Source organism: Eublepharis macularius, chromosome 8 (assembly GCF_028583425.1).
Source record: "Eublepharis macularius isolate TG4126 chromosome 8, MPM_Emac_v1.0, whole genome shotgun sequence".
NCBI classification, from domain to species: domain Eukaryota; kingdom Metazoa; phylum Chordata; class Lepidosauria; order Squamata; family Eublepharidae; genus Eublepharis; species Eublepharis macularius.
The window spans coordinates 24,752,535-24,824,213 of record NC_072797.1 but is presented as its reverse complement, the minus strand read 5'-3'; the positions used below and the strand labels follow the sequence as shown (position 1 = coordinate 24,824,213).

General features: G+C 45.6%; 1 protein-coding gene across 5 annotated transcripts; it reads left to right on the top strand.

Annotated features, from left to right (window-relative positions):
- The first annotated feature begins 28,642 nt into the window (after positions 1–28,642).
- On the top strand, positions 28,643–68,874 carry DAB2 (DAB adaptor protein 2). Of its 5 annotated transcripts, none has more exons than XM_054987207.1 (14): positions 28,643–28,797; positions 50,318–50,525; positions 51,103–51,242; positions 52,872–52,970; positions 53,766–53,897; positions 55,313–55,396; positions 56,977–57,003; positions 57,395–57,439; positions 57,674–57,736; positions 59,511–59,855; positions 60,789–60,945; positions 62,332–62,985; positions 66,865–66,977; positions 68,813–68,874. In XM_054987207.1, exons 2-14 carry the CDS (start codon positions 50,429–50,431, stop codon positions 68,867–68,869), a joined length of 2,013 nt encoding a protein of 670 aa, XP_054843182.1. In that variant the 5' UTR covers positions 28,643–28,797; positions 50,318–50,428; the 3' UTR covers positions 68,870–68,874. The 5 variants fall into 5 exon arrangements, with proteins under 5 accessions (XP_054843182.1, XP_054843181.1, XP_054843179.1 ...); XM_054987206.1 differs by having other exon boundaries at positions 59,241–59,855; positions 62,332–62,868; XM_054987204.1 differs by having other exon boundaries at positions 59,241–59,855.
- Positions 68,875–71,679: the final 2,805 nt, after the last annotated feature.

Sequence of the window (71,679 nt, the reverse complement as noted above, 5' to 3'; positions counted from 1 at the left end):
ACAGCTGAACATGTGCAGCAAGCCCTATACAGTTTTTTGTTCATGGTGATAGTTCTCATAATTCATGCAAAGCCCAAACTCATTAATATTAATACACACACACACACACACACACACATAAGACTCACTGCAGATGTTCAGCTGTACTCATAGAGGTCTAGGTTTGGGGTCAATGGACATGAGCCCACACTCCTTGTGTATAGTGTTTACATTTGAATGCTTAAAAAATGCTGTATATACTTTGATGTACTCTATGTGGGGCTACCCTTGAAGACTACAGTTGTTAAATGTGGCAGCAAGAACATTGGCCAACCTTAGTGAGACCATATAAAATTGGTCCTGTACCAGCTGCAGTGATTGCAAATTTGGTTCCAGGCTCTATACAAGGTGCAGGTATTGCTCTCAAGAATCCTAGCAGTGCAATCCTAAGCAGACTTACACCCTTCTTAGCACAGTGAAGTCAACACTGTTTATGATTGCTGAAGAACCACCTCCATCCTCACCACCTTACACAAGCTCTGAGATCTAAGGATACTGCCTTCCTACCGGAAGTGGATTGAGACCTACAAGAGGGTTTTTTCTGCGGTTGCCCCCACACTGTGGAATTCCATCCTTCAGAAAATGTAAACAGCAGGTCAAAGGGCCATGACATACAGGAAGAACAGGTCACAATTAGGTTCCCCCCCCTTCTGTGTGTGTTATGAAATATATAACACACGCACATGTATGGTATGTCTATGTGGACCAGCTACATGCATCTGACAACGTGGGTTCTAGTCCTCAAAAGCTTGAGTGCTGTCAATTCAGAGCTAACTTATGGTGACTCCTCCTGAGTCCTGATCAGTTTTCATGGCAAGAGACTAACAGAGGTGGTTTGCCATTGCCTGCCTCTGTAATCCTGGTCTTTACTGGAGGTTATCCAGTAACTAACCAAGTTGTAAAATATGTTTTGTTGAAAAAGACAACAGTCTCCCTGATGCACAAAGGTGAGCAAGATTGTAGTAATACTGTTCCTTAGTGTGCAAAGCAACGCACCAACCCAACATTTCATTCGTTGACCTGCATACATGCAATTCACACTACAGAACAAAATTTTGCAACCTCTCTTGCAGTGTAATCCTAAGTAGAGTTACACTTTCCTAAGTCCATTGAAGTTAAAGCTGCCAGGTCCCCTTCTTGGAGGAAGGCAGTGGACCCTGCACTCACCTCTTCTGCTTTTTTTGTGCTCGCATTTTGCATGCACGCACTCCAGGTTCTGTGTGGTGATGTCACTTCAGGAAGTGACACCATCACACAGGCCCGGGAGTGCACGTGTGCTTTGCTCTGGGCTAATTTGGGCCCCAAATGGGCCCAATTCAGCCTATTTGGGGCCTAAATTGGCCCCATGCAAAGGATTGGAGCACTCCTGAGGCAGTGCGATAACATCACTCCCAGGAGTGACATCATCACGCCACCCTGGGAGCGCACCCAGGAGGTTTGTTCCCCTATCTCCCCCCCCCTGCTGGCCAGGTTAGTGGTATACAAAAATAGAGGCTCCTCTAGAAAACATCAAAGAACAAAAAGCTGGTCCCCGCCCCCCCTGCACCAGAGGAGGATACAATCAATCACGAAGTTACAAAGCTATTCACAATCTATTAAAGTGCCCAGTGTTTGCACATGATTGATTGCATCCTCCTCTGGTGCAGGGAGGACTTGCTTTTTGTTCTTGGCCAGGTGAGTGGTGGCGGGGGGGGGAGCAGGGAATCCCCTGCCCCCACTGGGGGAACGGCAACCCTAATTGAAGTCGATGGGTATAGAAGGGTGTGACTGCTTAGGAAAACATTGGTACAATATGTCTTCCCCAGTTTCACTTGCTAGGGACCTTAGAATCATTTTCAGTTGTCTGAAGTAGCCTTCCTTTTATTCATTATACAATATGGGTGGCATAAGCATTAGCCCTAATAGGTGCCATCTCTTTCTCTCTCTTAATTGCAATCCCATTAATATATAATTAGCCCATCTTTTGTGTTCTGTTAAGGCAGAATTTCATATTGTCAGTTTCAAAATCCCCTTAGAGAATGTCAATTATCACTTCTTTTGTGCAGTTAAGTGAGTTCTGATTAAACATTCATTACCATACAGATGAAAAGTTCATGCCAGGAAAATGTGCTAGCCTAGACCACGGTTTGTAACAAACAGCTTAATCTCAAAAGCCAAATTAAAAACTATAAATACAGCGACTAAGACGATTTCAAGGAAAACATGGTCCTGACTTGTTTCAGTCTCTAACGTGGGTGATTCATCCACTTCACCTCCCTAGATGTTCCTTTTCAATAGCTGGCTCCAATTCCAAACCAAGATTTTGCCAATATGTAAATGGAATGTCTCTATTTTTAGTTCCTCAGTCCTCACTTGACTCTCTCGGCTCCTGAAAGAAATCTTCCCATTTTTCCACTCCCTCCATTTTTCCCTCTCTCTCAATTAACTCATCCCAGGCTATTGTGAAATCTCTTGCATCATGCTATGTAAACCTCTCTCTCTCTTTATTTCTTGATTAAGACATATACTCATCTGGGCCTTCTCCAAAACTAATGATTCAGCAATGCTGATGGAAATTGTGTTATGATGAAGAAGCCCCTCCCTTCCTCCCCGCCGCATCCAATCAATTTTATCTATGCCTACCCTTCTGGAAGTAATTCAAAGGCTCATTCATTCAAGAAAGCCACTTGGCATCCATCCCAGGATTATTAAGATGGCAAATCATTAACACATTGTATACTGTTTGGTATTTCTCTAAGGTCTATCAGGAATGTGTTCCCAGATGGACACTGTGCCAGCACTGTGTGGAGTGAGTGGAAAGGAGCCACTAGACTTATATATATATACGATATTAGAATATTAATATTTATGTACCTTTCAATATTTTAATTTTTTTATTTGAAAAGCAAAAAAAGAATAAAAGAATAGCAACTGAACTTGGAGTACGCCATAAGTAACAAACTAAGTCTTGATCCTCATGTTCATTTTTCCACTGTGGTCCATGGTTTTCAGATCTGAACACATCTTTTGAATACACCGCAACATAGTCAAATGTGAGCAGGGCTGATTCCAAGTTTGGGGGGGGGGACTGAGCAGCGAGGACTCAGGGGCCCCCTTTTTTCCTGTTCACCTGCATGCTCCCACCTGCCTGTGTGTCCTTACTCTGCACATTCGCCAGTTCATCTTCCTCCTGGAGTCACAGCTGCCCACTCAGCCAGCACGCCCTTTCCACAGCTGCAGCTCCAGCTAGGAGTGCCACTGCCATGGTCACCAGGAATGCTGATGCTTTGTCCACCACTCGCATATTCTTCTCCAGCAGTGCTAGGCAGCATATGCAGCTGGAAGCAGAGATGACAAAGCACACACAAGCAGACAATGGAAGGGTGTGAGTGTAGGTATCAAGGGAGATGCATGGGTAGGGAATCAGTAGCAGTGGGCCCCACCAGAAGCCATGGGCCCTGGCAGGTACCCCATCTCAAAGTATGCTGATGCCAGTCCTGAATCCGAACATTTCCTGCATCATACAAAACATCTTCACTGAATGGACTTCAAGGGTGCATTAAACAATATGCATTTCCAGCACAATCGGCATCACAACTAGGGATGTGAGAACACTTGCCTGTTTGGCTCACATCCTGTTTGCCAGTCAAACACAGGGAGCTCATTTTAGGATGGACAGTTTGCCAGTTCCATCAACCTGCCCGTTGCCATTTGACAGGTTGCTTCACCATATTTCTTTCTTCCTAACAGTACAGTGCAATTGACCTTTCACACTTGCGCATTCTCACCCAGCCTGAATTCTATTCCCCCCTCCTCTTGCTGCACAGCTGCTCCAGTGAGGAGAAAATTGTTAAACAGACATTTCAATCAGTCATATAAATCAGTCTTAAGTAAATGTTCTGTTTACATACAGACACAACTATTCAGTGTTCATTCAAGATGTCCTTGGTGACATTAACGGCTGCCGATGTGTTTGGAATCAACATCTCACAATCAGCATTTTTATGCATGCACATTTATGAAAAAATCCATTGCAAACCTGTTGGGCAGCCATTGGAGTCATTCAGTGCCAAACCAATCAGACCAGGCCATGGGTTTATGCAGGGCTTTTTTTCTGGGAAAAGAGGTGGTGGAACTCAGTGGGTTGCCCGTGGAGAAAATGGTCACATGGCTGGTGGCCCCGCCCCCTGATCTCCAGACAAAGGGGAGTTTAGATCACTGTCAGCACCGCTTGGTGGTATGGAGGGCAATCTCAACTCCCCTCTGTCTGGATATCAGGGAGCGGGGCCACCAGCCATGTGACCATTTTCAAGAGGTTTCGGAACTCCGTTCCCCCGCGTTCCACCTGAAAAAAAGCCCTGGGTTTATGTCTGATCACCATAGTATAACATGGTAACTTCAAGTGTCAACGGAAAAGGCAACCAGTGTACATATGGAATAGACCTCTAAAAGAATTATGAAGATCCCCCTGACGAAACTGAGGTGAAATGCATAGAGGTTACTCAACATTAAAGAATTCTTTCCTTGCACCATTTGCTGTTCCTTCTAAGTTCGAGTGTCAAACAAATTTGTGGAGAAATTCTCAGAATCCTTCATTGAAACACCATATATTTTCACTACCCCCAACAGAAATCTGATGGAGAAAACAAAAGTTCATGAAAACTCACCCTCACAATGAGTTTGCTAGATTTAAGGTGTCATGGGGACTCATGGCTTTAACAATTACAGATTGTGGTAGGTGTGTCACAAGGTCATTCCAAAATATGAGCTAGTACTACCCTGCATACTTTGTGCTTTAAGGCAGTTTTGCCTCCAATCCACTGTACTGTGAAGTAAGATGACACACAGTGCTGGAAGAGTGCAGGTCAGACTTTTTACAATAGCCATGTCTGTGGGTCCTTTCTGCTGAATGTCTAAACATGCAGTAAAAATCCCACTGGCTGTGCTCCTTGTGGTACAGGTTGACAACTCACAGACTGTCCACCCTGAGGTCCACTGAGTTTGAGGAGTATCTTCATAGTCTCTAGTTTCAGGTGGGCAGCCATACTAGTCTGCTGTAGAAGAGCAAGATTTGAGTCCAATAACACCTTAAAGACCACCAAAAGAATAAGCATGGTATAAGCTTTCGAGAGTCAAACTCCCTTTGTCAGACAAAGGGAAACCTTGTTGGTCTTTTAGATGCTACTGGATTTGAATAACACCTGCTAATAACTGTTAGAGGTACTTCTGCATCATAAGTGACATATCCAATTGCTTTAGTAGCTTATTTATTTCATTCCCTTTCTGACTCATCTCCTGTTAATAGCAATGAGGATGGTCTCTCACAAAGGATGAGAGCTAGAGATGGGCATGAACCAAAATACGAACCAAAATTCATAACAAACCAGGCTGGTTCGTGGTTTGTGAACCAGCAGTTCATCAAATCCTATTTCTGATGAACCACCATGATCTTTAGGCTGATTCATTTGGTTCGTTTTTCAGTTCATCACTGCAGACAGCCTGGCGCCAATCAATCAGTTTCCTAGGCAACAGGGGATGGCCTTCCTGCAGACCTTCTGCTGACTCGGAAGTGACCTCCAGTTGACCCGGAAACGACCTGCTCCTGATCCAGAAGTGGTGGTTTTCTGGCCTGGAAGTGACATTTTCACGAAACAAAACGAACCGATTCGGTTCATGAAAGTTCGTGGTTCATGAAACATGACAAACCATGAACCGCATGGTTCGTTTTTTTCTGGTTCGTGCCCATCTCTAATGAGAGTAAATGGGCTACTCCTATCAATGAACACGAGAGACCTGTGAGGTTTTCTAGGGATCAAGGTATCAATATGACCCGTTTCATTGTTGTTAAGAGGATTGCAGGATGACTGGATTGGTTTCCCTTGATGGTTGTGTGCTCTTTTAAAACTTCTGCATTATTATTTTTATTTCTTACAGGACTTTTATGTTTTGTGTTATCCAACTTGTAGTTGTACATCTATCTGCCTTGAGTCTGAGGGAATAAGGCTGAATATAAATATTTTAAATACATAAAATAAATCCCTGAAGTTCCCAGGGGAGAACAAACATCCCATGATTCATGTCTTTTTATATTTGTTTATATGTTTGTTAGCCCTTTCAGTCGTCCATTTCATTGTTGGTTTTGTACATCTGGTTGTATCCTGCTGTACAGTTTTTATATGCAACAGATATGGCATTTATACATACAAGGTCAAAAAGAGTCCAGTAGCACCTTTAAGACTAACCAATTTTATTGTAGCATAAGCTTTCGAGAATCAAGTTCTCTTCGTCAGATGCATGATACAGAGTGCTACTGGACTCTTTTTGATTTTGCTACCACAGACTAACACGGCTAACTCCTCTGCATCTATACATACAAGGTACATCACATATAGAGATAACATAACTATGATGTATAATGCTGATTTTTGTTGATGCACTAACATCAAAAAATCTATATATGTCTTGTACATTGGTGCAAGGAAATAAAGAACCATGAGTTCAGTTAGCACAAACTAGAAGTGAAATCCAAATGGGGATTTTTCAGGAAAAAACAAATGGTGCTTAAAGGTCACGTCTTTGATGAGATCTGGGCCGTGGTACACAGCTGAATGTGCTCCTGACTTCTAATATACAATTAGGGACCGCAAGGCATGATAATTCCTAAGGACCTGGTATGATCCTTGGTTATTACTGTGCGACGTCCCCCCATGGGTCAGTAATGACTCCGTGCTTGCACAGGTGACTCCCTTTACCTTTTACTATAGTAATTACTATATTAAAAACAATCACAACAAATGTTGTTTTCATATACTCTTTTTGTCTTGCAATCTTGAATACATCCATATGCAGATCTTGGAATCTTATTGTGAATCTCTTGCTCCTCCCTCCAGTACCTCACCTCAACCTCTGAAATCTGTGTTTCCACTCCTCTCCTGTACCATGCCTGAATTGCCATCTCTACCTGATGTCAGTATGGTGTAGTAGTGAGACTGTCAGGCTAGACTTGGGGCTTCGTCATGCTCATTCGGTAACCTTGGATTAGTCACTATTTTTTATGAGGGCCTAACTACACGTTACAAAGTCCTTTATCAACAAGGCAAATAGCCTATATGGAAAAACAGTAGGGTGGACAGCACTGCCTTGGCAGTGCCTGAGGAAGCTGCGGGTTAGGTAGGCAAGGAGACAACATCACTTCTCAGTGATGCTCTAAGAATTCCCCTTGATCCTTATCAAAGATCAGACCCTATTGATATGGATTCTATAGAGGTCTTTTTCTGGCCTTTTTTCTCCCGCTCCTCAGTTTCTCAAAGGTGGAGGATCTGAGCTGAAGGTGGGGGTTTGCCTGCCACAGGTGGCCAAATATACAGTCCCAACCACTTGGTGGTAAAACCACAGCTGGAGGTAAGATCAAGAACAAATTACCACAATAAATATTTAAGAAATTGTATTAAGGTGCAAAGTGACTGGTGCATTCCAATAAATACTTATAAATATTTAAAAATCCAAATTCATAAATGGAAGACAATAAATATATGCCATTCATAAGATAGAGTATCTTCTAAAGTATTTTGGACTATTATATTTTCAAGAGACTGTGACTTACTTTCTGATTTTGGCCACCAACAGTGAATTGTATCTTATGAATAGCATGTATTTAATGTCTTCCATTTATGAATTTTGACTTTTAAATATTTATAAGTATTTATTGGAACGCACCAGTCACTTTGCACATTAACATAATTTCTTAAATATTTATTGTGGTAATTTGTTCTTGATCTTGCCTGCAGTTGTGGTTTTACCACCGAGTGGTTGGGGCAGGAGGCCAAATGGCAACATATGAAATAGAATGGGGGGAAGGTTTAATTCCCATTCTCCTCACACTCCATTTCCTAATAAGAATTGGGCTTGTGTGTGCCTGGGAGTTAAGTTCCTAGTACAGAACTTCCAGCACACATCTAGTGGACAGGACGGGGGAAGATATGTGAGGGGCAGGAGGATGCTGTGCAGTTGGGCCTTCAGCTTAACTACGGGTCATTATGAGACTAAAAAAGGAGGAAAAACCTGATATGCTGCTCTGAGCTACTGTGAGGAAGAGCGGGAAAACAGAGTGAGGGATCCCTCAGGGCCTATTGCAGTCTTGAGTCTTGACATTTATGTTTGTAAAAGCAACAAGAAGGGGAGAAAAAAAAAGATTTGTACTTGGCAAGCACATGGTTCTTTAAATGCAGCCTTGCAGACGCCCAAAATATATGCCGAATTCTCAAAATATGCTGAAGAAGGAACTTTGGTTTCTTATAAAATTAGAATGTATTATTTTCTCTTTGCTGGATCTGAACTATCTATCTAGTATGTCAAGGAATTTTTGGAGAGAAACCTCTCAATCCTGGACTTCTCAGTGGGAGCTGCGCATTACAGTCCTGCTGTGGCAAGTCTTAGTCCACAGGAGAGAAATGTTTGTGCAGGGTCAGCTTCCAAGGCATCATTAATGTTTACAGTTTCAAGAGCTGCTCGCATTGCTATAGTAACCCTTAAAGGCACACTCCTCCAAAAAGTCCAACTTGGAAGGGAAACAAAATCCTTGTAATTTTATTTTTTCTTACCCCCTGAAAATGTATAACATAGTAAGTTGGTAAATTACCTTTCACACAATTTAGTTTTATAGACAGGTCTGGAAAAAAAACCAGATCTGGGGTTTTATAGAATATATGGAATGGAGGTCCTGGACAAAGGTCTTTTTTAGAAATACAAGTGTTGTCCCCCTACAGTGAGAGAAGTATGTGAAAGGGTTCCAAGGTTTTGATAATATTCCCCGCCAAGCTAATCTCTCTCTCTCTCTCTCTTTCTCTCTCTTTCTGGTTTTGTGAGGAATTTGGCAGCTATTAGCATAGCAGCTAAGTGGGTACCAACTGAAAGCCAAAGGAGAGAAAAATGGGGACGTTCTATTTCATTAGCATCCTCAGAGGTTTTTAGGATCCTTTAATCTCACCCTTCTCTCCACGGTGCTTTCCCTCACAACAGCCCTATGATGTAGGTTAGACTAAGAGAGAGTGACAGGCCCAAGGTCACAAAACAAGCTCCATTGCAGCTGGGTCTTTCAGTGGAGTCCTAAACAAACTTACACCTTTCTAAGTCCATTGACTTCAATGGATTTAGAAGAACGTAACTCTGTTCAGAATTTCACTGACATACTAAACACTACACCACATTAGTTTACCAACTTCTGTGTAACTTTATAGGTTCCTCAGACATTTTACGAATCGCCTCCCCACAAAATTCAAATCATGTATGTATTTGGATAAACTCCCTCATAAACAACAGCATCATTCAGTCTCGTTATCCTTTCACATTCATTCATATTTGCATACATATATATATCCAATCATGTCCTCTGTTTATATATGTTTATGTCTCCTTTCTAAAAGTGATTGAGGAACTTTGGACAAGGAAAGAGACTTGTGTCATCGGGCATTTTTGTGGACAACTAGTTTTAAATAAACAAAACAGTGTATTCAGAGCGTGAAGTAATAATAAATTCCTTAGTGATTTATGTTCTGGAAGCTTTTCCTTATATAAAAAGTTTCGAGCTGTCTCTTGGGGTTATGACAGCCATTGTGATGCAGCAGTTAAGGAGTCAGATAATTTATTTTTTATTTATTTAAAACATTTATCAGTAGCCTTTCCACCTTAAATGAACGCAAGGTGGCTAACAATATGAAACATAAATAAACATAAAAATATTTTTAAAAGACTGTGTAATATTTAAAAGCGGCTAAACAAGAGCCATCCTATATTTTTTTTTAAAAAAGTCTTCAACTGCCTACTGATGACAGAGAGTGAGGGGGGGGACAGGTGCACTTCCCTGGGGAGACTGTGAGGCTACCAGAAAAAAGGCCCTCATTTGTGTCCCCCCCCGCCCCCACCAATTCCTTTGGCAGATGGACAGTCAGGAGGGCCTTTCCCTGTGACTTTAACTCCCAGGCAGGAACGTAACTCCCAGATTAGAATCTGGGAAACCCAGGTTGAAATTCCCACACAATCTTGGGCCACTCACTCTCTCAACATAACCCAGCTCACAGGGTTGTTGTGAGGATAGAATGGAGAATGATATAAAGCGAAGGATGCCACCGGACTCAGATCTTGCTGTTGTACTGCAGGCCGACATGGCCACCTACCTGAAATTGGTGAAAAATAGTCTCTTCAAACAGTGTGCTGCTTTAAGGTAACAAAGCTCATTGGGACAAAAGGTCCATGAAGTAGTGAAGTCCATGAAGACTACTACTACCATGAAGACTAGATTGTGCCTACTGCCTGAGACCCATTCTCCATACATAGCTCCAAATAGAGAGAGCGAGAGTGTGTGCATACATAAGCTGTACATGAGATGAACCTTGAATTTTTTGCCCATATGGAATCTATGCACATTCAGCAGGTATGCCTATAGATACTGCACAGGTTTGGATTAAAGGGTGAAGATCAAGAGAAGAACACTGAGGTCTGTAGATACTTTATTCATTGATGGCTACTTGGTGAAACCACACAAGACGTAAGTGGGAAGTAAATTACAAGACTGCCTCTAATTTCCCATGGTTTCCGATAGATAGCCATGTTGGTCTGCAGTAGAACAGTAGAATTTGAGATCAGCCTTAGAGATCAACAAGATTTTTAGGGTATGAGCTTTCAAGCATCAAAGTTCACTTCTTTGGGAATCTTATACCCTGAAAATCCTGTTGGTCTCTAAGGAGCCACTGGACCTAATTTCTGCTGTTCTAATTTCCCATTTTTCACAGTCAGTGAGAGCCACTATGAGAACGATCATTGAACACAACTCTACTGCTCAAGTCCCATTTCGAACACTCATGGACTTTCTTCTGTTGAAGCTTGAGGGATGAAGAAAATTGGGAACCTGTTTTAAAGGGCATAGTTCCACTGGACATCAACTGGGCCTCAGCCACAGGATGTACGTCCTAATCACAACAGTGACAATGAGTCATGGTGTCATCATCTAAAAAGTGGTGCACAAGAAGTTCATTATAATTAATACAGGGAAAAAGCAGAAGTCTGAAAGAACAAGTAGGTCTATTTGCCTCATTCCTAGAAAAAATGAACAGACGAACAACGAAATGATTCAGCAGAAAAGAATAACTGACTGGTCTTGGTCATTCTGAAAAAAGAGCATTTCTGACTAGTAGACTACACTGGAAAAATTCTCCTTAGGTCCATTTAGAATCTCTGTATTTATGATCTTTCTAAGTGAAATTTATGTGGGAGGGTGTCATCCATTATGGAGAGTTTTTTTCCGTATTCATAATGTTGCACGCACAATTATGGTGGTGAATGCATGTGCCTTATTATATTGCCCCTAAATCAAACACATTTAGGAATAGAGAGTGATGGGGCAGCAACCACATAAACATGTAGGAAGTACAACTAAAAGAATTGACGAAGTCAGAAGCAAGCTCTTCATTTGACAAAAATCTGTTTAGTTGGGTCTGGTCTATGGTCCCTAGCTCATTAGTGAAGCATCTGAGACCCCCTCCCTACAATACAGCCCTCCCATTTGAGTAAAAAGCCTTTTTGAATAGTTCAGTTTTGCATCATTTATGAAAAGCCAGAAGAGTGGGGCCGTCCTGACCTCCTCAAGCAGGTCATTCCACAGGGTAGGAGCCACCACAGAGAAAGCCCATGTACAGGCTGCTGTTGACTTCACCCATGTGCAGCCTGGCACCTGCAGGAGACCCTGTTCAGATGAGCAAAGCTGCCATGGGGGAACATAGGGAGGGAGGTGGTCCCATAGGTATGCAGGACCAAAGCCATGAAGAAGTTTGTATGTAATAAATAATACCTTGAACTGAGCATGGTAACTGATAGGTAGCCAATGGAGTGACTGTAGGATGGGAATGATGTTCATGCTGCTGCTTGCTCCTGCTAACAGATGAGCTGCAGCATTTTGCACTAATTGGAGCCTTCCAATTTACTTCCAAAACCTAGAGATGAATATGACGGTGCCTGCCTTATTCAAAATTAGACTACCTGCTCATCTATCCAGTTTGGCCTGCTCTGACTGGCAGCAGCTCTCCAAACACAGAAAGACCTTTCCCCAACATGTCTACCCAAGTTCCTTAAACAGAAGATGTCCAGGATTGATCCCCGGACCTTCTGCAGAGTATGAACTGTGCCACTGAACTGTAGCCAGAGGGTTGCCAGGCCCATGCCTGAGGGGGTAGAGCATGGGGAGGGGAAGTATCATGTGACATGGTGACATTTCTTCCACGTGAAGACCATAGAAATTGGGGGAAATCCTAGAGCACTGAGGACGCAACAACTGGAAGGGACATGGCTGCATCAGCCACACCATGGCCACTTCCACACGACTTACCTTGTTCCAGAAAACAGTGAAATCTCGCGAGAAGATGCTGTTATCGCCTTCTCACATGATAACAGCGGCTTCTCGCGCGATTTCATGTGATAACAGCGTCTTCGCACGAAATTGCGCGAGATTTCGCTGTTTTCCAGAACAAGGTAAGCCGTGTGGAAACGGTTTTCCCTGGGTGAAGCCAGCTCAGGCACAAGATTGCCCACTATACCAGACAGCCTAGTAAGCCCGCATCTACTGCCTATATGATAGCTAGAGATCATTTGTCGTTATTAGTGCGAGTCACTTGCTTAAAGCACATATGAAAGACAACACACTTGTGACATTTGAGTATTCCATCGACCAGTCTATAATTGGGCCTAAATATTTCCTGTCTTGCAATGTGTCTGGAAGGATGAAATATTTATATAAAATGGAACACATTTTGTGTCCTGTTCGTTTTTTTAAAAATTAATCTAATATTTGGCCAGTATCTGTATCAGGCATCTGACGAAGAGAACTTGATTCTCGAAAGCTTATGCTACAATAAAATTGGTTAGTCTTAAAGGTGCTACTGGACTCTTTTTGATTTTGCTACCACAGACTAACACGGCTAACTCCTCTGCATCTAATATTTTCTGTTGTTGTTGTTGTTGTTGTTGATATTGTTATTGTTATTCCTAACAGTGTCATCCTTGCTAGCCCACTGAAGTTAAAGGGCTTAGAAGGGTGCCGCTCTGCTTAAGACTGCACTATAAGACACATTTTACTTGCGGTGAGAAAGCAGGCACCATGGGCCGGTAACTTCTGCTGCTGCTTTCTGGATGTTAATACTGTCTAAACTGGTGATTATCCTACTCACTGGGGTTTCATTTTGAATGAAGATTAATGGTGGAAGGTTAAGGGAATACAAATGTAAGTATTTGCCTTTAACTAGAGTCCTTCTAGTTTTAAAACAGGAATCTCTTGGAATAGCAAGAGCAGCTCCTGAAAAATCTACTTGAAGAGAAAGAAAGTGGCAGCTAATTCTAGTAGTTCCCTCCAGAACTGACAGTCTGTTATTAAAGAATTATTTTAAGAAAGCAAAAGTTATTTTATTTTAAGCAATAAATCTTGGAGTTGTAGTTGATGGCTTGATGAAAACTTCCAACTCGGTGCACAGTAGCAGAGAGAAAGGCAAACTCCACACTGAGTATTATTAGGAAAGGGATATAAAACAAAATGGCCAATAATGTGGTTCCCTTAAATAGCTCTATGACATGGTCTCTTTTCTGGTAGCTGAGTCTCAAAAACTATATTGCAGAAAAATTACAAAAGAGGGAAACCAAGATGAAAGGCTTAGAGCAACTTTCCTATGAGGAAAGGCGGAAGAATCTGGGACTAGAAGAAAGACAGGTAAGGGAAGACACAATAGAGGTTTATAAAATTATCACCGGGGTGGAGAAAGTGGATAGAGAGAACGTTTTTCTCCCTGTCCCATAATACTAGAACATAGAGGCAGCCATTGAGGTTGATGAGCAGGACACAGAGAAAGGAAGGGCTTCTTCACTTGGTGACTAATTAAATTGAAGGATTCACTGTACATTCATGAAGCATATGCCCATCAATGGCTAAAGATTAAAGGCAATCTCCACATCTAGATACAGTGAACCTCTGAATACCGGTGCTCAGAGGCAACAACAATGGAAGTCTTGGAGTCTTTTGCCCTGTTTGTTTGCCCACATCTCTACACAAGACATCTTACACGGGGATGCTCAAGTGTACGGAGATACAATGTTAGCCAGGAAGTGTAGTTTAAAAAGACAGAGCCAGTGGAAATTGCTTCTCAGAGGGTTTGTTAATTTTATCTTTGCCAAGCCAAAGGGGAGGTGAAATTGATAGAGCCTTTGGGGAGGCAAAGATGAAATCAACAAACTCTCTGAGGAGCCATCTTCTCTGGCTGTCTTTTAAAACTAACCTCCTGTAGATAAGTGAAATTGACAGAGTCTCCTGAAGGCTCTGTCAATTCCATCTCTCTACAGGAGAGCAGTTTAAAAAGACAGAGCCAGGGGGAATTGCTTCTCAGAGAGCTTGTTGATTTCATCTCAGTGTGATGGCTTGAGGCTTCCACTGGAAAAGGGATCGATGTAGCTGCAAATGTACTTCCGACAGGACCCTTGGTCTGATCCAACAGTGTTTCTTTTATATTCTTAAAATATTATTGAAATGTACAATTGCTGCGAAGATGCTGGTGGGTTTGTAGGGTTTATTAGAACCCTCAGTACTGCTGATGTCCAACACAGGCCTCCACACCCACAGACTCCGAAACACATGACTCATGAATGCAACTTGGTCTAACAGTCATTCACTTCCCCGGATTATCATGTCCATCTTTTCTGAGGAATTACATCATTTCCTTTGCTCTGGTTCCTCTTTATCTTCTGCTTCTTATGGTTCACTGGTAGGACTTTATTTTAGCCAGGGAATCTGTTACAAATCCCAAATGAAGATTTAATAGAAATGAAGTTGCCTATGAGCATATGTGGTGAGCCACAACCGATCTGGGAGAAGGATCTCCAGATTTTTATTTTTCAAAAATGAGACACTAGCCCTATTCAATCATTCTAAGGCATACATTCCATATGTGTATAAGGAGACAGGATTGCACCCAACCAAACTCCATTGGACAAAGATGTGCAGGGAGTCCTGCAGTCTACACATATGGACTTTGTACATGTGATTGGGAACGTGCCTTCTGCAGCATACCTTACTGTGTATAAATATATTCGTATGCACTGAAGGTATATTGCGGACTTTCATTTTTATGCATAGCCTTGGGTTCTACTGTAAGTCTCTGCTAAGAGAAAGGGGGCAATGTTAGCTGATTCCCCCTCCCTGGTGCAAACCTCTGACTCACGCTTCATGCTGTGCTCATGGATCCCGTGTCCCCCCCCGCAGCAGTATTTTGGGAAGGATTTCAAGCTGCAGCAGGGGGTGATAAAATGCCCTTTGTTAGCATAGATTTACCACCTCTGGTTTGACCCACTCATGGTAGGACAAAAGGCTTTGAGCCTCATTTTTGATACATGTAGAACACACACAGGGTGAGGGAACTCTAGGAAATTGGAAACTCTAGAGAAAGTATTTTGGACAAACAGCCAAGGAAAAAAACAAACATCATTACAGCATATTGCTATTAACACAGCCCTGCTCAAAACGTTTAAAGTCACTCCACCACAAGAGACAAGCATTGATCTGGACCCTCCACTTATCCAACCATGGATGGAAGGGCACTGTAGCCCAAACAGGGAAGACAGGGAGGAAGAACCCTCTACCTCCAGCTCTCTCCTTGCAACATGTACTTATTGCTCAACAACCCTTCTCCTTTCAATAGCTGCTAGTAGTTTCTTCCACAGGGTTATGCAGAATGTATACAGAGCAGAAAGGGGGGACTGCAAGGATGGAAAAAAATTACTAAGGTTTATAAAATTATTCATGTAGTAAATAAAGTAGATGCTGTGACCTGGATAGCTCAGGTGAGCCAGATCTCAGAAGCTAAGCAGGGTCAGCCTTGGTTAGATCTCCAAGGAAGACCAGGGTTGCAGAGGCAGTCAATGGAAAACCATCTCTGTTAGTCTCTTGCCATGAAAACCCTGCCAGGGGTCGCCATAAGTCAGCTATGACTTGAGGGCACCACACACATACTGATAAAGTCGATAGATAACTTTTCCTCCCTCTTCTGTAATACTAGAACTCGGGGGACCCAGTGAAAGGGACGGGCACTTGATTCTGAAAAGAAAAGAGGAATTACTTGATGAATATTTAAACTGTGGAATTCATTGACAGCGGCCATGAGCATAGGTGGCTTTAAAAGGGGATCAGACGGATTCATGGAGGGAAGGTCCATCAACGGCTAACAGCCACGGTGGCTAAAGGCAACCTCCATATCCAGAGGCAATAAACCTCTGAATCCCAGTGCTATGATGTAACGTTAAGGGAAGGCTTTGGTATTCGCGCCCTGATTGCTGGCCCTCCAAGGCAACTGGTTGCCCGCTCTGTGAAACAGGATGCTGGACTAGATGGACCACTGGTCTGATCCAGTGGGGCTCTTTTTACATTCTTGTGGGCTCTCCTTCAAGGTATGTTGGCAGAACATGTTGGCAGAACACTGGTGCAGTGTTGGTATGATGTCATGCCAGTGAACCTCATATGGATGCAAAAGAAACAAGGAGCACCACCACATTGCTGAATGAACACCAGCCATTCCAACCAGTGCTACAGACCAAGTGCTCGTGATTGCTTTTGCCTTGCTGGATTGTCCAGCTGATGGAGTTCTAAGGCCACTTCTTAGAAGACATAGGCATATTAACACTGTGTGACCCCCAAGTTGGAAGCCTCAAGACAGAGGGAGGAAGTATAAGATCTGGGAAAGCTTTAATGGTGACTCACATCATGCGCAGAGTGCTTGAGCCCACATGCCGTTTGTTGGTGCTGCAGAACATTACTGTCTTTGCATCTCTCTGCAGCAATGGTCTGCAGACCCAAAGTCCATGCCCTTTCCATAAGAACTTAAGAACAGACATACTGGAGCAGACCAAAGTCCATCTAAGTCAGCATCTGGTTTCCCACATTGTCCAATTAGACGTCTCTAGGAAGACAACAAAGGATTCACAATGAAGACAGCAGCCCTATCTTATCACAGCTCCCCAGCAAGCAGAACTCAGAAGTACAGGGCTAAAGATCATAAAGGTTTCAATTAGCCAGTGTTGGTCAATATCTCGCCAGAGATATTTATGTGCCATAACTCTAGTGCCAGGAACCATGATGACTCGCCTGATGAGAAAATAAAGTAATTCCTTGGCACAGTCCAGACTGCTGGCACCCCGGGATCCAGAACGCATGGGAGTTTGGCACAAAGCCTCACCACGAGTGTGGCACAAGTTGGCTCTAGCCATTTTTGTTTTCTGGGGGAAACAACAGAGATGCAAGATGATCATCCTCTGCTTGGGCCTCAGAGATGAGGCTGATCAAAACTTCCCACCTCCCCATTCTTCATTGTCATGAGAAACTAAGTTAAATACCATCAGAGCTTTTTTTCTGGGAAAAGAGGTGGTGGAACTTGTCCGGGGTCTGAGCCCCAGCCCCCAGACTTGACAAGAGGGAACAGCAGGTCAACCGGGCTGACGGGCAAACAGAGGGGGCAGCCAGCAGCCAGCAGGTCAACCGGTCAGCCAGCAGGCAGCAGGTCAACCGGTCTGACTGGCAAGCAGAGGGGGCAGCCTGGGGACAGCAGGTCATCCCCTCCCACAGGCAAATGGAGCCAGAACCTGCCGGCGCCAGGGGCAAGAGGCAAAGGCCCAGGGCCTCAGGAGTCAGGGGGAGACAGAGAGAAGCCAGCGAGTCCCACTCCCCTGGGGAAGGAAAGGGGACTAAGCAAGGCAGAAGGGGGCAAGGGCAGAGGGATTGGGGGCCCAGCAGTCACCCACCCAAAGACCTTACCTAAGGAGGAGAAGCAGCAGCAGCCCCAACAGCCCAAAGCCACGCCCCAGCTAGAAAATAGTAGCCTGGCCCAGGAGTTGCCAAAAGCCAAGCCACTCCAGGTGGGGCTATTGGAGGCACTCTGCAGGAAGCCCTGGGCAACCAGCCAAGGAGCTGCAGCTGGACCCACCTTCAGCCATCAGCTCAGCCAGGGAGGCCGAGCTGCTAGCCAGGGGACTGCAGCTGGACAGGCCTTCAGCAATCAGCCAAGGCAGGGAGGCTGGGCAGCCAGGGAACGAGGCACAGCTGGTGCTGGTCAGTGGGGCCAGATCAGCTACCCCAGCTGCAACTGCTTGGTGCAGCCCAAGACTGGGCTGGAAGAGGGGTGGGGCAGTAGAAGGAAGCCCTATAAAAGCTGGCTGGGAAGAGCCCTGTGGTGGTGGATGTGAGTAAGGAGTGATAATGTGGAGCGAGAGCGGTGCAATGCAAGAGTGGAGGTTTGGAGGAGAGTTCTGGAAGGAGGGGATGAAGAAGGACACAGGGGGCAAGCAGGCCAGGTTGAGCAGGCCAGCGAGTGGACTGAGAGGGAGTCTGGGTGAGGTATACCGCCCCTCCTTTCACAGAGCAGGGTCCTGCAGCATCCCTGGCCCCCCTATGACGTCAGGAGTAGACCGCCCAATGCCACGCCCAGCGGCAGCGGCGGCAAGCCCTGACAAGTTGGTGGCCCGTACGGGGAAAGCCGTTCCGACGCAGGCGCCAGTCGAAGGGATGTATCCCAATGCCGTAGCCCCAGCAGACCTCAGACTGTGGCTGGAGGAATGCTTGGACAGGATGTGGAGGAAGTTGGAGGCGGCCTTCCAAACAGCTCAGGCAGAGCTAATGCAGGCCGTGGAGCAGCGGATGCAAGCCTGCACACCCACAGCCTCCTCGCCAGTGGTATGTGCATTGGCTTGGGAAAGTAACCCACCACCTGGCAAGCAGGTGCTGAGTCTATGCGCCACCGTGAGGATAGGCCAGCTGATCCTACAAGCCCTGTTGGACTCCGGGAGTGCAGTCTCAGCAATTCGGCCCCAACTCCTCCCAGCTGCCACCCCAGTGCACCGCTGGATCCCGGTGACGGATGTGATGGGCCGCACCCAGCCGTACCCTACGGCCCTAATCACGGTAGAGTACCTAGGGGTCTGCCACCAAATGGAAGTTGCCCAGGTAGCTCACCTACCCGTGCCAATGCTGCTGGGAAGAGATGCCCCGGGGTTCTTCAGGCTCCTCCAGCAGGCAGCGAAGAAATCGGGAAGAGACGCCCCAGGGATCGCCAGGCCTCGTCGGGAGGCGGCACGGGAATTGACAGACCCACAAGTTGCCACCACTCTGCAAGTGGAGGAGGCCGACGACCCGGGAGAGGGTCCCTCCACCAGACCAGGGGCAGAACCACGGACTGAAGACCCAGCTGGACCCCCAGCAGATCGCCCATTCTGTGATGCCCAAGGGGCAGATGAGTCCTTGCAGCGCTTGCGAGAGACAGCCGCTCGTGAGGAGGAGCAGGTGCGGGATGAACGGAGGTCCCAACGGCTCCCTCGCATTGAGAAGCAAGGAGGGGTTTGGGTTCGCATAGCTCGTGCCCTGAATGGCCAGGGAGAGGTCCGCCAACTACTTGTGCCAGCAGGCTATCGGCCGGAGGTCCTCCGCACCGCCCATGAGCACGCTTGGGCCGGGCACCTGGGGCACCACAAGACCCTGAGGAAGATCCTCGAGCGTTTCTTCTGGCCCTCGGTGAATGCGGACGTGAAGGCATACTGCCGCTCATGCCCCACCTGCCAGAGGGTGGCAGCGAGACGCCCGCCAAAGGCCCCTCTTTCCCCGCTGCCAGTGATGGGGGTGCCCTTCCAGCGGATAGCGATGGACTTTATCGGCCCACTGCCACGCACACCCCGAGGCTACCGTTTTGCCCTGGTGATCGTGGACTACGCCACACGTTTCCCGGAGGTCATTCCTTTGAAAACTATGCAGACCCCGGGGGTGGTCCGGGCGTTGTCCAAGCTGTTCGCAATGGTGGGGCTGCCCAGCGAAATCTTGACAGACCGGGGAGGGCCCTTCCGAGCAAAGGCCATGCGTCAGCTCTGTCAGAACTTGGGGATCCGGCAGGTGTTCACCTCTGCCTACCACCCCCAAACAGATGGATTGGCAGAGCGCCTGAATCAGACTGTTAAGGAGGCCCTGAAAAAGATGACGCATGACAAACCTCACCAGTGGGACCTGTATATCGACCCCCTGATGTTTGCCCTCCGAGAGACCCCCCAGGCCTCCACTGGCTTTAGCCCATTTGAACTGCTGTATGGGCGAAAGCCACGAGGAATGCTCTCCCGCCTGGTGGAGCAATGGGGCCCCCAAGCCAGCCCCCCAGCCCCCCCAGTCCAGGAGTACGTGAGCCAACTCCGCGAGCGGGTGCAGCAGTTCCAAGCAGAAGCAGGCCGACGGCTGGCCCACGCCCAGACACACCAGAAGGCCACGTACGACCGGGGTACGCGACAGAGAACCTTCCAGCTGGGGGAGAAGGTCCTCGTCCACCGCACAGTTTTTCCCAGGGAGGAGGGGGACCCCTGGCGAGGCCCCTATGTGGTGACAAAGGTACTAGGACCTACCACCTATGAGGTCCAGTGTGGGCCTCGTCGACGCCAGAGGAAGACGCTCCACGTGAACCTGCTGAAGAGGTGGTACGAGCGGGACAGCGAGGAGTGCCAGCTGGCGGAGGACCCCCTGGAACTCCCGTCCAGTGAGCTGCCGTGGACCACAGAAGGCCCAGAATTCGAGGAGCCCAAGGTGGACCCCCAGCTCGACCCAACTCAGCGGGCCCAGCTACAGGCTCTATGGGCCCGGGTACCAGGCGTCTTCTCCCGCAGACCAGGTAGCACCAGCCTGATACAGCATGCCATCCCAACCGAGCCAGGGCAGGCGGCTCGGGCTACGTGGCGACCCATCCCTAGAAAGCGGTGGGAGGCGGTGGAAAAGGAGACGGACGAGATGCTCCAGCTGGGGGTGATTGAGCCCTCACAGAGTGCCTGGAGGAGTCCAATAGTCTTGGTGCCCAAGCCGGACGGGACCACCCGCTTCTGCGTCGATTACCGAGAGCTGAATAAGGTGGCCAAGTTCGACGCCTATCCCATGCCCCGAGCAGATGTGCTGGTGGATCACCTGGGGTCCGCTCGCTACCTGTCAGCTCTCGATTTAACCAAGGGGTACTGGCAGGTGCCCGTGCGACCTGAAGATCGGGAGAAAACAGCCTTCGCCACTCCCCAAGGTCTTTTTCAATTTAAGAAAATGCCTTTCGGGCTCCATGGTGCAGCAGCCACGTTCCAGCGACTAGTGGACCAGGTGCTGGGCAAGTGCCGGGCATACGCTATGGCCTACATTGACGACATCATTGTCTTTAGCCCGGACTGGCCCACCCATCTCCAGCACCTGGAGTCAGTCTTGAGAGCCCTTCAACAGGCCGGACTGCGGGCCAACCCAAAGAAAAGCCACCTGGGGTTCCGGGAACTCCAATACCTGGGCTTTGTGGTCGGGGGAGGACGAGTCAGGCCACCACCGGACAAGGTGGCCTCAATAGCCGACGCCCCACAGCCCAAGACCAAGAAGCAGGTTCGGCGATTCCTAGGACTGCTGGGGTATTACGGGCGGTTCATCCCCCACTTTGCCTCCCGAGCGGCGCCCCTGACAGACAGCTTGAGGAAGGGGCTGCCCAACCAAGTCCGGTGGACCCCAGAACTAGAGGCAGCTTTTAAGGACCTGCGGTCAGCCCTCTCCAATGCCACTGCCCTATGGAACCCAGACTTTGACCGGCCCTTCACACTGGCCACGGACGCCTCGGACACCGGCCTCGGGGCCGTGCTGACCCAGGAGCGGGATGGCGTGGATGTCCCAATTCTATTCCTAAGCCGGAAGCTCCAGCCCGCCGAGAAGCGCTACGCCACGGTGGAGCGGGAGGCCCTAGCGGTCAAGTGGGCGGTTGGGGCCCTGCAGTACTACCTGGCCAACAACCCCTTTGTACTGCTGACAGACCATGCACCCCTGCAGTGGCTTCATCGCATGAAGGCGCACAACCCCAGGGTGCTGCGGTGGTACCTCTCCCTCCTACCCTTCCAATTCACCGTCAAATACCGCCAGGGGGCGCGGCATGTGGACGCGGACTTCATGTCCCGCATGTTCGAGGCTGAACTGGACCCCCACAACTCAAAGCCAAGCGGGGAGGTGTGTCCGGGGTCTGAGCCCCAGCCCCCAGACTTGACAAGAGGGAACAGCAGGTCAACCGGGCTGACGGGCAAACAGAGGGGGCAGCCAGCAGCCAGCAGGTCAACCGGTCAGCCAGCAGGCAGCAGGTCAACCGGTCTGACTGGCAAGCAGAGGGGGCAGCCTGGGGACAGCAGGTCATCCCCTCCCACAGGCAAATGGAGCCAGAACCTGCCGGCGCCAGGGGCAAGAGGCAAAGGCCCAGGGCCTCAGGAGTCAGGGGGAGACAGAGAGAAGCCAGCGAGTCCCACTCCCCTGGGGAAGGAAAGGGGACTAAGCAAGGCAGAAGGGGGCAAGGGCAGAGGGATTGGGGGCCCAGCAGTCACCCACCCAAAGACCTTACCTAAGGAGGAGAAGCAGCAGCAGCCCCAACAGCCCAAAGCCACGCCCCAGCTAGAAAATAGTAGCCTGGCCCAGGAGTTGCCAAAAGCCAAGCCACTCCAGGTGGGGCTATTGGAGGCACTCTGCAGGAAGCCCTGGGCAACCAGCCAAGGAGCTGCAGCTGGACCCACCTTCAGCCATCAGCTCAGCCAGGGAGGCCGAGCTGCTAGCCAGGGGACTGCAGCTGGACAGGCCTTCAGCAATCAGCCAAGGCAGGGAGGCTGGGCAGCCAGGGAACGAGGCACAGCTGGTGCTGGTCAGTGGGGCCAGATCAGCTACCCCAGCTGCAACTGCTTGGTGCAGCCCAAGACTGGGCTGGAAGAGGGGTGGGGCAGTAGAAGGAAGCCCTATAAAAGCTGGCTGGGAAGAGCCCTGTGGTGGTGGATGTGAGTAAGGAGTGATAATGTGGAGCGAGAGCGGTGCAATGCAAGAGTGGAGGTTTGGAGGAGAGTTCTGGAAGGAGGGGATGAAGAAGGACACAGGGGGCAAGCAGGCCAGGTTGAGCAGGCCAGCGAGTGGACTGAGAGGGAGTCTGGGTGAGGTATACCGCCCCTCCTTTCACAGAGCAGGGTCCTGCAGCATCCCTGGCCCCCCTATGACGTCAGGAGTAGACCGCCCAATGCCACGCCCAGCGGCAGCGGCGGCAAGCCCTGACAGAACTCAGTGGGTTGCCCTCGGAGAAAACAGTCACATGGCTGGTGGCCCCGCCCCCTGATCTCCAGACAGAGGGCAATCTCAACTCCCCTCTGTCTGGAGATCAGGGGGTGGGGCCACCAGCCATGTGACCTTTTTCAAGAGGTTCCGGAACTCCGTTCCACCACGTTCCAGCTGAAAAAAAGCCCTGGGTACCATTTACAAATGCATGATTTTAATAAAGGGAACAGGGCTGCAGTATAGCAAATGGTTCAGATGGGCACTTCTTTATAAAAGGAATGGGATTCTAGTCTATTCCTAAGGTTTGGGTTTTATCCTGCTCTTATTGCACCGTCTTCTAATTTTGTAATTCCATTTTCTGCATTATTTATTATATATCATAAGGGATTGTTTTTTCTTTTTCTCCCATTGTTTTTCTAGCTTTTGTAATCCTAGTCCCGTTGCAATGTTTACTGGGTGTCTTATACTGCCTGTTTTATACTGCGTGCATCCACTCTGAGTCTCAGGAAGAAAAGTGAGCTATCAATAAATTAAATGGTGGTCAAAAGTGCCTTCAAGTCATAGCTGACCTATGGCAACCCCTCCTGGAGTTTTCAAGGCAAGAGACTAATAGAGGTGGTTTGCCATTGCCTGCTTCTGCAACCCTGGTCTTCTTTGGAGGTCTTTATCCAATTACTAACCAAAGCTGACTGCTTAGCTTCTGAGATCTGAAAAGATGAGGCTTGCCTGGGCTACCCAGGTTAGGAAAAATAGGGTACATAAATAAACAAAATACTCTTTGCATTTAACTTTCCCACCATTCTCTTCTCCCCTACCTATCTCTTCCCCTGAATTATAAACTCACTGGATCTTAATTGTTCTAACTTGTTAAGCAAGCCCCTTCTGCAAAATTACCCTGTATACTAATTTTCTGTGATGATCATATCTGCTTTAAATGCTTTTTAATTGTTTGAAATAAGTGAGTCTTTAAAAAGCTTGTTACCGCACGCAACATGTACTATTGAAGCGTGTTACACCAGTATGTGATATTCCTTAGCAGTAACAGATGGTGTGCAAAATTTAACAGAGTCGCACGTACATAATCCCCACTATAGTCAATGGCTATGTAATACATGGATTGTGTCCAGAGTGACTGGCTCTTGTTTGTTTCGCTGCAATCTGAAAATATGCCAAATCCCCCAAACTATTTGCAGAAGACTTCTTCGACTGATTTCTGTTGAGATTACTTTGAAGCAACTAGTGAAAGATTTCTAGGCAGACATTGTGTACCAGAATAAGGAGCATGGCTTTGTATCCTTATTATGAGCAATCAAAAATAGTACATGCAAATAGGTGATCTTACAAAGATTTAAGGACTAAGAGGGAGGGGGAACATGCTCTACATGTTGAGAACTGGGCTTGAACATGGGGACTGAGCTACTTTGAGGACCTCAGAAAAACCTCAGTCGCTCACAGCTATAAAATGAACGCAGCATCTATCTCTCACACTAAGTTATTGGAGAGGGGAGAGAAAACATAGAGGGAGAACAGCTGTGGTTGAGTGGTAGAGCATCTGCCTGGCATACAGAAGGTTCCAGGTTCAATCCCTGACATCTCCAGTTAAAAGGCCCAGGTAGCAGGTAATGTGAAAGACCTCTGCCTGTGACCCTGGAGAGCTGCTGCTAGTCAAAGTAGACAATACTGATCTTGAAAAGCCAACAGTCTGGTTCAGTTTCAAGTGTTCAAGATTGCAAGGGAGCTGGGCGCGGTGGCGCGCGCCTGTAATCCCAGTCTAAGCACGGGAGGCTGAGGCCGGCGGATCGCTTGAGGTCGGGAGTTCGGCAATGCAGTCAGCATAAATAACGTGGGCAGAGATTGCATTCCAGGCCAAAGTGTGTATGTTCCAGGGACTCCCTGTTTGCAACCTTAAAAAGCTATTCCCAAAGCAGAAAATTCAGTTCCTTTTCAGGATAGGATTGTTATAGCATCTGTCATTTAGACATGATGCTTTATCTACCACAGTTCAAAAGGTTAGCTTTAAACTCTGTTCACCTGATAGAAGTCCAGCTAATTACCTGTTCCTATGTATGTTTACTTGGAAGTCACCCTTACTGAGTTCAGTGCTGCAATCCTAAGTAAACTTGCTCAGGAATAAATTGCATTGAACTCATCAGGTGCCAGTAAATCATTGGTCAGCAATTAAATTCCAAAATCACAATCTGGGTAATCCCTTTAATTAGGACTAACCTAAACATCACAAAACAGTGTGCAAGCTTTGGGGTTCGCTAGATCTCTTGAAGAGGCTGGGTATCTCATACAAAATAAAATTTAAAATGTTGGGGGTGCGGAAAAGTCGTTCCAAGCCACAGTGGCAAAGCACAAAGTCTGCAGTTGTAGTCTTGAAGTAGAAAATAGGATGTGCTGCCTGCAGATTAAAATGAAAAAGAGGGTGCTGAGTGTAAAACATCCATTAATTTGCTTTTTTTAGGAAGTGACAATGCAGTGTCGAAGCAAGTCCAGGGGTTCTTTGATGACACATTTGCCTTGGGCTTGGACCCGAGATGGCATTGGTTGTACTAGTGGATGATCTCCGTTTAAAGCAAGACGAGGGTCAGTCCACCTTGTTGATTCTGTGAGACCTTTCTGTGGCCTTAGTCACAGTAGGCCACTCTATTCTTGTTCAATGGCTGGAACATGGAGTTGGTGTCAGAAGTGGCTCTTCGGTGGTTTCAATCTATTTTGCCTGAGCAGACACACCAGGAAAGCAGAATCCATGAGATGGGCCCTGTCTTATGGGGTGCCTCGAGGTTCTGTTTTATCATCTATGCCCTTAATATTTATATGAGGCCACTGAATGAGATCATCTATAGCTTTGGAATTGGGTATCATCAATAAGAGGATGATACTGAGCTCTGCCTTTCATTATCTAACTCTCCAGATGCATTTGAACGGAACCAATGTTTTTAAGCCAGCAGAGCAAGCCAAAGCTGGATCCAGACAAAACAATGATGAAGTTGCTCGGGAAGGCAGATGCTTGGGGAAATTTGGTTCCACAGGTGGTGGACGGGTGGAGCTGGCATTTAAAAGAGCAAGTGAACAGCTTGGGGGTTCACATGAACCCAACCTTACTATCTGAAGATTGATCGGGCAGCAAAGATGGCTTTCTGTCAAATGCATCTGGCATGCCATCTCTCTCTCTCTTCCAAGACTCAGCCACGTTAATCCATCCTTTTGTAATCTAGCGGACAGACTACTGCCATGTTTTCTACATTGGGCTGCCCTTGAAGACAACCTGGAACTTGCAGCTGGTTCAGAATGTGGCAGCCCAATGGTTGTCAAGGCTAGTCATTGGGTCACGGATGCCCGTTTATTTCAGAGTTCAGTTTAACAGTGCTGGGTCTGACCTTTAAAAACACCTCAAATCCTAGGACCCACATATCCAAATGACCATCTCTGTGGTCTTCAGATTGCTACTTTTTTATTGTTGCCTTCTAAAGGGTGGCCTGCCTGCTGTTGCTTTTATACCCACTCTATGGAATGGGCTTTCCAAGAAAGTGAGGGGAGTTGCCTAGGAAGGCTGGTATACATGAAGCCACCTTATACTGTTGAATAAAACCCTTGGTCCATCAAGATCAGTATCGCCTACTCAGATTGCAGCAACTCTCCAGGCTCTCTGGTAGAGGTCTTTCACATCACCTTCTACCTGGTCTTTTTTAACTGGAGATGACTGGGATTGAACCTGGGACCTTCTGCATGCCAAGCAGATGCAGGGCAACTGAACCATGGGCCTTCCCCAGCAGCCATGTGTTAAGAGTACCACTTTATTCCCAAGAGCTTTTAATGGAGAGTAGATTGCAGGCAGCCACCATGTGCCATAGGGGGAATGCGAGATACAAAATGTACAAACAATTCTATGCACCTTGCCCTCCAAGGTCATAGCTGCAGCCTGGACCACAATCTTTAACCCAATCAGTAAGGAAATTCCAGTGAATTGAGAACCATGGAGCACCTTGAGAGCAAGCCTAAGCAGAACGACTTGGAAGTAGGTCTCAGGTTATTCAGTGGGGTGTGGTCCTAAGAGAGTGTGCAGTATATCATTTTTTAAAATAAAGGCAAAACACCTGAGGAGAAATAAATTATTAGGGCCCCAATCACAAAACCAAAAATAACCCACGCCCTCAGAGCCATGGAAAATCCATGAAACTGTGCATTCCCTCCCCCATGCCGATAGCTTCGGAGGACCGAGAAAAGGCTGCTGTGCCTCTTCCCTCATTCAAAACTGGGTGGGGGAGGAACCCTTCCTCTTAGACTTGCCAACTCTTGGGTAGGAAATTCCTGGAAATCTGAGGACGGAGCTTTAAGAGGCCATGGTTTGGGAGGGAAAGGACCTCAAGTGGGGTATAATGCCATAGACACCACCCTTTAAAGCAGCCATTTTCTCCAGGGGAAGTGATATCAGTAAAGGGATAGGGAGTGACTATAGACTTTATTACTACTGCAGTTAAGTAAGATCCTGTGCCATTTAGTATGTTAAATGTCAATCTTAGAATTACAAATATTCTATTTCAGCATTTCATCAACTCTGTATTGGATTTCTGCTGGGTTTAAGTCTTTGCAAATCTGCATGTATTTACTCTATTACTTGTATATTTAAATGTCTCTGAAAACGACTGTACTGACTTGCACTACGTAATCCGCCTGGAGTCTCCATGGGAAAGGCAGATTACAAATAACACAAATAAATAATAAATCTCTGTCAACAGGAGATCAGCAGAAAAGAGCAAGCATCCAGTAGCACCCATAAGACTAACAAAATTTGTGATAGGGTATGAGTCACAGCTCACTGACTCGAGAAAGCTCATACCCTACCACATAGGTTGCTTCCGCACATGAGAGATAATGCAAATTGTGTTTACTTACCCTATGACATTGTTTATGGAAATGTCCTTGAAACTGACTGTACTAATCTCACACTGTGTAATCCGCATTGAGACTCGGTGAGAAAGGCTGACATAAATGACATAAATAAACAAAATTATAAATGACATAAATAAAATAAAAATTAGTGATTTATTTGCAACTGGATTTTCCTGTGAAACACAGGAAAATCCAGTTGCAAACAATCACTAAAGTGCATCGAAATTGCATTATCCAATGTGTGTGGAAGCAGCCATATTTGGTTAACTCTTACAGGCGCTACTGGACTCGCGCTTTTCTGCTGCTACCGACAGACTAACACGGCTACCCATTTTGCTCTACCAAGAAATCGGTTGTAATTCCGGGGATCGCCAGGCCGTACCTGGAGGCTGGCAACCGTACTCCTTGGCTGTACCTTAACGCCCTCCCGTCCTGCTTCGCTTTTGCTTCGGGGGCTGAGGCTAGCGCAGCGAGCGCGCCTCTGAGCAGCCCTGCCGGGGCGGAAGGAGTTAAGTTTGGAGCGCAAGGCACGTTGAGGGGGAGTCGCCCGAGCCGAGGCAGCAAAAACAGCGCGGCGCATTCCTGGGCTGCGCTCAGCTGCCAGCAGCTGATTAAAACCATCTCCCGCGCTGTGAGTGGCTCGCTCGGCCGAAGGGTCGAGCGCGACGGAATATTTAACCGGGCCGACGGGCTCCGCTCATTCGCCGGCTGCAGTCGTGGAAGGATCATGCACGAAGCGGCGCGGGTCTAGTCGGGTAGGTCGCCGGGGACGGGGCGAGAGAGGCGGGCGGCCAGGCGGGGTTTTCGGCTGCCGGCCCGGCGTTCCAGCGCCGCGAGCCGTAAATTGGCACCGGCGGCGTTCCAGAATGAATCGGATTAAGCGCTTCGCGTGGCTCTCCCCCGCAGCCTCTCGGGGGCCGGCTAGGAGGCGGGTGGACGCGCGTCGATGAATCCCATCGCCCGATTGTGGGCATCTGGGGCTAGTTTCCTCTTCGGAAAAGACTTGCCGAGGCTCTTATTCTCGAGCAGTGCGGTTTCCAGCTCCGGCTCCCCAGCGGAGAGGTCTTCTTTCGTGAATAACTGCAGACCCACACGAAACGTTCGCGAATAAGCTGCTTGATTTGCCAAGTCTTTTTTTCCCCCTGTCCAAAAGCTCCTACCTTTCACCTTCTAATGCCGAGGAATGGTCTCACTTGGCTGACATGAATTATAAAGATCTACAATCCCTCCGCCTTTACTTTAAAAATTCCCTTTTTTGCCAAAAGGAGTCCAGCAACACATTCCACCTTGGGTGATGGGGGAGAAATGAGTGGGTGAATGGGGAGGGTGTATTAAGTGGCAGTTGTAAAGAAGATGCTGTGCGTATTGGCAGTGTAGAAAACTTGGCCTGGGGGAAGATGTCTGAGTTAAAACAAAAACGAGATGGACAACCCGCCCCCCCCCCAAAACCCCCTAAATTCTAGTTCTCCGTGGTGGAAGCTTGAGAAGCTGAAGGGAAAATAAACAAGACTTCCATAATGGAGGTGGGGAGACGAGTAAGGCAGACACAATTTATATACACAGATGATAAATCTTTCCCCTTATAGAAATGGCTTCACTAAAGGTCTGGTCCTGTTAAGGGCAGCAATTAATTAAAATGATTTAATTAATATTAGGACTAGACACCTAATGTGGTGATGGCATTAAGAACAGCATGGTAAAAGTGTCAGACTAGAATGCTCCAGGTTTGGATTTCTTCTACAACATAGAAGCTTTCTGGACAATCATGGGGCATCACATACATTCAGCTTAAGCTACCTGGCAGGGTTGTTGTTAGGATAAAATAGAGGCGAGGAAAACAAAGTGAGCTACTTTGGGTCCCCCTCTCCTTGGGGGGAAAGGTGAGGTATGTATATAACTGGAGTTGCCTCGTGCCAGTCATTCAACCTGACCTCCCTCACATAGTAGTTGTGAGCTTCAAACAAAGACCCATACTATGTGTGTCCACCCTGAGCTCCTTGAAAGAAGGGTGGGTTAAAAATGCACCAAATACTAACTAAATGGAAATTGGCGTCTCCAGCTCTTGCTGTCGAATGGATATGGTGAGCCCAACTTGAAGCTCTGTCCTTGTAGTATCTAGCTACTGTGGTTTTGCCTGGAGCAGAACTTCCTCCCAGGTGTAAATCATTATTGCAACCTCCTCCTTGCAGGAGTGAAAATAAACAGTGGCACACTTAAGTGAGCAGGCAGTAGTAAACTGTCATTCTGGGGTGGGGGGTGCTGGCTGAATGGGATTTACTGTTCAGTGTGTGACTAGCTGTAGAGGTTTTGGAACATCTTAAGACTTCTTTGCTTGCTGGGTGGTTTGACAGTCCTTAATTAACTTCTGAGTCTGTCCCCTTTCTTCTCCCAGCTCTGTTGGCTGCCGACTGCTTCTTAAAGGGTAAAACATTAACTGTTACTCATGGCTCTGGAAGCTGTGCGCTAATGATCCTCGTGCAAGAACTAAGGTCACTAGTTTCTGGGAAGGTATTTGTTTAAGGCTCGGAAAGGGTATCTGCAAGCTATCTGGAAGGCGTAGGATGAATACTGTCCGGTGAGGTGAGCTCTTTTTTAGGGACGTTATAGGGTTGCTGCTACCTTTCTTACTGCCAGTATTCTGAGACTTTAAGAGCAGGTAAAGCTTTTTCCTAGCCTGGTGCTGCTAAGTGGCAAGAAAACACTTTAGCTGATTCTTAAAGTCACAGGAGTGCAAGTACTTAACTCTAATGTTTCACTCAATGTTTATGGGCCCTATAGAAAGTCAACAAATGGTTTCTGAGGACTATCGAACTCGTAAGAAATCTGTTTAATTAAAAACGAGGTCTTCTCCTGATGAAACCGGATGAAGCGAAGCAGTAGGGGAGAAGTAAATGTTCCCCTGAAATGGAAGCCACTTGGCAAGTGTAGAATTGTGAAAAGCTGAGGTATGAGTGACTGGCACTTAAGTCAAGAATTTGTAAGCAAGGGACACATAGTAGCTAGGCGTCATGAAGATGACTCGTGTTAATAGAATAAAAAAGATCTGAAGTAGGCACCATGGGGGACGGTGGAGATGACTTCATTTTCTACTTCTAGTGTAACCTGTAATTGGCCAAGCGCTTCTTGCTGTGTTCTGGCTTGCTGACAGTCTGAATGGAAGAGTAATCCCGCAGCAGCTGACTTGGCAAAAGCAAAGCCAGGAGTAGCATTGGGTAGCTCTCCGGAAGTGTCTTTGCCTCTCACTTTTAGAAAATTACCACAGGTAGAACTTCAACAGGTACAGACTTCCAGCTAGACGTTCACCGATAGAGAAGCTCAAGTTTTGATTTTCTTGGAGGACAAGGTTGTGTTACTCCCAAAGCCATCATGGTTAGAGTATCCTCCGAGGATCTTGGAGGGCCAAGTTTGAATCCCCACTTCAACATGGAAGTTCTCTCCGGCCAGTTACTCTCTGTGTAGCCTACCTCACAGGGTGCTGGTTATGAGGATAAATAATCCCAGTGTGTTATAGTGGTTAGTATTGGACTAGTACTTAGGATTTAAAAATGGATCTCCCAACAGGCCCAAGGTCACCAGGCAAGCTTCCATGGCAGTCACACACTGTCAATCTAACCTACCTTACAGGGTTGTTGTGAGGATAAAATTGAAGAGAAGGGAATGATGTAAGCTGCTTTGGGTCCTCCACTGGAGCGAAAGGCAGGATGTAAATGAAGTAAATACAGTAAGTATAATTAAAATGGGGAGCAAAAAGTTGTAAGTTCCGTCAGGTGGAAAAACAGGGTATAAAATCAAAATACATGTGCAGTACTTAAGTGAGACAGCTTGTCAGAAGAATGAGGTGAGTCCTCTAGAGCTGCTAGATTGTTAACACAGTACTGGTATAGTTCAAAGGCCTAAATTCTTAATCCGGATAAGAACATAAGAACATAAGCAAAGCCATGTTGGATCAGGCCAGTGGTCCATCCAGTCCAACATTCTGTCACACACAGTGGCTAGAAATCCAGTGCCATCTAAAGGACTGTCAGTGAGGCCAGGACACCAGAAGCCCTCCCACTGCCTTCCTTCCAGCACCAAGACAACAGAGCACCACCTCCCCACAAAGAGAATACCATCTATCTCCTGTGGCTAATAGCCACTGATGGACCTTTGCTCCATATATTTGTCCAGTCCCCTCTTGAAGCTGGCAATGCTTGTAGCTGCCACCACCTCCTGTGGCAACGAATTCCATGTGTTTATCACCCTTTGTGTAAAGTAGTATTTTCTTCTATCTGTTCTAACCCGACTGCTCAATAATTTCATAGAGTGCCCATGAGTTCTTGTATTGTGAGAAAGGGAGAAAAACACATCTTTCTCTACCTTCTCTAACCCGTGCATTATCTTGTAAGGTGACTGGTAGAAGGAATTTGTTCAAAGGTGTGATGAAAAGCAGACTGTCAATTCTACAAGACATAGTTTCAGGCAGGTACCTGGGTTGGTCTGCAGTAGAACTGCAGGATTTGAGTCCAGTGGCACCTTAGAGACCGACAAGATTTTCAGAGCTTAAGCTTTGAGAGTCCACGCTCCCTTCCTCAGATATCCGAAGAAGCAAGCTTTGACTCTCGAAATGTTATGCCCCCCAAATCTTCTGGTCCTGTTCTGCTTCAGATGAGGCCTTTCTGCCGTAATTCTGGGGGTACTAGAATAAATATTCTTTGTAGTAGCTCTTAGAGTGATATTCAGAATATTCCTGACCTGTGGGGTGGAGAATGGCAGGCCCAAAACCTACGCTGAGGATTAGCAGCTGCTTGCGAAACCTTTAACATGAAACAGGCTGAGTCCTCTGGCTCTTGAATTCTTTATTCTGTTGAGTAGCTTTGTTGATCTTAGACAGGGTGGCCTTCTGATGAACTCTCTGCCACTAGATGTACCACTCCCAGCTGCACAGAGCTGGATAAGTTACCCAGTTATTTCCAACTGTGCTGTCATAGCATTCTTGCACAAATAGGCAATCCGTCAGGTGACGTAAAGAATGCTGTGCTTCTACAAAGGCATAGAGATTTGGTCGTGAAGACGGGTCCTGGACTAGGAGCAGGTCGCCAAGAGGCCTTTACCTGTAAGAGCATTTCCGGTTTACTTATAAGTAACTTGGCAATTGGAAGCAGCTGTTACAATGGAGCCAGTGTGGAGGCTAATGTTGAACTAGTATCTTGGAGTCCCAGGTATAAATCCCACTCAGGCATGGAAGAGAGATTGCTAACAACCTGGAGGGGGAAAAATGACAGGCCCTTAATAGAAGCTCAATTAGGTTTTACTGCCATGTCATTAAAAGCTTCAGCTGACCATTTCTACACATTCAGTCTCTTAAAGAGATATCGTCATTTCTCCCGGCTATCGGCCCCCATACTGGGAGGCTTTGGGCTAGCCACTCTCCCAGCCTAACCTCCCTTGCAAGGGGATAGTTGAGACAAAATGGAGGAGGGGAGAACAGTTTTTAAGCTGCTTTGCATCCCCATTGGGAAGAAAATAACCAATTAATGGCCCTATTGCAAAATGCTTAACATTACTTTTTATTTAGCCCAGATGGAAAGCCATGCGGCTTCTGGCATGGCTCATATCAACAGTGGTGCGGCACTTATCTGTACTTAATGTAGTTCTTCCCACACATGCTGCTGCCTCTGGCAAAGAGAGGTGCACAATCTTAATAATAATAATAATAACAAGAACATTGCATTTATATATCATCCTTCAGGACAACTTAACACCCACTCAGAGTGGTTTACACAGTATGTTATTATCCCCACAACAAAACACCCTGTGAAGTGGGTGGAGCTGAGGGAGCTCAGAGAGTTGTGACTGATCCAAAGTCACCCAGCTGGCTTCAAGCAGAGGAGTGGGGAATCAAACCCGGCTTTCCAGATTAGAGTTCTGCCGCTTTTAACCACTACACCAAGCTGGTTCTCTGTTAGTGTCTTCCTCTTCCAGGGGAGAGCGTAGCTCTGCAAGCAAGCCCTAGTTATTCTACATGTAGGGGAATATTGGCTGTACTACATTTGTGAAAGAAACTTTAAGGTAAAGAGTTTCTTTCAGCAGAATCTCAAGTTGCCTGTGTTGGAAAACGTATCATGAAGCTGTTTTATCAAGTCAGACCCTTGGTTCATCTAGTTTGGGATTGTCTGCTCAGGTAGGGGCTCTTGTGGGCGGTCAACTCTAGTAGTGTAGCAGTTTTCAGTAGGTAGAAGAAGGAACTAAAGGCATTAGAGTTCTTCAACATGTTTATGAATCAAAAGCTGAGGTATTTGACAGATCTGCTGTAGTAAAGTTAATGGTCTTGGGCCTTTCTTAATAAGCATCCCACTTAACTGCTGAAATAGACTTGGCTGGCAAGAGGGGCTCCTAAAGGAAGGAAGAGTGATTGCCTGCCTGGAAACCATTCTTCTGCATGGCCTGGGCTTTGGAAAAGTCAGTCTGTTATGGGACGTTTCACTCTAGTGATGATGTCAGGGGCTCCTACAAAGAGTGAAATGTTCTTGAAGCAAAAAGTTCTGAGCCAGGGGCCGTGGCTCAGAGGTTGAGCATCTGCTTGGCATGCAAAATGTCTCAGGTTCTATCCCTGGCACCTTCAGCTAAAGGCTCAGGTGGTAGATGTCTACATTAGACCCTGGGGAGCTAGCTGCTTTCAGTCTGAGCAGACAGCACTCACTATTGGTGGACCAGTGGCCTGAGGCAGTGGTATAGCTTCGTATGTCATCCTGTCCATAAAATAAAGGGGGTACTGAGACAAAGCCACTCAAGACAAGATGCTCTTTGTTTTGTTTTTTTTGTTTAAAGCAAGTTTGAATAAAATATTTGGCATGGCTCATATCAAGGCAATAAACAGATTCAAAGCATTGTTACCTGTTCGGTGGTGGTGGTGGTGGGAACAGCAATGTGAAACAGACATTGGGGTATTTAATCTCAACCTGGTAAAAATGAAGCCGTCACCATTATGAAGCAAAAAAGCCAGTAAAAAAGCAAAATGTAGAAAGTGCAGAAACTGCTTCTCCTACCTAAAACAGTCTCGTAAGAAATAGTTTCAGATAGCCATGTTAGTATGTAATAGAAGAGCAAGATTTGGGTCCAGTAGCTACTGCACCCAAATCTATCTCTACAAAGGTGAACACTCAAGGACTTTGGGAGGGGGACTCATTTTCCCCTCCCTCACCATGGCTTCTTTTCCTTTATTGCCCCCTTCCGTAGCATCTCTTCTTTTCTTGGTTCCTTCTCTCTTCTTCCCCCCCCCCACACCCCGGCAGCCTCTCCCCTAAGGCCCAGTTGTATGGTGCCAGCTGACCGAGTCCCAGTTGCATAGTGGGCAACCTGCAAGGACTTGGGGGGGGGGGGAGGTACACTTCCCCTGTATTCCCTTCCCCACACTATTTCCTCTTTGCCTCTATACGCTCATCTTTTCCTATGACCTTCTCTCCTTCAAACCCCCTAAACAGTTTACCTTTTATCCCCCCAATCTTCACCTATATTTCTTAATTTACTTCCTTTGTATACAGCTTACATCATTCTCTTTGCCTCATATTATCCTCACAACAAACCTGAGAGGTATGTTAGGCTGAGTGTGTATGACTGGCCCAAGGTCACCCAGTGAGCACCCACAGCAGAATGGTCATTCAAACTTGGGTCTCCCACATCCTAATCTAAAACTCTTACCGCTACACTACACTGACTTGAGTGGAGGAGCTACTGTTGAACAGTAGCAAGCAGCCAGACCCGGGTGAGTCATGCAAGTTGAGTGGTATCAAGTCACTCAATGGTTGTTTCTGGCCCATGACAGTTTGAATCCTCCCTTAAAGGTCAAAACAGCCCTAGAAAGGACCCTGCCCTCTCCTTCTGTCTTTTCCTGACAGAAACTAAGCCTGGAATACTGGCTAAACTCTTATTGTTACCTAGCAACAGCCACCGAGGGCACGTAGTTGAAAGCTACAGGTGCTCCTTTTATCATTTGGGGCTTTTTAACATTTCAGATTTTTCTGCAAACCTGGGGCATTTTTTCAGGTGTGTAGAAAGGTCTGTCTTGTCCGTTCATGGCTTCAGTCTCTGAATTTTAAGAATCCTCAGATCAGGGCCACTTGGCTCTTAGGATATAAGATGAATGGATAGACTACGTGTGGCTTGCCTATTCTACCTAGGGAGTTCATAGATGGGCTATCCTGGTCCACACTCTTGTCCCTTATTGTGGATCGAGTGACCTATAATGTCTTGTTCAACTGCAGTGTCTGGTCGGTCACCAGAAATGCAGGTTTTAAGTAGCTAACTGCGTCAATGCCATATGCAAATACAATGCAACCCAGTTTAGCTTGCTTTCTCCCTGTGCTGAGTTTGTAAGAGCCCAAGCTTCATACTGGGCTGACTGGGGCTACTTTCTGGGAACTAGCACATGAACAGTATTGTAGGCCCCAGGAATCATACTGGGGAAGGAAGTGAGGGTGGCCCCTTGTAGCAGGTCTTTGTGTTAAATGGTAACCGGCCATTAACAGGAGTTGAAGTACCTCCCACTACTAAATACCCTGGAGCCAGCTAAGGACAGCTTATTGGCAGTGAACGTGTGTTTCCTGCTGGATCAGCAGTTCAGACTGCCATTGAGTAATAAAATAAGGGATGGCTAAAATAGCCTTTATCCTAGGAGGGAGACTTGGGTACCCTCCCTCTTGAGATGAGTATGCATGTTTAGTGGCATGTGCAGGGATGCACACGCTGATAACCTCTGACACTCTCTAACCTGGCACAGCATCATGGAAGGAGGAGGAGCCTGTGGTGTGTTGGAACGCCAGTAAGAACTGCTCTCCTGTCTATAGTCGGCTAGTTCTTCTCACAAGACACTGTGAAAACTGAACTGAACTATTGCCAGCAAATTATACTTGCAGTTAGGTGTAGGACTGCAAACTCTGTTGGGAAATTCCTGATGATTTGCGGGGTGGAGCCTGAAAAAGGTGGAGTTTCGGGATGTACCTCAGTGGGGTATAATGTCATAGAGTCCACCCTCTAAAGCAGCCATTTTGTCCAGGAGAACTGGTCACTGAGTCTGTAGTCCGGAGATCAGTTGCCATTCTGGAAGTTCTCATCACCTGGAGGTTGGCAACTCTAGTTAGGTCCTCTTGTCTCGCAACATCCGGTGTGAACAACCTGAGGCCGTGATTTTTTTGTAATGAGCATCTTCTCCCAGTTGCTCTGCTCAGCTTTAGTTTACAGAATAGTGTGACATCCAAGTACATGCTGAGCTTCCACTTGATGACAGCACAATGGCTTCTGCTCTGGGCAGCATCGTTGAGTTGGCAGATGCATTCTGTGACTGTCCTAAAGTGAGGCAGCTCTTCAGCTTCTATGAATGTCCTGTAATTTGGCCTCAAGAAGACTTTTTGTCAAGATGTATTAACATGTGTAATAATCAAGATGCATCCCCCCTTCTAGGATGGGAAAGAACTAGTATTTTTATACAAGACCAATTCGAATAGGCTTTCCTCCCCTCTCCTGGTAAATCCATGAAGTCGTTCTACAGGTGATAGAGAAGGATTAGAGAGACCTCCTGTAACTGTAGCAATGGTTGATGTTAAGGCTTCCCTAAACCAACTATATGTTTGTAGCATTGGTATAGCCTTTGGGAGCTGGTCGTTCTTTCAAATGAGTAACAAAGGAAGAAAATGCCATTTTAGGAATGGAAAGGAAGGTTCTACAAAGAACTATGTAGTAACCAACAATAAGTTCACAGAAAATATATTTTTCAGTCCTAGAAAGGTTTGGAAAGCACAGAAGAATCTTAAATAGATCTGATTGACCTAAAACTCCATCGTAAGGATTAAAATCTAGTTAACTTGCCTTGAATAAAATAAAATTAAGAAGGAATCCAGGGATGCCACATTAAATCTCAGTGGCGAGGAGTTTAATAGCAAAGTTTTAAGGTCCTCTTGGTAGGTACAAAAGCAGCAATAGGTTTCCTACTCTGGGTTACTGATGGAGGTGTTTCAGGGGGTAGCCATTTTGCTCTGTAGTAGAAGAGTAAGATTCGGATCCGGGAGCACTTTTAAGACCAACTAAATTTCCTAGGTATCTGCTGAAGAGAGTTTTGACTCTCGAAAGCTCATACTCTGGAAATGCCGTTGGTCTTAAAGGTACTACTGGACCCAAATATTAATAGAGGTGATTTTCACTTTTCCTGGAAATGGACTCGTGCTTCTGGATGCTTCTGTTTTTGGGGGGGGGAGTATGAATTTTTAATTGAACAGCAAGTCATTTCGTGGAATGAACTGCGGCTGGCTGCACATCTAAGCACTCATGAGCAATAATGTCTTTTGGCTTGAGAGACTGCCATTTAGGTGAAGTTTTCCCACCTGCTCAGCAGCACCCCTGGACTGCCGATGCTTTGAAAAGGAACTGCGGCCAAGAGATGCTGCCTTTTGCCAGTTCATAGTTAATTATTTGACGTTGCATTATAGGATTTTTGTTGGTTTTTTTGCAAAGTGTCCTATGTTCAGTTATGAAAGAGTTAAATTGTTCTGTTTGTTTAGTCAGATAGCTAGTTAGCATAGGACCACTTAGGCCTCAAGTAAATGTTTCCGCTGCCGTAGAAAGGGGAGTGTTTAGTCTTAATGAAGGAATCTAGGATTGTCTATTGGATGAGCCAGTTTATTGGGGGGCAATTAGCTAGCAACATATATAGTAAGGTTTTATTGCTCTTTTTCCGTTCTCTGTGCTCTTAGTTCTGTTTGTGTATTCAATGTTTAGTCTCTAAGTTTCTATCTAAGCTCCTAGTCTAGCCATCAAGATGTAGTGAGTTAGATATTCTTTTATCTTCTTACCAAATGTACCCTTTTCCCATGTTATGTAGTAAAGTATTTTTATAGAGCTAAAACCACAGAAGTCTGTCTACTTATTTCCAGTACGCTAATATCAAACTCTGCAACCTTACTTATCTCTTTTTAATTACTCACTTGCCAACGATTTTGTATTTGTTAGCCACCTTTGATGTTCTTTTGGACAGAAAGGGGAGGATGTAAATAAATAACACGGCTGTTGGAATGATCTTGCTGTCTTTAAATGGCAGGGCTTTTTTTCAGCTAGGACGCGGTGGAACAGAGCTCTGGAACCTCGTGAAATTGGTCACATGGCTGGTGGCCCCGCCCCCTGATCTCCAGACAGAGGGGAGTTTAGATTGCCCTCCGTGCTGCTCAGCAGTGCAGAGGGCAATCTCAACTCCCCTCTGTCTGGAGATCAGGGGGCGGGGCCATCAGCCATGTGACCATTTTCAAGAGGTTCCGGAACTCTGTTCCCCCTGAAAAAAAGCCCTGAGCACCTCTATAGACAAGAAATAACTACCTGCCAAATACATTGTAGAGGCGAATGTGTCTTCACACATGAATTATGACCCCCCCCCTCCACAGTTCTCTAACTTGAACTCCTGAAGTGTCATATTTCATGAATGATTCTCAATTGTGTTCTTTTGACATCATTCTGGACCCGTGCACAGTCTGACATTATTGATGGTATTCGTACAATAGATCTGCTGGTCTTGCAAATGCTTGACATAACTGTTGGCGTGCTATATTATGAATTCTAATCCAGTGGAATGCAATCAGTGTAATGCTTTGGCCATGTACATGCGTTCCTCCTTTATATCCGTGCATGTATTCAGATAGGAAAAATGTACCCCCTGCCTTGGAGTTCTTTGTGCTCCAGAGATTTCTGCAAACCTGGGTTTTCTGTTCTGTTGCAGACAGAACAGGCTTAATGTTCCAGTGGAGGTGAACGTACCAAGGGGGAGTAGGGGTAAAATGAAAGTCTGAATATAGGAAAGCTGGCAAAATTGCATATGCATATCGAGATAGTGGGAAGAGTGAATGTAATGCAGAATCCCAACTATATGCCAATGAGTCTTTTCCCCACGTCCTCCTTTTAAAGCAGGAAACTTCAGTGCACTTATGCTTTAAATGTAATGTTTACAATGGATCCGATTAACTTGTAAAACCAAGTTCTCTAAACAATATGCGAAAGAAACGTTTTAAGAAAACCTTGGAGCCAAAGAATACACTTAACCTCCTCCTACCACTGAGAACTTTATGAATTACATTGAGGCCCAGGAGAAGGGGAACTCCTACGGCAGCCTTATAAATTCATGGAAATAAGTTTTAAACTGTAAGCCTGGCCTGCCGGTTTGATTGTGTTTAGATCACAAGGGAGGAAGTAAAACCTGCATAATAAGGAGGCCTGTCAACATGTTAATACTACTCAGGGTAATAAATTTCAAGGTCTATACTCAAGCCGTGGATCATTTTAAGACGCTAGTAGACTGAGCATCTAATATAGCCTTGACTATCTCCAACCATAAATAGGCTTTGCTACTCATAGAATGGTAAAAGGAGCCACCCAGACTCCTGGATTCCTAGTGAATGGAAGCAGAGGTCTTCTTCAGTTGCCCCAGTTAAGACTTTCATAGGAGTTTAGGACAGCTAGTACAGTGTTGCTATAGCTGAACGAGGATCTGAGTGGCCCAGGCTTGAATGCTTCCCACCCTGTCTGTGAAAGCTTGCTTGGCCAGATGTTCCCAGTCTAGTCTACCTCACAGGGTTGTTGTGGAGATAAAATGGAGGAGGGGAAATGATGTTGTGAGCTGCTTTTGGTCCCCACTGGGAGAACAGGAGAGTATAAATATCTAAAACAGCTGCAAGCAACCCAAGGCTACTGGCTTTCATAGTATCTCTGTCCAATCCTGATAACACTTCCCATCTTTAAGGGACTGTAGCACACAGCCATTAACACAACATTCTGGTTTTGAGCTGCACACAGGACCCTGTTCACTAATTGTACATGGCTGAATAGTAGGGTTGCCAGCTCCTGGCTGTGAAATTCCTGGAGATTTGGGGGGTGGAGCCTGAAGAGGGCAGGGTTTAAAGAGTGGAGGGACCTTAACATGGTATAATGTTCACTCTCCAAAGCAGCCATTATCTCCAGGGGAATTAATCTCTGTTGCCTGGAGATAAGTTGTAATTCTGGGAGGTCTCCAGCCAGCACCTGGAGGCTGGCAACCCCACTGAATAACCATCTCTTCTTCCTGTTAATACTTCATGATATCATTCAAGGCTTCTCAGAGCCCAGATACCACAAGGCCATGTCTCCTTGTTCAGCAATGCTTTCGTAAATAGATTAAAGCGCACAGATGTACATGAATGTGCTGTTGTGTTGTGCCCAACTAGGAAAGCCTCCATGGCTAAGCGGGCAGCTTCTGGGAGTGTTCTCAACAAGAGGGTGTCTGACCTAGATAATATATATGCTTCAGCAATGTTCTTCCAAGCTTGCATTTTACAGTCTTTGACTCCCACAGATGCTAAGCATTTGTTCCACGTCTCTTCTCCAGGCAATATGCCTGTAAATTATCCCTACACTTCACACTAAAAATTGTTGAAAGGGCTGCTGCATGTTCAGCATTGTAGACACTTGAAGACAAATGTGGCTTGTCTACTTCTCAGCTAGCTGTGAAACTTGCATAACTAGCTGGGTACTGGGTTTGTTGTCTAGAGGTGGTGTGTGAAGGCACAGAGGCTTTTCCTGTTGGATTTCCTGGAGACTAAGGAAAGGTCTCATTCATAGCATCTGGTTTGCATCCCCTGTAGTAAATGAGCAGTGATGTTCTAGTGGCAGAAAGTCATTCCTAGTTTCTTGGCGTGCCTGGCTTTGGAGCAGGGGACCCATTAGTCCTGGACTGGTCTAGCACTGAGCTAATGCACTTTTGCTTCTGTGTTATGCTGGTCTTTGACTGCGATAATAAACTGATTGATTGCATTGAGCTAGAGTAGCTGCACGTCCAATAGCAAGTTGCAAGTCCAGAAGGCAGGTGGTGGTAAGAACAAACCTTACCCCCGTGAAGCGGCTCTCCTGGCGGGTTCAGTGCCCTCCTTGGAAGGAGACATCATGTAGAAAGTCTAAAATACATGACGTGGATTCATGGGGAGGTGGCAGCGTGGTTGACTAAAGGGAGTTAGCAAGGAGTGTTTTACTGAGGGGTCTTCTGCCCTAAAAGCAAGCCCAGAACTGGCCATGTCTGCTGCTGTTGGCTCCCTGGCAGGATAAAATCTATGAGTTGGTGGGAACCTTCTGGAGCCGTGTGTTCTACTGGACCAGAGGAAGGACACGGTTGAGAAAGTGGCTGGCAGAGAATGAAAAGTAACGATTTCCCCTGAGAAAGCAATGACGAAACAGGAGAGTAGCTAGCGTCCTGTCGGGAACTTTGGGATCTTTTGGACACACCCAGTTCAACGTCTGTGGTGGCAGGGGTCTCCTGTGGCAGCTCTGTCGGAAGGCAATTTGAGCCATTCCCACTGTGGACCTGCGCAAAACATGAAATAGATTTGGTGAATATATATTGGGACATCTACAGAACAGTACCACAGGTACTATTTACCCCTACCATCTCTGTTTGGAATACTGACTCTACTTTCCTCTGTATTGTTATGAAATGAATTTAGTATTCACATACTAAATTTGTAAATGAATTTGTAATGTGTAAAATTCCTATTGTAGCACTTGCAGTTTACATGATTGGTAGTATTTATATTGGATGTAGATACTTTGAATAGTGTAATTTGGTAAATAGTAACCATTATGGAGACACCTGGTGTCTGTTTGACTTTGTTCTTGGAAATAAGCTGCTGCTTGCTCAGCTGCAACTTATTGGAGGGGTCTTCTGATGCTAGAATTTCCTCTAGCCAGTCTGTCCACTGGCGTTTCACAATGGAAGTCCTGGAGGAAGTCGCCACGCAAGCCCCATCCTAGAGTACCATGGGGCAAAAGCAATCATTCTTACCTCAGGAGGAGAATAAGGCAAAATAATGACACAGGAGCCTCCTTCACCTTATCTGGGTGCAAATGTTTGCCTGTTAGTAGCTAGCGTCCTGTCGGGAACTTTGGGATCTTTTGGACACACCCAGTTCAACGTCTGTGGTGGCAGGGGTCTCCTGTGGCATCTATATTGGAAGGCAATATTGGGTGTCCCTTTTCTAAAAGAGGACGTGAAAGAAGATACGGAGTCTCCCACCAATCAAGGAAAGGTTAAGCGCCTCTGAAGTTCTCTCGTCTATCTGTTCCATGATAAGTGCTTCTGTTAGGCTGCTTTCACACACTTTGGATAATTCACTTTCAATGCACATGTGTAAAAGTGGTCATGTATATGTGGTTGAAACCAGAAGTGGTTTTTAAGACTTAACAACTTTGTCTTTCTGTGAGAAATAAATAAGGCTGCCTCTGAACATGGAGCTTAATCAGTGACTATTGAGTGCTTGGTGGGTGAAGTGTATTAGAGAAAGTCACTCGTGTCTTACCGGTGGTGTTTCCAGGAGCGGCTGTTTGGCTACAGAGGGGAAACGGATTGGATAGACCCTTCACTGGTTGTGTTAACTACCCTGAATGAGAAGCAGAGGTCATAGATCAGTTTTGGAAATATGTCCCTTCACTTAGTCCTCTTCTACTATTGCTTGACTTGTCTGGAATTCAAACACATACTGGTTCCTTTTTCTGACAGTACATCTAAGAGCCAAGCTACAAGTGACGTCTGACACAGGTTGGACACTTGTCAGCTTTCCTCAAGTTTTGATGGGAAATGTAGGCATCCTGGTCTTGCAGCTTACAGAAGTTTACAGAGCGCCAGTCTATGGGAGGGAGAACATGCGGTCAGGAGGGGAGTGCAGGCATTGGACTCTCACTGGGTGCCCCCCTTCCCCTCCACTGTGTGTGTGTGTGTGGGGGGGGGGTTCTGTAAACTTTAATTAAATGGAGAGCCAAGCTGAAAGACCAGGATGCCTACATTTCCCATCAAAACTTGAGGGAAGCTGACAAGTGTCCAACCTGTGTCGAGCATCACTTGTAGCTTGGCTCTAAGTTCTCAGGGGGAGCAGTATGAATGAACCTGAGCCACGTGTCTGCACGAGTAGGGGCTGGCTGCTGTTGTAAATCAGAGCCAAGCTGCAAGAGGCAAATTACACGAGGGGGAGCCCATGAAGGGAGTCGCAATGTTAGTTGGGAAGCTGAGTTTTAAAAGAGATCGGAAGGCTTTGTCAATTTCCCCTCTCTGCAGAGCCTGGGAGACCTCTGCTCAGAGGGTTTATTTCCTCTTAGCCTCCTAGAAGGGGAGGTGAAACTGACAGAGCCTTCCAGAGGCAAAGAGGAAATTAACAAACCCTCTGGGCATTTGTCTTCTTGATGTTGAGGGATGGAATTTGTGCTGCTTCTGAAAGGCCAGAGAACTTGCCGGGCACCTCAAAGGTGGAGTGCATGAGCAAAACTGTTGAGAACATGGCAACAAGTAGGACCTATTTAATGTATATTTAGAATATTTCTGTCGCACCATGCAAGCTTTGTCCATGGGACTTTTATCACTCCTTCCTGTATAACCCTGCTTAAGCATAACCCTGCTTATGTTATAGTAGCACATCAGTTGTAAGTGGACAACTATCCAGTTGCTTTATCCAGAGCAAATTGCTTGCTCTTGCCAGTACCTAGTAGGGAGAAGTTAATGACTTCTGGCTGCACAGTTGCTATCTAAACTTCTGTAGAGACCGAGATTGGAGGGAGGGGGGTAAACTGACCTGTACTGCCAGATGCAGGGGCAACTAGTTTCAGGCCACAGCTAATGTTGTTGACTAAGCTGTATTTAATACCAGTAGTTTCAATGGGACTAACAATGCAATCCTAAGACGAGTTACTGCAGCCTAAGCCCATTGAAATCAATGGGCTTAGACTGGAGTAACTTTGCTTCGGATAGTGCTGTAAGTTCTATTGCTTTGGCAATTTGTTTCAACCGCACATGGAGTAGATTAGGGGGTTGTCTCTTCCCTTGCAAACGAGATCTTTGGCCGCCTTGGGGAGGGGGCAAGTATTTCCAAGTCTGTTATAGATGTAAATGGAAATAAGCTGCCTCTGTTACTGAAATAGCTTTGGATATGCTTGAAGTGACATTTTGGCCTTCCCAGCAATGGATGTGGAATGAACTTGCTGGAACATCAAATGGTAATTAATCTTTGCCCTAGTAAGTAAGAATAATGGTTTCACTCTGCAACAGAACTCTTAAGAGTTTAGGAGAAATGTCTGCTTTTTAAACAGTTTTATTTTACTAGGGAAAAAAAGTGAATAAATGGAAATATCTGCCGTGTCTTCACTCCTATACAATAGCAATAGTAAAATGGGGTTGGGGGAGAAAGCCACAAAAAGCAGTTAAAGCAGGCCTCTTCACACCCAGACTTATAGCAAGAGGACACAAAACTTACTTGGAATCACTGATCTATTCCAAGAGGCACAGGAGCTGAGCTTTTGAGTTGGTAAGGGGGGAAATGTGAGTTGCCAGGGCTTGAGAAGGCCGGCCTGAATGAATGTTGGGGGGGGGGAGTGAAGGAGGATTTAAAGTTTGCCCAGGGCTTTTTTTCTTGGAAAAGAGGTGGTGGAACTCAGGACTGCACAATGACATCACTTTGGGTCAGCTGGAACAAAGGGGGAGTTCTTAAAAGTTTAAATTGCCCGTGGTGAAAATGGTCACATGGCCGGTGGCCCCGCCTCCTGATCTCCAGACAGAGGGGAGTTTAGATTGCCCTCCGCGCCACTGGCGCGGAGGGCAATCTAAACTCCCCTCTGTCTGGAGATCAGGAGGTGGGGCCACCGGCCATGTGACCATTTTCAAGAGGTACCGGAACTCTGTTCCACCGCGTTCCAGCTGAAAAAAAGCCCTGAGTTTGCCCAGGGATTCCTCTTGGGCTCCCGATTTATATTTTGCTACAAGGAACCCAGAGGGGCTGGTCTGTTTTTGTCAAATACCTTCCTCCCGTGTGCGTGCTCTCTTTCTCTTTCTCTCTCTCTTTGCCTGCTGCAAAATACCACTTCATGGAAGAGCCACTGTGGTTGGCATTGGTTTATAATCCAGGTTCGTATTTCCAGATATTAAGTATGCTAAATGATCCGGGGCCACTTAATGCTGCTGGTTGTACTATCTCATGGGACTGGTAGCAAGAAGAACATGGAGGGGAGAGCCATGTGCCCAGATCTCGTGAGGGGTAGGATTGCTTGCCAGTTCAAGCTTGGGGGGGGGGAAATTGGGGGGGGGGGGGTTGGTATGTTTGGAAAAGGCAGACTTTAGGAAAGAAGCTCAGTAGGATGTGATGCAATAGAGTCCATTCTCTGAAGCTGCCACTTCATGGGAATGGATCTCAGTAATCTAGAGATGGTGTGTAATTCTGGGAGACCTCCAGGCCCTGCCTAGAGGGGAAATGCAGTCAGGACTTGACTCCTGTCAATGCACATGGCTTGAAGAAGGGGGTTGGGGGTGACCAGAGGCCCTGTTGCTAGGTTGCTTATGATCTGCAATGAAGATTCCAGGCAGATCAAAGGCATCCAAGTCACTAAAATATTAACTTGATAAGACGGCAACCTTTGCACCTTCTTGGATACTTGGTCAGCACTTCAGTGGCTTTAGCTAAGAGATGAATTACAAGCAAGAAGTAAACATGATTTCAATCTCTTTGAAAAGTGTAAGTCTCTAGGAAAAACAAATTCAGCTTTTTAAAATCCAGCAAAATGACATTTGGATGGCCCAGGCTAGCTCGATCTCGGAAGCTATGCAGACTCAACCTGGGTCAGTACTTGGATGGGAGACCACCAAGGAAGTCCAAGGTCACTACCTAGTGGCAGGCAATGGCAAACCACCTCTGTTCATCTCTTGCCTCAAACTCTATGGGGTCACCATAAATTGGCCACAACTTGACAGCACTTTATGTGTACGCAGGGCTTTTTTTCTGGGAAAAGAGGTGGTGGAACTCAGTGGGTTGCCCTCAGAGAAAATGATCACATGGCTGGTGGCCCCGCCCCCTGATCTCCAGACAGAGGGGAGTTTAGATTGCTCAGCGGCGCGGAGGGCAATCTAAACTCCCCTCTGTCTGGAGATCAGGGGGCGGGGCCACCAGCCATGTGACCATTTTCAAGAGGTTCCGGAACTCCGTTCCCCTGTGTTCCCCCTGAAAAAAAGCCCTGTTTGTATGTGATAAAAGAAGGCTGATAGGACATGGACAGTAACCAGTACAGAGCACTTGATCATGATACAAATCTTCCCCATCTGAACCAACCCCAAATTGATTACCATGTGCCATTCCTCCTGGCCATGATGCATTCAAAGTAGGGCTGGTCCGAAATGGCAAGAGCGCTTCCTATGGCAGGTAGTAGCAGAGGGCGCCCATGGCACAGTGCCCGGATGGCCCAACTTCACTAGACATGGCCGGTACACATTTGACTTGTGCAGTCACAATGGTTAACATTCCAAATGGAAGCTGAGGTTGTGCATCTTATTTTATTGCTGTAAAATTGTTCAATCAAACTTTGGCTCCTAGGAATCAAAATCAAAACTACTCAAGGCTAAATGTTTCTTGGGAGAGGGTTCTGGCCTGAGCCTGTATTCAGGTGCAATAGAGGGGTACCTGGCTATTGCCTCTGCCCCAGGTTCCTAATCTGAATTGTTTTTCGGTGGTTCTAAGCTGCTGGAAAGAATAAGCAAACCCTGTGCCTCTCCCCCTCCCTCACTGTAGTGTAGGAGCAGATGGGAGCTCCTTAACTGAGATCCACTGTGGGGTAGTGGTTAGAGTATCATATAGGGGTCTGGGAGATCCATGTTCAAAAACTCCTTTGCCATGGAAGCTTTTTGGGTGACTTTGGGCCAACCTGACAAAGTAAAATGAAGGAAGTGAGAACAATGTGAGCTGCTTTCAGTACCCATTGCGGAGAAAGGTGGGGCTTTAATTAAAATAAATCCTGGGAAATACTACAGAAGCAGAAATTCTGCCTGGTTGCTGCCACCTGGCTAGTCTCGGACATGAGCAGTAACTCGGGATTCTCTCCTGTAGCCACGTTGACTTGTGAGATGACTTCAGCCCATAGGAAGCAAGGCCACTCCCAAACCATGCAGTGGGACATAGTGGATGCACCTGCGGGGGCGGGGGCGGTATTTGTAGCCCTGTGGACTTCAGAAGCAAAGGGGCTAGTGCAGGCCTCTGGGCAATTGATTTGATTTTGATTTATTAAACTTTTAACCCACCCTCCCTGCAAGCGGGTTCAGGGTAGGTAACAACATTCACTCAGCATTCAGTTAAAAAAGCATAAAATAAATTACATTAAATACAGTATGCCAATAGGAATTAAAACTAATCTCAAGATGCAGTGCTCAATAATGTACAATCAGAAACATTCAGACACTGTGGGGTGGGAGACAGCTGGCCATCAGGAGTGAACTAGTAGAGGCAGAGGGGCCCCAAAAGGCTCGCGACAGGAGGCCAGCCGGATAGTTATCGGCTTGTGGATGGCATGAATGCCATTTTGGGGCAGGGGGGAACTAACCAAAAGCTTCCAAATTTACCGCAAGGTGTCTTAATGAAGCTTCTCAACGGAGTCTTAACAACTCTGGTTGAATGGGGTAGCTGACAGATGACCATGCAGAACTTCTCCTCCAAGCAAAATTTCCCCATCCAATACAAGTCGATAATGCCAGTGTCCCACATCCTACATTCTTTGGCGTCCAGCCTTATCTGAACTAGAATTTCCAGCTCAGGCTCAAGGTAGGCACTTCTGCCATCATCCCTGGGCGTTTACTTAACTGGTCTTCATTCCTGTTACAAGTATTTGTTTCCTTTCAGTTCAACAGGAACGTTGTATAGCTAGATCGTGACTTGACTGGCTGGAACTGTCCAGCTTCCGAAACATTACAAATAAATCTGTACACACAGAATTTGCATGGCGTAGCCTTCCTAGAATAGCAGACTGAAATAAAGGTCCAACTACCCATCCTTTTCAAATATTTTTTTAAGCTGCCTATCTTGATTTGTGATTCTTATTGGCAGTTTATACCCGAGGAAGCATTCAAAGAGAATCCTGGATTGTGCGTTTGAAGTGGTATGCTGTAACTTTCCAATGCAAGGTTTGTCTAGATAAATTGGCAAAGTGACTTGCTTTCACTAACCTGTTTTAACTAGCCATGCAAGAGTTAAATGCTGCGGCTGAATACCTAGCAGTCCTCTCTTCTTGGAGAGTCATGACGGTGTTAAAATTCTCCTTGGGGAAAAGCACCTATAAGGTGCCTGTACAGAACAGATGTGTAACCTCTCTAGTTAGCTGTAACCAAAATATCGTTCCATGCTCATAAACCAGTTAATCTCTAATCTGCAGCAGGGATGTACCTTGATCCTACACCTGTTTGCTACTGATCTCCATGACCTTTTTTCCTAGCATCTCCAAGCCAGTGTGCCTAACAAGGTTATGCTTGCTTTGATCCTGTGGTCTCCTGGTTAGTAACTTATTTAACAGCAGAAGGGCAAATGTTGAATTCAATATGGGCAGAACAAGCTGAGAGCTGGGCAAGAGGCTCTGGTTATCTATTTACTGGTGGACTTCTTCCATCGGGCACACGAGCTGCTGGTTTCCATTTGGCTGCATCCTTTCGGGGAGCATGGGAGGGGGCGGTTCAGATACATAAGAAGAATGATGCTGAGAAAAGCCTTTCCATAATGAGGAGCTGAGCACTGGGCCAACCCAGATATGATGGAGGCAGCTGTGTTTACTTGCTCCGCTATTCAACAAAGCATATAAACAGAGCATGTAGCTAAAAGGCACGTTAGCTCTCCTGTCCCCACCTTACCTTTCTGCAATCTGTCGGAAACACTGTCCTTGCAGTACTGCCTCTTCTCTTTGGGGCAGCACAGAAGGAGGCACAGATGGGGGTATCTCGGGGGGGGAGCTTTAGCTCCCCCTAACTTGTATTCTTGCTTCCCGTAGACCTGCCCACTTTGATGCATCTGTGCATTCGTGTGCCTGACATAGGGGGATATATCACATCTGGTTCAACCCGAGGTCTTTAGTTTGGACATTTAGGAGGCCATTTCTAGAAAGCAGATTAAGTACCTCAGGCTTATTTCTGACTTCCTCTCTTAATTCTGCTACAGTTACGTAGCACAGTTGAAGACACACAAAGCTGGAGAAATGTGTGTTGCTTTAAACATTCTTGCCCCGGAATATCATAGCAATTATTTATCCACCTTTGTTGGGTTTCTAATTTCTTATCAGACTGGTGGACCAAAAATCCTCCTGCCACTCCAGAACCTGTGATCTTTAGCTAGTCAGATACCAGCACTGTTCCAGGTGGCTAGCCATGTTGGTCTGCAGTAGAAAAGCAAGATTACTGGACACGAATCTTGCACTATTACAACTGGTACGCTGACTTTCCTAACTTCTTTTTCTTCAAAGGTTAAGAATATTATGCCTGTACATTAAGGATCACTAACTGGATCCCAGTAACGTCTTGAGCGAAGGCTTCTTTAATGTTCCTGGAGTTGTGAGGCTGGCTTTTATCTCGCCATGTCAAACGAAGTAGAAACCGCAAGTGTGAACAGTCAGCCTGCCCAGCAACAGGCACCTCTGAAAACACAACCATCCAAGAAGGAGAAAAAGAAAGGTACATAACCGAAGAGTCACTAGTTTTTAAACTGATGTGGTATAAACGGATTAGCGAAACTTGAGCCAGGACTCGGGTATATGTCCCAGTGCAGAGGCACTTGGGTAAGAAAACTTGTCCAAGAAAAAATAATTTCACTGCCAAGAACCCAGCCTGTCAATATTGTTGATGGTTATTTATTTGTCTAGTTTAGAGTTGAGGCTGTCCTTATTTGCACCAAATGTTTAATATATCCTAGCCAGAAAAGAAACAAGGCTAACTAGAAATTGCTTAAATCTCAAATGTTGGGTTCGGAGTCAGAATTTGGTCAAACCTTGCTAAATGCTGCCACCTTGTGGCCTTTCTGCATAGTGCATGGCCGTAAGCTTGGGTTTGGCTGGTCAGGAACTGTAGCTAATCCTAACTCTGTGCAACATATGTTTAGATGTAAACGTGATTTTAATGTGTGCTCTTTAAAAAGTTATTGTGTGCAAGCTTCTTCCATATCAAACACATGGAGGAAGCAGTTGTACATTCGATGCATACATTTTTCACATATGGTATGCTTCTCTAAAAAAAAAAAACCCTCTCTCTCCAGGATCTGAGAAGACAGATGAGTTCCTCTTGGCCAGATTTCAAGGTGATGGCGTGAGATACAAGGCCAAACTGATCGGCATTGATGATGTTCCCGAAGCAAGAGGAGATAAGATGAGCCAAGATTCAATGATGAAGCTGAAGGTGGGTCTGTTGTAAGCTTGAGCCTTCACGCTCAAGCCAGTACACCAGGAAAGCTTATGCATATAGAGTTCAACTTTTTCAAATTCCCACCAAGAACTCTAGCAAATGTAATTCTGTAAGGTAGGGAGACTAGAGATTATTGATGGGAACATTCTTGCTCCTTGTGAAATTACATTTCCAAGTTGTTCTGTTAGCATTAAGCCAGTTTTGAAAGTTGCTAACTTGGAATCTATGAACTGTGCCTGGCTAAGTTCAAATGTCTAGGTGTGCTGCAAGTTTTTCAGTGTCATGAAAGATCAGATGCGAGCTTTGAGAAGCTGCTGCACAAGTTTGCAGCAGGCTCTGTTGGTTAGGGGATTGGAAATAAACTCCTGGTTGGGCGTCCATTTCTGATTGGGTCCGTGCAACACTGGAACACAACCTGTTCATGCCAGACTGGTACAAACAGTCAAGCAGCTAATCAACAGACTGCCAGATCCTAACTGGCTGTTTGAGAATCTCTGTGAGTATCTTGTTCTGCAGGATAAATGAAAACAATGCTTGAACAGCTTCAGATGGAAGTCTGTGTTCTGAGATCCCAGCATTTACTTACTTTGTTTATACCTCACCTTTCTCCTCAATGGTGATCCAAAGCAGCTCACATCATTTTCACAACAACCCTGTGAGGTAGATTAAGCTGAGAGGATGTGATTGGCCCAAGGTCACCCACCAAGTTTCCATGGCAGAGCAGGGATTCAAACAAGGGCCTTCTGGATCTGAGAGCTAAGCTACAAGAGAAGAATTACATGAGGAGGAGCACATGAAGGGAGTCACAATGTTAGCCAGGAAGCTGAGTTTTAAAAGAGATCAGAAGGCTTTGTCCATTTCCCCTCTCTACAGAGCCAAGGAGATTGCTGCTCAGATGGTTTGTTAATTTCTTCTTTGCCTCTGAAGGTTCTGTCAATTTCACCTTCCCTTCTAGGAGGTGAAGAGGAAATAAACAAATCCAAACAAATCCTCTGAGCAGGGATTTCCCTGGCTCTGTAGAGCGGGGAAATTGACAAAACCTTCCCATCTCTTTTAAAACTCAGCTTCCCAGCTAACATTGTGATTCCCTTCATGTGCTCCTCCTCACATAATTCATCTCTTGTAGTTTAGCTCTTGAGTCCAACATTCTAAGCACTAAAGCAACATTCTAAGCACTTGTTCAGCTTCTTGGCTAGAATATGATTGACTCTAGCTCATGAAATCAAACACTAGTAAAACTGCCATATTTGAGAAATAAATGGCTATTAATCACAGCTGTTTTCCTGTAGTAGCAGAAGTCAGTGTTCTAATATGATGCCTGGTTAGACTGAAAGCCTCAAATAACCTCTTGGTGATCAGAAGTTGTGGCCAAGTAACTCTTCTACACGTCGAGTCTCTTGACAATTTTCTTGGCTGCATCTAGTCTGAAACGCAGATGAAAACAGCCCCGCCTGCTGGGAGAGCTCCATCACGAAATCGAGAGCTTTAAGCCATTGCGAAGAACCAATGCTTGGAGAACACTTTTGCTGTGCCCAGAATGCCTCTCTGGAGTATCGCTGAAGTCAAACCAGCAAAAGCTTATTCTACGGGTGATTCTTGTACTCATGTTGATCACTCTTGTAGGGGATGGCAGTCGCAGCCCGTTCTCAAGGACAGCACAAGCAGAAGATATGGGTGAACATTTCCCTTGCTGGTATCAAGATCATAGATGAGAAGACGGGGGTAAGTTTTAGCAAGCAGACAGTCTGGAACAGCATGTGTTGACCTCTTGCCACTCTCCTAACTTCAGGGAACAATTAGTTCTCTGTGCATAACACATTGCCAATCTGAATAACTCCTTGGGCTCAAAAAACTTAACTAAGCGTATTGGATATGCTTCAAAGAAATACCGTGACAGACCAGTTAACTAGCCTAGTAGTCTTTTTCGAGAATATGCAGAGCACAGGGATTTAAGCACAGGCTAGGTAAGCTATGATTTGGGGCCTCTGAAATTAAAAAAATTACTAAATTTCGGGGTTTGAATGTATCTGTTAGTAAATATATAAAAATCTGAAGGTATAGACTCCTGCAGATATTTGTAGAATCCACTAGTTTCATAGGTCATCGTTACCACACTTTGTAAACTTATCAAGTGGAAACTTATTGCTTGTAAGCATCTGATAGTTGGTCAATTTCTCAGTCCCTGGGAACTTACGTACGTAACCTCCCCAGCTTAATGCATGGAGAATACAGGTATTGGTACTTCTGACAATCGCTCTGCTTCCATTTACGGGATGCACCAATCAAGCTGAATGTCCATGCAAATTTCATACAGAAGACCTTAATTTGGTGCTGTACTTGGCTACAGTGTTTGAAACCTGGAGCAAATAGAAGCAGCTGCTTTCTAGGTCACTGCTTGTTTTAAGACGTGGGGAATATAGAGAAAGTTGGACAAAAACTTTATAAAGTTTGCACAGCCTTGATCCTTGGCAAAGAAGTACAACTTCTAGGGGAACGAAATCTGTTCTTTAATTTCAGGTTATTGAGCATGAGCATCCAGTCAACAAAATCTCCTTCATTGCTCGGGACGTGACTGACAATCGTGCCTTTGGCTATGTCTGTGGAGGAGAAGGGCAGCATCAGTTTTTCGCTATAAAAACAGCACAGCAGGTAAAAGCTCCACAATGGAGTGGAGCAACTTGGAGCAGGATGTTGATGTACTGTAGTTCAGTAACAGTTCTAGGCAGGGGTCATTCCGTAGGAAAAGAGCCGCAGGAACTCATTAGCATAACTCATTAGCATATGCCACACCCCTTGACATCACCGGAAGTGTGGCATTAGGATAACTGATTTGCATGTGCCACACCCCCTGACATCACCTATCCTGGCTGTTTTGGACTCAATCCTGGCCATTCAGGGCCGAAATTGGGCCCAAAATGGCAAAAAGGGGCCAAAAATGGGCAGGATTGGGCTGCTGCTGAGTAGGAGAGTGATCTACCACCCATCAGGGGTCCAATCCGGGCCGTTTTGGCCCCAATTCAGGCTGAAACGGGCCCAAAATGGCCAAGAGTCAGGTGGGTGGGGCCACCTGACATGTGGCCTCTTTGGGGAACTGCCAGAACTGCGTTCCTGTGCGTTCCCCCTCAAAATGAGCCCTGGCTCTAGGCTTCCAAGGATACACTTGCTTTGCTTAGTGCAATCTATATCTTAACTGGTTATTTAAACTTGGAAATTCCTATCAGAGAAAAAGATTGGGGGGCACAGAAATAGAACTTCTCTCCCTCCATGGCTATACATCTTCTCTGGATGCCTTAATGCAATAGGTATAATATTCATTATACTTGTATTTATTATTGAACACGGATTCCAAAAGAGATGGGAATCTAAATTCTAACTTTATATTTTAACAAACTATACAGCAGGTTAAAAAACAGATGACAAAATGTCACATGGATGCCCTTAAAAGGTTCTTCTCAAAGCCATGGTTTTTACTTCATCAACCAGAACTTTGCCATGAGCTCCCTTATGTGGGGGCCACAAAAGAGCCACTCCCTGTGCCTGGAGATGTCTGTGGTACATAGGACTAGATTTAGGATGTGCTTGTCTAATGGTCTAAGAGTATATCAGTAAATCACTCTTGTGACAAGTCTCATTAGAGCTGCCTGTTTTGCAATGGATAACTCGCAAAAGGCCATGGGGATGAAGTCCTGCACAAACGCTGCCCAACCCAGCCCTCCAGGTCACAATCCCAACTCTCTATTGAATGCTGCCGTAACTGTCAGTTCAGGCCAGGGGAGAAGCTGTGCCTATAAGTAGTTTCAGGTGGGTAGATGTTGGTCTGCTGTAGAAGAGCAGTGCTCCTGGACTCGAATCTTGCCTGTAAGTAGTACATATTGTGAACCTGACTTGATGGGAAGGCCTTGCAGCTTGAACTATCTTTGTCTTTGCGTATACATTTTAAAGGCAAATCTTAAGCGGACTCCAGGCCAAGCATATTGGATGGTAAATGCCATTGTTGTTAAATCGTATAGCTCCGGGTCCTTGAGGCCTTCTGTTTAAAGTAACTTCTTACTTCCATCTTCCAGGCTGAGCCTCTAGTTGTAGATCTGAAGGACCTCTTCCAAGTAATCTACAATACAAAGAAAAAGGAAGAAGAGGACAAGAAAAAGGTAAAGCCAGTTAAATAATGCTGCATTCCAGACTTACTGAAGAGTTGGTCATGCAAGGAAGACTTTAAAGTCCAGGGACAAAAGAAACACACCAGGCTTTTGAATTCTCGGCTTTTCCACAGTCTGGATGCTTTTAAAAAAGATCTCAGTTTATGACTTATTTATGTCATTTATAGCCCGCCTTTCTCACTGAGACTCCAGGCGAATTACTTAGTGTGAGATTAGTACAATCAGTATCAAGGACCATACAGTGTCAAGGACATTTCCATAAACAGTGTCATAGGATTTTACAAAGATATAGCATTAGCAAAGATTCAATACAAAGTTGAAGAATTGCTGAAACAGAACATAATCAATTCTAGGACTAACGTAGTATATACAAGTACATATTCAAAGCAACAGATAATATGCAAGGCAACATAGTGGTGAAGTCTGTGCTCCCTAACTCATTACTGAAGTACCTGAGACCCCCCTCCATGCCCTCCTGTTTGGTCTGCATGGTCCCCCAGAGTTCTCGGGGCTTCACTTGCCCCAGTGGGGAAACCCTTCCCTGAGAGCCCATTGCGGGGGGCGGGGGGCGTGCACGTGCGTGCATGGGTCCGGCCTTGCCGTGCCAGGGTGTTGCCCTGCTCCCCTGGGGGGGCTGCGGGTGGTCGGGCGCCGTCTTGCTTGCCCTCCCTGGACGGATGGGGTTTCCTTGCAGTCCCAGAGAGACTGAGCAAGAGGGTTTCCCCACACTGGGCAGGGTACCTGGCGCCCTCCAGGACGGCGGTTCAAAGACTCACTTCCTCCCGGGCTGTAGAACCAGTATGGGGTAGTAGTTAAAAGGTCAGACTAGGGTCTGGGAGACTGAAGCTTGAATCTCTGCTTTGCCATGGAAGCTTGCTGAGTGACACAGGCCTAGTCACATACTTGGCCTAAGTGACCCTACAGTGTGGATATGGTGATAAAATGGAGAAGATGAGAATGTTGTGAGCCGTTTTAGGTCCCCGCTGGGGCGAAAAGGTGTGGTACAAATCGAGTAAATAAATCCTGTAAAGAACGTTATGATATATTCACTGGGTTACAGGGTATGGCTGGCTGGTACTGTGTTGTGTCCCCAGCATGATGGAAGCAAGAAGCAAATATGGCTTAGATCCAACCAGCTTGTCTGCTGGGAAAATCAAAGGGGTGAACTTTCACTACCAAAAAAAGGGTATGTGAAAAATTATAGGGCTTGCATGTACAAAAATGTAGGATAGGGCCTACAGAAGGTAAGGGAATTGGGTGAGTTCAGCGGGAAAAATCTGGTTGGATCCAGCTCAAAGGAAGTCTTCCTATTTATAGTGACTGAATACTCGTGTCAGTAGAAAAGAGCAAGAATCCAGTAGCATCTATAAGACTAACAAAATTTGTGGTAGGGTATGAGCTTTTTCTGAGTCACAGCTGACTTCTTCAGAGACAGCTAGAATGTATACTTGTTTAAGTGAGTCTTTGAGATGCAGACTGTCACTTCAGTTGTTATAAGAGCAGTCAGACTAAAAAAAAATTGTACATGAAGCGGGTGACCATGGACACTGAAACTTTAATTTCTTTTTCAGAATGAAGAAGCCAATAAGACAACTGAGGTAAGAAAATGTAATCCACCCTGAGCCTGCCGGTGGGGAGAGGGCAGACTAGAAATGGAAAATAAATAAAATTAAATAAATAAATAAAAAGACCAAATCATAATACCTTGAAAAACTATGCATTCCCTTTCAGTAGAGTATAGTCAAGCTAAGGAGATGAGATCAATGCTGGAATGGGGTAGCTTCTGGAATTTTCTAGAAGATTCTTTGGGAATTCTCTATAAGATGCTTTAGGATCCATGGGGAAGAGGGGTGGGAGGGGGATATAGACCCAGAAGAAACCTCCTCCGCAGGTATTGGTTCTTGCTTATCAAACTGTGGAACAGATGACAATTCTGGCCACTACCTCCTACCCAACTCTCAAACATGCCTTTGCATTCCTTTGTTCCAGAATGGCAGTGATGACCCGGCTGATCAAGTGGGCAAAATGAAGCTGGTATGTAGGTGTTTGTAGCCTGAGTATCCCTGCATCTTGTATAGTGATTCAGCCAGGACAGCTGGCATTATTTGGAAAAAATTGTTGGCTGGGCTTATCCTGTAGAAACTCTTGTAATTTGAGGATGTGTAGGTTCTGGCCTTTGAGCATCCATGCATGTGTACATCTGTATTTGCTGCTCTTCCTTGGATTTATGTGATCTCTTAAGCTAACCCAAATTTTTGTTTCCGAAAGGGTGTTGATCAAATGGATCTGTTTGGAGACATGTCAACTCCTCCTGACCTGAACACTCCCACAGTAAGTAATGGCTTGGCTTGCAATGCGCCATGAATTGGCAGATTCTATAACCCAGTAATACCTTTAAACCTCAAGAACAGGGAAACTAGGAGAATGGTGACCAAATTGGGTACCAATTATGGTGGTTTAGTGTCTCCCACAGTTACTGTCTGCATGCTGGAAAGAATAACTTGTTGTCATGGAGCAAATCTTTATGCCATGCAAAAGATATGAATTAGTACTATATATAAAAAAAGGCCCCTAAAAATCTTGCTTTGGGCTGCTAGAAGAAATCACATCAAAAATGGTTCCAGTATTAAATTAACTAGAATGGTGGTTCTAGAATAGCAAAAGAAGACAAAATGGCTCCCATACACTTGCAATATAGAGCCAGGGAGAATATTTCAGTGCTGGTGTTCAGTAGACTGATGCACAGCTTCACCTGGGAAACACCACATAGTATACTTAGTGCTGTCTCTGTCATGCAAGGTGCGTGACAGTAAGTTCTTGGGCAGCCTTTTTAGTAAGTAATGGCAGCAGAAAAGAGCTAGAGTTCAATGGGAAATAATAGCTTTGTTGAGATTAAATGATCTCTGATAGCAGGGCGGGGAGAGAATGTGTCCCAAATACTGCCCAGTCTCAGAGAGAACAAATAGTATAGCTGAGACTTTTAGTCTACCAGGTATCCTTGTGTTGTGGTTTAGCAGAATCATGTGCCCCAGTCAGACTGTGTGTCCATAAGTGTTGTGTGCTTTTGCAGAATGTTTCAAGCTTCCTTCCCTGATTTCTTGTCCAGAGAATCCAATCTAGTCTCCTTCAAACAAATTGCCTTCATTCCCTGCTTGTAAATTTCACAATCTCGTGCCTGGCTGTACTTGGATAAGCTGCTACATTAAACCTTTGGTCCTGATCCATTAAAGCAAAGTCTAACAACATGACTCTTATCATTCATTATTTGAAATGGGTTCTGCAAGGGTTTCTTAATAGCCTTCACTCTCTATCCCATCTTTCAGAACGTCCAAGTTGATTCTATGCACCTATCCCACTTTTCAGGATTTCCAAGTTCTATGCTCCTGACCCAGAAAAATTTCCAAAATAAAACTAGTGCCTTAACTGGTGGACTTGTTTGTAAGTCATTGGGCAGTCTATTAAAGACTAGAGACTGGTGGACTTGTTTGTAAGTCATTGGGCAGTCTATTAAAGACTAGAGACTGGTGGACTTGTTTGTAAGTCATCGGGCAGTCTATTAAAGACTAGAGACTGGTGGACTTGTTTGTAAGTCATCGGGCAGTCTATTACAGACTAGAGACTGGTGGACTTGTTTGTAAGTCATCGGGCAGTCTATTACAGACTAGAGACTGGTGGACTTGTTTGTAAGTCATCGGGCAGTCAATTACAGACTAGAGTTCATAATGAATCAGCTTATGCTTTTTACAACTGACCAATGAGCACACAACTGCTTGCACATGTCTAAACTCTCCGGCTAATCCATCCACTAATCCATCTTCTCTCCCAAACATAATAGGAGGAGGATAAAGAGGTCCTGTTAGTGGATTTAAATGCTGAAATTGAGGCCCCTCCAACTTCTGTCAAAGAGGATGATCTTTTCTTGAATGACATCACGCCTTCTCTGTCACAGCCAAAACCACAGCCACCTTTCTTGCCTGAAAACGCTTTCTCTGCAAACCTGAGCTTTTTTCCTACTCCCAACCCTGACCCTTTCCGCGATGATCCTTTCACGCAACCTGACCAATTGGCACACCTCCCGCTTGATTCTTTAAAACCTCCCAATCAGAAGATGGCGACTCTCGGCGGTGGCATGAATGGTGACGTAGACTACTTTGGGAAACAGTTTGACCAGATTTCCAACCGAACTGGCAAGCAGGATATACAGGCCAGCCAGTGGGGGCTGGAGAGTAAGCCAGCTCAGCTAGCAACGAGGACTCCCAACGGGGTGCCAGAGAGAGAACAGAATGGCTTCATTGCCAAATCCCCACCCAACGTGTTCACAGAGAGCCCTTCCAAAGGATTACCTGTGCAAAATGGATTACAGCTAGACTCCAGCAGCAGCATCCAGTCGGTGGCTTTGAGCCCACCTCCTCAAAGTACCAAGCCAGGAAGAGGAAGGAGGACTGTTAAGGTGAACATCGGGGCTTGTACACAAACTGGTGACCTGCATGTGTTCTGCTTGGGTGGGGCGAAGAAACCCTCCTCTTCCTCCTCCTACAAAAGTGCTTCTTTTTCTGGCAGACATACTTGCCTTCCGTCTTAAGTGGCCAGCAGCCACTGTAAACCTTACATGCGTTGCGTACCTATCTGTCTGCAGCAATATTTTTTTTCCTAAATGTATCTTTCTCTCTTCTCTAATGCTGACATGGCTTTTGTAACTCTGGTAAGTGAAAACCTCTTAATGCGCATATCAGTAGTGGTTTGGAAGGCTGTATTTTAATGCAACCCAATCCCAGAACTGAAAAGAGCTTGAGCATTTCAACTGAAAGGGGAGGGTAGTAAATCAAGTGTTAGTTTACCACCCAGTATAGGCTTCAGCCCCTTGCGGAAATGGGAATGGGGTGGAGTTTTGCATACATGCTTGGCTTTACCAGGTAAATGTCTCAGCTCCAGTTTGAAACAATAGGAGGTATCTTACCTCCTTTGCAGGAATGATCTTGGCCCTTATCCTAAAGAACCAACAAAACAATTGGCTAGTGATTCAGTTTTACTGGTAGCTTGTTTCAGATCTATGCTTTGAGACAATCGCAGGAATTTTTCTGGCATCTCCAATTGCTGCTCTTCCACTTCATCTGATGTTGAAGCAGGAGAAAACTGGCTCCCTAGCTGGGAAGCTGAAATCTCTGCCAGAAATGTCCTAATAACATTCAGTTTAAATACCACCTATCAGGACAACTTAATGCCCACTCAGAGCAGTATACAAAGTGTGTTGTTGTTTTCCTCACAACAATCACCCTATGAGGTGGGTAGGGTCGCTGGACAGGCAGTATATGAGGTCCCCAAGTAACTTGCATGGAAAATTGTAATTACTGTAATAATCTAGGAAATGATTATTCCCTTTCAGAGTGCAGCTAATGACTTGTTTGGATCTGACATTTTTGCTCCCGGCCTTCCCATGACAAGCACCTTGACTAATACAGTCCAGCCTGCGCCAGTGCAAACCAGTCCTCTGGACCTTTTCGGTTCTAGTGCTCCGGCAGTAACTCCTGTGTCTGGACGAGGTTGGTAAAACTGGGGGGAAAGGGGTGCTGGGAAGAGATCATTTCTTCACTAAGTTAAAGAACAAAAACATCAAGGCTGAAGGTCTCGCTAGGCACAGCGGTAAGCACAGTACCGCTTACGGGCTGAACTGCATCCTAACTGGGCAAGTGAGCGTTCCCAGTCCTGATGTGGTAGCAGAATTTTCAGGGCGAGGGATGTTCAATGCTGCTTCCTCTGCAACTGTTTACCAGGCTACTTTTCCAAGAGGGTGGGCTTATTACAAGTCTGAGCCAGTTCTATGAATTCCACCCCATTTTTCCAAACAGCCTCCGTTCAGTACTGACAGTCATGAATCCCATGAGGCTCTCAATGCCCCTCTAGAAACAAATTTTAAATAATTTTTTGACCCGTATGCATTTTGTGTGCAGCTTTATTGGGGAATCTTCCAGATTCTTTTTAGTTCCATTCCCATATATACACTTAGCAATATTTAGCACATTTGTTTCTTCTGCACCAATTGTCTTTTCATCTTTGTTTTGCCTTGGTGCAGTCCCCCTTCCTCTTCATTAAGGTACACTTGGTAAATTAAACTTGAAGTAGCTCTAGGTCATAAAGCTCTTGTTGGAAGCAAACAGTTTAATTTAATTTATTATTCCGCCCTCCCCACATCAGCAGGCTCAGGGCTCAGTTGCAACTGGGCTGAGATCAGATGCCTGGCCAAAGCTTCCAAAAAATCTGTCTAGTGTTAGAAGGTGGCAAGATGTTTCTGCGAAGCTGGGAAAGAAGAGTAAGGTCTTGTGTGTTTGTGGCTTTCTTTGACTGCAAAGATGGCAGCACTATTCCCCATTCCCTGATGGCAATCCACATTCCCCATGGGTCACTTCTTGGGTTTACTTAGTGGAACAAGCACAAAATGTATAGGTTTTCCCCCAGAACTCCTCCCCCCAATTGCCTCTCCAGAATACCAAAAAAAAAAAAGTCAGCACACAAGAGCCCAATCAGCAAATACAGGGACAAGGAGATGAGGGGAATGGGCTCCAACATTGCGATGTCATGACACATGCCAAAAAAAAAAATTTTTAAGTGACATCAGCTCTAGCCCCCATATCTCAGCTCATTAGCAGACACCAAATCGCTTTGAGGTCCTGCAGTGGAGAATGCCAGGAACCCAAGCTGATTCAGCGCTGACCGGCGTGAATATGCAGAGGCGCCAGCTTAAAGCGTGCTGTGCGGAAGGGCCAGTATTATGGTAGATGTGTTACAATCCTAGCAATAAAATAATGACTTCATGCACTTGTTTGACCACTAAATGTGGGCATCTACAAGGCATGATATCTTTGGCTATAGTGTCTGGAATGTCCAATAACTGCTTCAGAATAACTGAAACGTGAATCTTTCCTCTTTAGGTGGCTTGCCTAAAGCAAACTCCCCAACACCAGCATGGGGCCCCTCATCTGCTGTCTTCAGCCAGCCTGCTTCAGTAGTTCCTGGACCTGTTCTGGGTGTTCAGCCTCCAGGCTTTCCTCAGCCTCTTGGATTCGGTGCCACTCCACAAGTTCCTAGCTGGAATCAGTCAGCATCCTTAGGAGCCCCAACCCAGCCTCCCCTTCCGGATATCTGGGGTCATCCAGCACACGTGTCTCCTCCTAATGCTTGGGCACAGCCATCCTCCACAGGAAACCCCTTCCAGGCCAGCACGTTCCCATCGACCCTAGCTGCCCAGCCCCCAACTCTGTTGTCTTCCATGTCCTCCATCAGTCCTCCTCCTCAGCTCCCTCCAAGAACTGCACCTCCAAAGGAGCCCACCAAGAAGGAAAGTGATGCCTTCACCGCTCTGGATCCCCTCGGCGATAAGGAGATAAAGGATGTAAGAGAGATGTTCAAAGACTTCCAGTTGACGAAACCACCTGCTGTGCCTGCCAGGAGGGCAGAGCAGCAACAAGGTCTGTCTGGTGCCTCTGGAGCCTTTGCCAGTTACTTCACTAACAAAGTAGGGGTTCCTCAAGATGTGGCTGACCATGATGATTATGAAGCTAGTCAGCTGTCTGCCAAAATCCGTGGTAAAGATTGCCTCTCCTTGCTACCTGTGTTCTCTAAAGAAGGTCTTCAAATCCTGACCTTTCCCCACACCCTTTTAGTAGCCAGAGGGAAATAAAAATGGTCTTCAGCTGAGAATGCCTTCAGTGATTTAGCACAAATTAATTTCCAGTTAATGATCCGGCTGAGGTTAGCCATGTTGGTCTGCAGTAAAACAACAGGATTTGAGCCCAGTGGTACCTTTAAATGCCAACAAGATTGTCAGGATATGAGTTTTGAGAGTCAAAGCTCACTTACTCAGATATGTAGGTATCTTTAATGAATAATAATAATAATAAAAATAACAACAACATTCAATTTATATACCGCCCTTCAGGACAGCTTAATGCCCACTCAGAGTGGTTTACAAAGTATGTCATTTTTATCCTCACAACAGAACACCCTGTGAGGTGGGTGGGGCTGAGAGAGCTCTGAGAGAGCTGAGACTGGCCCCAGGTCACCCAGCTGGTTTCAAGTGGAGGAGTGGGGAATCAAACCCAGCTGTCCAGATTAGAGTCCCGCACTCTTAACCACTACACCAAACTGGCTCCCAAATGATACTGCTCATTTGGCCAACAGGCCTTGAGCAATGCCACACTATATACTACAACAAACAAATATTTTTGGAATGACCTAACATTTACCATACTTTAAAATCCTTTAAATTTAATTACACCAGCAAAAGAATTGGCACTAGCCAGAGTAACTTCCAAGTCCACACCTTCCAAAAGTGTTTTTTCCACCTTGTCTGGTGTTGACAGTCCCTTATTATCGTAAAAAATAGGAATAATCCATCCCTAATATTATGAAAAATATTGCATTCCAATATTCCAAAGTTTCTATCTGTATAGTATCCAGAGGAGTTAGTCATGTTAGTCTGTAGTAGCAAAAATAGTAAACAGTCCAGTAGCACCTTTAAGACTAACCAACTTTACTGTAGCATAAGCTTTCGAGAACCGCATCTGACGAAGAGAACTGTGGTTCTCGAAAGCTTATGCTACAGTAAGTTGGTTAGTCTTAAAGGTGCTACTGGACTCTTTACTATCGGTCTAGTAGTACAGTTGCAAAATCTATCGGAATATGGAATCCTTTGCATTAAACCGCGCACGACTTGAGAAGGAATAGCATTTAATCTCACAAGTAGAAATGTTCTCCTATTTTGTGGAATGGTTAAAAAATTAATATGGTAAAGGTGCCTTTGGATAGGTCAATCCAAGATACAAAGGAGAGCGTACCCAATGGGCTCTCTGAGTAGTACTCAAAATCGAAAGTATACAAGCATTCATTCACCAAAGAGCATGCTGCTAATCTTCCCATTCTCACTAAGTAACTACTGTCATGTCCCAACAATAGGAGTATAGTATTTTCCTCCATGGAGTGACATATACATCAGGTTTTACTAGAGACATCCATTCGCTTCTGTAGCAAATAAAATGTTCAATTAGTGCCCAAAGGCCATTACCCAAGCTGGTACTTCAGGAGATCACAAGCCAAATTCCACCCTTAGAGAGACATTAACCACATAACTTGGCATACCTGTGATCTTCCATAAAAATAATAGCAAAAAGGAATTTAATGTGTCTTTGCAGGGCTCAGTCTGTATTGGAGCGCCATAGAGAAACTGATCACTAACTTTCACACTGAAAACAGAAATAGCAAGTACAAACTGACTTACCTTCATTATAGAAAAACTGTATTATGCCTTTGTCACACAACTAAGGCCTAGTTATGAACATTCTTAAGGTGGTCTTTCCAAGCCAAATAAGCTACTAAATAAGAAAATTGGGTTACTTGCTCTACAGGTTTCTCATTAATTTGCCAATTATATTTTTGTATATGATTAGATTTAGAAAATACCATAACTTTAGATTTCCCTTGATTTATTGTCAACTCTTCTGCATTGCAATCTTCTGAGAAGGCCTTCAGCAACTGCCAAAGGCCCACAGAGACCTAGCTAACAGAAGTGTCATCTGCCAATATCAGCTAACACTAGTGGGAGAAATTTAGGGTTTTTCAAAAAAGGTGCCGTATTTATGCACAAATTAAAACAATAACGGGGCTAACAAGCATCCTTGCTGAATGCCCTTCTGTAAAGGAAAAGAATTGGACAAATGGCCTTCAATACATAAGTATGTGAAGAAGAGAGCTTTGACTCCTGATGTTCAGTTGAGTTGCCTTGGTTCTCTGTCTATGCCTTGTTCTCTGCTACCCACCCCAAAATCTGTAAAATGGGAATACTCTTTGCCTACCTTTAGCAACTCTATAAAGACTACCAAGATGCATTCAAGGTACTCAAACCTTGTTGGAAAGCATATTAGTTCTCATAATGGTTGTTTCTCTACTCTGTAACTGTAGATGGCAGGAATTCACCTGTGAGCTTCTGCATGCAGTGTGGAACACCTCTGCTTAAAGAAGGGAGCTTTGACTCTCAAAAGCTCATATCCTGAAAATCCTATGGGTTTCTTAAGGTACCACTGGACTCAAATCCTGCTGCACCTCTTCTTGAGAGTCTGGAGAGCCACTGCCAGTCAAAGTAGGGAATAATGCCCTTCACAGCCCAATAGTCTTTCTCAGCAGAAGACAGATTTTGTATGGTTTTATGCAATGAATGGTTCTATAGAAGTGTGGCCTAGGGGTAAAGAAAGAGATCTCTACTGATCTTGCTGGCGCAATTTCAATGCTAACAGTGATCCTCATGTATGTTTGTTTTTTATTTTAAAAAATTATACCCTGCCTTTCTGCACTTGTCAGGGGCCACCAGATTGAGTTGCAGGCTTTGTTGAATGAGCGCCTCAATCCAAACAACCTTCCTAAGGAGTCATTTGCTTCCTAGAATTAAAATTATGTTGACTGTTACACATCATTTTCAAAAGGCTTCAGCTCGGAGCTAAACAGGTGTCGTGTTTTCTGTGACGAAATGCTAGAAGGCTTAGAAGTGCTCCATTAAAGAAGTTTCACAGCTGCTGTTGTGCCCAGAGTCTGCAGCAAGCAAGTGCTTGCTTGTGATCTCATGCTTTGCCAGCATTAGGTGCTGTAGTTCAGGCCTCGTTTTGAGGTCTTGCCTTTGGAGAATACTTCCAGAGGAGTTAGCCATGTTTGTCTGTTGTAGCAAAATAGTAAAGAGTCCAGTAGCACCTTTAAGACTAACCAACCTTATTGTAGCTTAAGCTTTTGAGTATTTTAGAGAATACTTGCAACTGTCTGTTGCCAGCAACATAGTTGTGCCTTGTGTAAGGTGCATAAGCAAAGAGAGTAACGCGGTAAGGAACCCAAAAGACAAAAAATTCCCGCATAAACTTACTGATCAGCCTATTATATCAATTAGAGTAATATATAGTGTTTTAATCACAATTCACAAAACGTTTTAAATATACAGTAGAACTTTTCAATATACAAAATTGTCTTTCAGGTACTCAAACCCACAATTGGAGTAATAATTCATACAAGTGCTGCAAGACAACGGGCCTTATAACATTAAATAAGTACAGTACATAAAGTGCTAGTGCTAAAGTGCTACTGGACTCTATACTATTTTGGAGAATACTTGCACCTGTCTGTTGCCAGCGACATAGTTGTGCCATGTGTAAGGTACAGTCTTGCCGCTTAAGGAGCCTGTACGCTTTAATACCTTGGGTATATACCCTCTCCAAAAGTAACAAAGAATTTTTAAAACTCCTGGAAAATAGGCATGCTCTTTAGCAAGGACTAGCTACAGATCTGACATAATGGTGCCTTCCTAAGCAGTTTCATCCTTTTTGAGTCCATTAACATCAGTTTTAAGTGTCAGGCAAAGGTTTCTTACTGTGTATAGTATAAAACTGCCTTAAAACTACAAGTGTTTTTTTTTTCTTTTCTCACCTTAGTTCCACCAAAGCCTGTTCCTAGACAAACCACTGTGCCTCTTAAAAATCCTGCTGAGGATCTGTTTGAAAACCCTTTTAAGACAGACCCTTTCGGTGCTCCCTCAGTAAATTCCGTAAGTATTTGAACCCAAGATAGCTGTTTGGCTGCTGATACAATAGAATAGTCAGTGTTTTGTTTTTAAAAAAAGAGGTGCCAGTTCTCAAGTTCTTCCCTCTCAGTCCAAGCCCTGAAAGTCAAATGGGTGTCAGTACTCCATACCAATGTGTACTCCGGAACCAAAGCCCTGGGTTCCCCCTTGGTATAGTCAACTGGGAGCAATGTGACTGGAGGCTCTGGAGCCATATAACAAAGTGGCACATGTATTCCTACAGAGTGTCTGTGTAACTTCTCCTTGTATGGGTTCTGTGGGGCTTAGGAAGCAAACTTTCACATAAATTTAAGTTAAGAAAAAAAATCTTTTTAAAACCTTTAGTACAATACAACTGTTTTTTTCTTTCACTAAACTCATAAGTGCAAGTTTTGAAAAGGTAAACAGTTCAACTTAGTGGAATCAGACAAGTGATAGAGTCCTTTTTCACTATCCTTCCAATCAGGGCTTTTTTTCTGGGAAAAGAGGTGGTGGAACTCAGTGGGTTGCCCTCAGAGAAAATGGTCACATGGCTGGTGGCCCCGCCCCCTGATCTCCAGACAGAGGGGAGTTGGATTGCCCTCTGCACCGCTCAGCGGCGCGAGGGCAATCTCAACTCCCCTCTGTCTGGAGATCAGGGGGCGGGGCCATCAGCCATGTGACCATTTTCAAGAGTTTCCAGAACTCCGTTCCCCTGTGTTCCCCCTGAAAAAAAGCCCTGCTTCCAATTCAAAGCAACTGTAGCCCAGGCTTCTGTCCTCTTCTTGGGAAATTACAGCCCTTCAAAAATAATATAACTCCAGTAACACCATTCAAACACAATACACAAACATCACTTTAAGTCATGTTGTTCACATACAATATTTGATTACCTTATTCAAGGTGATAAGAGCATATGAATTATTAATCAGCTCCCCAGCAACCAACTTCTTCCTCGGCTGCCCGGCTCTAGCTACTGACTCTGCCCTGCTGGGCAAAACCAATGACCTCATAGGGGTTACAAAGGCACATGGTTATGATTATTCTTTTGCTACCTTTGATCATGAGGCAGAGAATTTAAGGAAGGGGTGTATCAAAGGTGGCACATAGTCCTGCCTCTGCCCCCTCTTGGAATTGTACTGGGATTATTACATGTAGTATCTTCTAAACCCACTGTAACCTCCTTCCCTTGTCATCCAGTCTGAAGTATATACAGAATGAATTTTTTTTAAGTGCACATATGAGCTTACCAGCATAGATTATCTGTAGAAATGCCACACATCCTTTAAAAGACAGAGGCAAGGGTGAATAACTTTCCTGTTAGCCACGTTAACTTACTAGATGGCGGCAAATTCATAAAGGAGTAGATTGCTTATTCCATACTGGTGTGCATCTGGTAAGAACCTGCAGAGTTGTATGGCCTATGCTACTGTTGCCCCAATCTATGCTTGCATATAGCATCACCGAAACATCTTTGGGCAGTAGCCCCCTTGCGCGCTTTCTCTCCTTTTCTCCTCTTCCTGTCTGGGTGAGAAGGGGACTGCCAGCCCTTAAATATTTAGTTGTAACATCTAGAGTGATTTTCTTCAGAGGAGGAGGGAAAGCTGTAAACACTAACTATACCACAGGTGACAACCTATATTCTAGATGCAAATCCTTTGCAAAGTGTGAGCTGCCGTTACTTCATTGTTACTCTCCAGGGATGGCCTCTGTTCAGATTGTGTAGCCTTAAGAGGGTAAAGTACTTAGCTTAAGAGTTGGTAAAGTACTTGCATGAAAACACATATCCTTGGGTTTAAAAATCCCATTTGAAGAGCTGACTATTTTTTTTTCCCTTCTAGGCTGCAATTCAGCCTTCTGCTCTATTTGGTGATCCTTTCGGAAATCCATTTGTATAGACTTGGTAAGTTTAAAATTGCTTTTTGTATAGCAACAGCCAGCTCCTGACCTTGCTATCCGTAAATGTCCTCATCTGCAGGCAAACCTTGGCCAGTGTTTTTAGCTTAGCCCATCTTCATTTTGGCTTATACTGATATAAAGGAACAAATATATAGTGCGACATATCAAACATAAAAGCCAACAAACCATATTATAACTAAGCCCATCAAAGCAGAACCATCTTTCCCCCTGTAAACTATCATTACAGGAGCTTCCCTTGACCTTGGTGTTGTCACAGAAAAGGCCCTGATTCATGTTGGCATCATTGCACTTGAGAGGCACACGGGAGGCCTCAAGAGGGCTATAGTGTACAGAAAGACTTTTCTTCCCCTTTAAACTAGGTGTTTGGGGCCACAGCTTATTCAGGAGGCTTCAGGCTGGTGATATTAAATATATGTGGTAACATGGTTAGGTTGAAGCAATTTTCAGCACTGCCAAAGGGCAAAAGGATGAGCTGAGGCAGAGAAGGTTTTTTTTTAAATAAGCCAACCGAAAATTCAGATTACTGCTTCTCTTCAAAAAAATCAAAGGCTTGTTCTAGTATGATGCAGCATACAGGGACTTAAACCTGATGACTTGTCAATCGAGATGTTCCATCCCAGTTGGAATTAGATTCGTACAAGCACTGACCCATTCACGGCCTACCTGCTGCTCCGAGAGCGGAACCACAAGTGACGCCTGACACAGGTTGGACACTTGTCAGCTTCCCTCCAGTTTTGATGGGAAATGTAGGCAGCTTGGCGGAATGTTGAACAAGTGACAGTTGAAAAGTCCACTGGACAGCAGTCAGAGAGTCAAGCTGCAAGACTAGGATGCCTACATTCCCCATCAAAACTTGAGGGAAGCTGACAAGTGTCCAACCTGTGTCAGGCATCACTTGTGGTTCCACTCCGAGACTACTTGCTACGGCAGCGACAGGGTGGGCTGTGGCAGTTCCCACTCCTCACCCACCTCCCACTGCAGTGTTACTTCCTCAAGGAGGGGGGGGGGCGGGGTGACAGCAGCAGCTCCTACTTTTCCTCCACTGAACCATCTATCTGCAGCAGAGCTACCTTGGCAGCTGGGGGGAGGCCCCAGTTCCTCCACACCCACCCTCCTCACTGCTGCCAGCCTGCTGTGGTTGTTGGGATATTGTTAATCTGCTTTGGAGGGTTTTATAACACCCCCTCCACACACTTTTGAAAGGTTTTGCATTTTAGTTGCGAACTGGGGTGGGGGTCCTCAAAGTTTATAGGACATGTTCTTTCTCTTCATGGCTCCATGCTGCAGATTTTTAAGTATCCACTGATGGGGCCATGGTGAGAGTTAGATGTATTGATGGTGTTACAGTAAGCCGTATGATCAGTGTTGCCCTTAAAACCTATAGAAAATATAACCCCCAAAATTAAATACCACAGGAAGAGTTGATAAAAATATAGACAGATGCCGGGCTTTTTTTCTGGGAAAAGAGGAACTCAGTAGGTTACCAGCACAGGGGGCAACTCCTGGTGGGAGGTGGTACCCCTGTTACCACATGTGCATGCGCAAAGAGCGTGCACGCTTCTGGGACAGCACAATGACATCACTTTGGGTCAGCTGGAACAAGGGGTTTTTTTTAAGTTTAAATTGCCCTCAGCAAAAATGGTCACATGGCTGGTGGCCCCACCCCCTGATCTCCAGACAGGGGGGAGTTTAGATTGCCCTCCACGCCACAATCTAAACTCCCCTCTGTCTGGAGATCAGGGGGCGGGGCCACTGGCCATGTGACCATTTTCAAGAGGTGCCGGAACTCCGTTCCACCACGTTCCAGCTGAAAAAAAGCCCTGGACAGATGAAATTAGATCCTCTTAAGTGCTTCATTTTGCAGTAAGGTATCTAAAAACAGAAAGGTAAATTTGAGCTTATGTCGCTCAATTATGATGATTTTAAAATCCACAAGGAAGATTTTTAGTACTCTTGGCTCACTCTTTCTCCAGGGAGTTCCAGACAGTGTATGTAGTAGTCTCCACTCCTTTCATCCTCACAACAACCTTGTAAGTACATAAGGCTGAGGGAGAGTGACTGAGCAAAAGCCATCCAGGAAGGTTCATGATAGCAGATTTTAACTCGAGACTCCCAGATTTATTTATTTACTTGCACCCCCACCTCTCTCTCCCCCATGGGAATTAAAAGCGGCTCACATCATTCTCTCCTCCATTTTATCCTCACAAGTCTGTGAGGTAGTTTGGGCTGAAAATAATAATAGTAGTAGTAGTAACAACAACCTTTAATACAACAACATTTGATTTATATATCACCCTTCAGGACAACTTAATGCCCACTCAGAGCAGTTTACAATGTATGTTGTTATTATTCCCACAACAATCACCCTGTGAGGTGGGTGGGACTGAGAGCGGGACCACAAGTGACGCCTGACACAGATTGGACACTTGCCAGCTTCCCTCAAGTTTTGATGGGAAATGTAGGCAGCTTGGCGGAATGTTGGACAAGTGACAGTTGAAAAGTCCATTGGACAGCAGTCAGAGTCAAGCTGCAAGACCAGGATGCCTACATTTCCCATCAAAACTTGAGGGAAGCTGACTAGTGTCCAACCTGTGTCAGGCGTCACTTGTGGTCCCGCTCTGAGAGAGCTCCAGAGAGCTGTAACTGATCCAAGGTCACCCAACCGGCTTCAAGTGGAAAGGGGAACCAAACCCAACTCTCCAGGTCCTGCCACTATACCAAGTGCCCAAGGTCACTCTGTGGGCTTCCATGGGAAGTGGGTTTCCCAGATCCTAGTCCAACACTTTAT

Excerpts from the sequence above, each read along its gene's own strand:
- DAB2 (XM_054987204.1), top strand. The coding sequence starts at position 50,429 with ATGTCAAACGAAGTAGAAACCGCAAGTGTGAACAGTCAGCCTGCCCAG. Across the intron at positions 50,526-51,102 it reads CAAGAAGGAGAAAAAGAAAG|GATCTGAGAAGACAGATGAG; the intron begins GTACATAACCGA and ends CTCTCTCTCCAG. Across the intron at positions 66,978-68,812 it reads GTGCTCCCTCAGTAAATTCC|GCTGCAATTCAGCCTTCTGC; the intron begins GTAAGTATTTGA and ends TTTCCCTTCTAG.